The sequence below is a fragment of the Lotus japonicus genome, chromosome 2, assembly GCF_012489685.1.
Source record: "Lotus japonicus ecotype B-129 chromosome 2, LjGifu_v1.2".
Classification (NCBI taxonomy): domain Eukaryota; kingdom Viridiplantae; phylum Streptophyta; class Magnoliopsida; order Fabales; family Fabaceae; genus Lotus; species Lotus japonicus.
The window spans coordinates 32058535-32130363 of record NC_080042.1 but is presented as its reverse complement, the minus strand read 5'-3'; the positions used below and the strand labels follow the sequence as shown (position 1 = coordinate 32130363).

Below are 71829 nucleotides of genomic sequence, written 5' to 3'. Positions count from 1 at the left end.
AAAAAAAAATTGGATGGGGACGTCACCAACGACGTTTATGACGACTAATCCTACTAGCACTAAGCTAAGGCGATAGTTTTCAGCCCAAAGGACGGAACTTTGTCCCAAAATGGGTATTTGAAGCAGAATTGAAACTCGACGGTAGTTTTTCGAGAATCGGCGCAGTATTATTAGCTAAACATGCTCTTGGGCACGTAGGGAAGATGTTTAGATAGAAAAATGGAATTATCTAGATAGTTTTGCAAAAACCTCAAAACTAGGAGCACAGAAAGACATAGAGAAAAGCTACGGAAAAGACGATCAGAGGTAAGGATTAGTGACTATACCTCGATACCTTCAAGTAGCAACTGTTGAATCAACGATCAAGCAAGAAATGAAGAAAAACTCTTCTTCCTCCTCCTCTTGTGAAGCTCGGGGCCTTGAGAGAGAAAATGGTGAAGTTTTGCCATTTTTTCTCATTTCTTGGCTATATATAGAGGATGGAAAAACGCGGGAAAATGAAAGTTTCGCGATTCCGATTTTTCCGGCTTCATTCTCCGTGAATTCTAAGATAGATTTTGGCGACATAATTCCAAAACTCAAAAGAGGTTTCCTTGTATTTTAGGTGACTAATGCAAAGTCGGTGTAAAACTATTTTACCCGATAAGTTACTTTTTGCATCGGATGTCGGAAGAGAAAACTTCCTTCTGAAGAAAGATTGAAATCATCAAGAGAAATGGGTGTATGCGTGTGGAATCTTCATTTGAAGCTCCAAATAGAAAAAGTCTTCATCGTCGGTTGATTTTAGGGTTTTTGAACTATCAGGGTTTTAGTTTCGGCAAACTTCCGATGATTGGAATCGAACGTTCGTAGATTCTAGGGTTTCGCCTTGAAACGCTTGTTATATATGGATTAAGAGAAGTTCTAACATTTCTCTGAAGATTTTTGGAATTAGCTTCCATCGTGCCTTTAAGTGAAAACTAGCTATTTACTAGGGTTTCTGCCCTAGGTTTAAGCGTATATCGATCGTGCTATACCTTTTATCGATTTTGATACAATCCTTAGACTTTTCCTGAACTTTCTCCTTCATAAATTTATTTCATTTAGTAAACTCTTGTTCAGGTTTCCCTTCACGATACATCAACCCTAATCGCGAATAAGAATTTTATTCACTTGGCATAAGCTTAAAAACTTGGGTCTTACATTACTACCCTCCAAAAAGAAAGTTTCGACCTCGAAACTTAAGGGTCAGTGAAAAGTTCTGGATACTGTTCTTGGATCTTCTCCTTCAGCTCCCATGTCGCATCACCGGTGTCTTTATTCCAAATGACTTTCACTAACTCGATCTCTTTTCCTCTCAACTGCTTTATCCTGGTGTCTCCAATGCTAATTGGCGGTGTCTCGAAAGACAGATCATCCTTCAACTCAATGTCATCCAGCTCGATAACATGTGTTGGATCCGCAATATATTTCCTCTGTTGTGACACGTGGAATACGTCATGAATGTTCGATAGAAATGGAGGTAGTGCAATCTGATAAGCGACTGGTCCAACTCGACGAGTGATCTGATAAGGTCCAATGAACTTGGGCGTAAGCTTCTTTGACTTGATTGCTCGACCAACTCCCGTAGTCTGAGTAACTCTCAGAAATACATGGTCTCCTTCTTCGAATTCCAGAGTCCTGCGCCTTTGATCTGCGTAACTCTTCTGTCTACTCTGAGAAGTCTTCATCTTTTCTCTGATCTGCTTGATCTTCTCGATTGTCTGTTGCAGAAGTTCTGGTCCTACTAACAGATTCTCTCTATTTTGATACCAACACAAAGGTGTTCTACACTTGCGGCCATACAAAGCCTCATACGGCGCCATACCTATGCTCGTATGAAAACTGTTATTGTACGTGAACTCAATCAATGGCAATAGGTTATCCCAACTGCCCTTGTTATCTAACACGCAAGCTCGTAGCAAATCCTCCAATGATTGGATAGTTCTCTCAGTCTGTCCATCAGTCTGTGGATGATAGGCAGAACTTAGTCTCAGCCTCGTTCCCAAAGCCTCCTGAAGAGCTCCCCAAAAATGTGAAGTAAACTTTGGATCTCGATCGGAAACAATACTGGTCGGTACCCCATGAAGGCGTACAATCTCAGCTATGTATATCTCTGATAGTTTCTCCACGTTGTAGGTAGTCCTCACGGGTATGAAATGAGCGGACTTAGTCAATCGATCCACTATTACCCAAATAGAATCATATCCCTTTTGAGTTCTTGGCAGAGCCACTACAAAATCCATCGATATGCTATCCCATTTCCATTCTGGAACATCCAAGCTTTGTAGCATACCTGAAGATTTCTGATGTTCCACCTTCGCCTTCTGACATGTCAAACATGCAGCTACATACTCAGCCACTTGTCTTTTCATTCCTGGCCACCAAAAATTCACCTTCAAGTCCTAATACATCTTTTTCATTCCAGGATGAATGCTTAACTTGCTCTTGTGACCTTCGTCCATAATCAACCTCCTCAAGTCAGGGTTGTTAGGTACGCAAACCCTATCCTTACACCGTAGGATATTGTCACTTCCTACCTTGAATTCCGGGTCCTTACCCTGAATTACCAAGTTCCTTTTCCCGAGCAGAAACTCATCTTGTAACTGTTGGTCTCAGATTTCTTCCATCAATCCATTGGCGATTCTGATCATCCCAAACTTCAGTTCTCCCTCGGATAATCTCACATCCAAGCTCAAATCTCGAAATTGTTCCAGCAATTGCAGCTCTTTCACCATCATCGACGAGATATGCATCTTCCTGCTCAAGGCATCAGCAACAACGTTAGCCTTTCCAGGATGACATTGTAGAGTAAACTCGTAATCCTTAAGAAATTCCATCCAGCGTCTTTGTCTCATGTTCAGCTCCTTCTGCTCGAACAGGTACTTCAAGCTCTTATGATCACTAAATATGGTGAAATTGCATCCATATAAGTGATGTCTCCAGATCTTCAGTGCAAATACGATGGCAGCTAGCTCTAAGTCATGAGTTGGATAATTCTTCTCATGAACCTTCAGTTGTCTTGAAGCATAAACAACTACCTTCCGATGTTGCATCAGCACACATCCCAAACCTTGATGTGAAGCGTCACAATACACTTCATACGGTTCCTCTGGTTGCGGTAGGACAAGTACAGGTGACGTCGTCAACCGTTCCTTCATCGTCTGGAAACTAGTTTCGCACGCTTCGGTCCATGCAAAAGGTTGATCCTTCCTCGTAAGTTGAGTCAAAGGTCCAACAATCTTGGCGAAATTCTCGATGAAACGACGATAATATCCCGCCAAACCAACGAAACTCCTGATCTCAGTCACTGTCTTTGGCCGTTCCCATGACAATACAGTCTCTACCTTTGCTGGGTCTACAGCTATACCCTCCTTAGAGATCACATGGCCTAAGAATTTTACTTCTTCGAGCCAAAATTCGCACTTAGAAGGGTTGGCGTACAACTCCTTCTCCCTCATCACTTGTAAGACTTGTCGCAAGTGCCCCTCATGGTCCTCAGAATTCTTTGAGTAGATCAGAATATCGTCGATAAACACCACGACGAACCGATCTAAGAATGTATGGAAAGTCCTGTTCATGTAATCCATGAAAATGGCAGGTGCGTTTGTCACCCCAAATGGCATCACTAAATACTCGTAGTGTCCATAACGAGTTCTGAATGCCGTCTTCTGAATATCCTCAGTCTTTACTCTGATTTGATGATAACCCGACTTCAGATCGATCTTCGAGAATATCGCAGCTCCTCGCAGTTGATCCATCAAAACATCAATTCTAGGTAACGGATACCTATTCTTGACGGTTACCTTGTTCAGTTGTCGGTAGTCGACACACAATCTCGATTTCCCGTCCTTCTTTTTCACCAATAAGACTGGCGCTCCCCAAGGTGAAACGCTTGGTCGTATAAATCCCTTCGACAGAAGATCCTCTAGTTGGGACTTCAATTCCACTAATTCCGCAGGTGCCATACGATATGGTGCAATCGAAATCGGCCATGTTCCCGGTACGATGTCAATAGCAAACTCAATGTCGCGTACAGGCGGCAATCCAGGTACATCGCCAGGAAAAACATCCGTGAAATCTCTCACCACTGAAATATTATCAACTTCCGGATTCTCTTTACTCTCCAAGCTTAGCAAAACGGAATACTCTTGAGATCCCTCGTTCAAAGAGACGCTAATGTGATTGGCAGATAAATACTTGGAAAGATCCGAATCAGGAAATACCACTCTCTTTCGGTTGCAGTCCAAAAGACAATGATAGTGGGACAACCAATCCATTCCTAGGATAACATCTAGGTTCTTAAGAGTTAGGCATACTAGGTTAGCATGGTAGACTCTATTGTTATATGTTACCGGACAATACATACATGCCGTATTAGCAAGTAGAGTTTTGGCAGGAGTGGTAACTATAAGATCGAAGCTCAAAGCAGTAATAGGAAGTCTTAATCTGGTCGCACATTCTCTAGAGATAAATGAATGCGTTGCACCTGAATCAAAAAGTACAGTTAGGAGATTACCGTCAATCTCGCAGTCTCCTCTAATCAGCCCATCGACCCCTTCAGCATCTTCACCATCCATGGTGTAGACTCTCACCTTTGCAGCAGGACGCCTTCCTCGAGCAGTGTTGACGGTTGGTTCCGCCTTGGGTACCCTGCACTGAGCAGCAGTATGCCCCAATTTGTTACAGTTGAAGCATTGAGGTCTCGTGTCGGGACAAGCACGAGCATAGTGTCTCGGCTTCCCACACTTAAAGCAGGTCATCTCTCTGTTCTGAGTCTGATCTCCAGAACCACCAGCAGCGCCCGTCATGGGTCTGTAAGATCCTGAAGCAAACCCTCTCCCAGCAGGACGTTGATACGGCCTCCTGTTCTGAAATTTCCCTCTGCTCTGAAAATTTTGAGAGCCCGACCTCAACGGCCCTCCAGTTCCAGCACGGTTCACTCTCCGGTTCTTCATCAGTTCCACTTCTGTGGCTTTCTCAACCAAAGATTGGAAACACATGATTCCCAGCGGCCTCACTGAGTCCTCAATGTCAGGCCTCAGTCCATTAACAAAGCGCTTGCACATGTAGCGCTCATCCACGTGATCATTGAAGAATTGAAAATGCTTCGCCAAAGATTCCAGTTTGGAAGCAAATTATGGTACAGACATACCTCATTGACGGAGTGTCAGAAACTGTGCCTCCCGCTCATCCCGAGCACTTGTTGGAAAATACTTCTCCAAGAATGCAGTTCGAAAGGAGTTCCAGTTGATCTCCTCCTGATTAGCTTCCATAATCCCCCTGGTGCCCTTCCACCAGTACTCAGCATCACCGAGCAGTAGATAAGTTGCCATGCCCACCTTGGCACCCTCAACAGTCTGCAAAACACCGAAAATCTTCTCGATTTCCTGGATCCAGAGATCCGCCTTATCCGGGTCAGTACCACCCGAAAACTTTGGTGGATTTTGTCTCCTGAAGTCATTCAGGCCCTTGTTCTGGTCCAGAGTTACTTCGCTCTGGCGTTGATGCTGATCACGTGCCTCCTCAGCAGCACGCCTCATAGCATTATTGTTCGCCTGTGCCGTCACAGCTTGGCCATAGTGGCCATCATCTCAGCTAATTGATTAGTGTTCACCATGTTCTGTTAAGCGAAACAAACAGTTAGTACTCATCATAAGATAGCATCTATCATAACTATACAACATGATTAAGCAATAACTTCAATCAATTCTAAGCGAAAAAATCGCTTGCAGACAATCAACTTTCACTCTTTGCAGAGTCACACAACCTAGCACAGAAGACCTATTCCCCAAAGACTCCCGAAAGACTCGACAAGCTCTGATACCACAATGTAACACCTCGATTTCGGTGGCGTCACTTTAGTAACCAAAAAGAAAACTTAAGCGGAAAACGTGAATATTTTTTTTTGATAAAAGAATCATAAACTGCAAGAAATGAAACTCAACAACAAAAGATAACAGAACTAATATACAATAATAATTACAGCCCCCGCTGTAGTACCAAACCTCGTCACGAGTAACCTCCAGTGACGGAAAGTAGAAATGTGTAACGCCAGTAGGCAAAATGTACAAACCAACAGGAAAGGTTGAGTGTCCGCAACACAAACCTTCGAAAATGAGAATAATTTGGCCCAAACGGCCTAAAAACAAGACCTCCTAAGTCCAACCAACTCTCTGTGATCCCCGTAAAGAAACCACACAAAAAGCTATAGGCGGGAAACTACCCTGTCCCCAAAGAAACAAATGACAGTCAGAGCTAAGACTCTACTCCTACACTAATCCTATCTCGAGGAGCTCACACCAGCACGCAAAACTATGTGCTAGCATGATCGTCGTCTGAATCAGAATCCAGAACGACCAAGTATACAAACACTATTCGTCCTCTCCTCGCAACCGCGATGCGCTCCGGTGCTGGCCTCTCGGGCTTAGGGCCCGAACCATGATCATCAATGATAGCAACCGTGGGTGAGCTGGACTCTGAAGAAGTCACTCCCACAGGCTCCTCCTCTGAGGGGTCCTCATCATCAGAAGATGACGGTGGTGGTGGTGCTCCTAATCCTGATCCGCAGTGCACTCCGGGCGGCAAGTTGAAACTGACAGTGCACCTCCTCAGCACTCCCTCCATCAAGTGTCCTACTCTGTCTACGGGATCCTCCATGATCCTCCCCGAGTACGTCGCGCGATGGCTAGCGGGGTCGACCACCCACGCGCCGGGGTCATCCTGATCTATCATCTCATATCTAGTCCCCCCCGAAGGGTGGACCATCATGAACTAATCCGCTAAAGACATCTGAAAATGGGCGTAGTCCGCCAAAACACACACAGAAGACGCGAGGGTCAACTCCAAAGAATTATGTAAGTAATATCACTAATAGATACAGATAAGAGATTAGCCACTTAGGCTTATAGCTAGAGATAGCATCCTAGGGTTGTATATTCTACAATGAATATAAACGACAGTAATAACAATTAACATGCTTCAAATAGGATTAACAATTATCAATCACACTCAACAACTAAGTCAGTATGCATGTTGCATGAAATGCAGATGACGGTTAACCCAGTTAACCAAATGCATTCCGGAAAGGATGGACATCAACGGATCAGCCCTAGCACCAGCCACGGTGGGACCATTTCGGCCCGCGTGCCTCTTATACCAACAACAACAGTAGTCAGATCAGCATAAAACCCGAAGGCCTGCCATTTCGGTCTGCTACTAAGAGTCGCCTAATAGCGCTCTTACGCGGAAATCCGGGTCTTATGACCATTTTGGAATCCACCGAGGTCCGAAGTCCGTCTCGTGTTAATACCTCATTAAAAAAGCTTACCCTAAGGTAAAGTCGATTCTGCGACAAAAGACACTTCTTTACAACAACACATTCTCTCATGATGATCTCCAAATCATCCGACTCATCTCCATCCGATGGTCAAAACTGCTCAACGAGCAAAGAGTATCAACATACTCGGAAACTACCTGTTTCCCGGCTTATCTCTCAGATAGCCCAACAACACAACTGCTCCCAGAGCACAAGAGTACCAACATACTCAAAACTTATAATTTTTCTCAACACTTGGATCCGACGACACTTCTCGTTTTCCAAAACTAAGATTTGAACCCTAAGCTTTCCTTCGAGATTATTATCATTACTTAAAGATTTAGAGGTTGTTTATTGTCTTATAAGTTTTCCTTACAAAATAGATTCCATTTAGTCTTATTGCAAATCTTATGAGTTTTCAAGATCTCCTAATCCCAAATAACTCCCGGAGAATGTCTCGATCCCTTAAAACAATAACAAGGCCCGAATCCTCGTTCGTCCTGTCAACTTCCTCAAAAACTCTCATAAAAATCGGCATGACTTGCCCGCTATTCTCACTCCTCAGTACCACAGTATATATGAAAAGGCATAGTTAAATCAGCACAGTCAACCAACATGTCATATATCTCAACACATCCTAACATAACCACTTAGCACTTAGCATATAAGTAAGTATCACACATCCTAGATTAACCATTTAGCACGTACCATGTAATTCACTCTCAAAAACAGTCAGTAGATGAATCATCTACATTGTCAGCCGAAGCCTCAGAAAACATTTTTTCCAGTCAAACACAAACAAGTGCATAAACAGTAAATCAAGTCGAAAGCGTCGACAACTAAGCATTAACTAAGGATTCAGTGAGTAGCCCTCACCTGTAGATTCTCCAGGATTCTCTTCGAATGCTCCTACACAATCAGCTCCTTGCTCTTCAGGAAATTCTTCAAAAGAACCTTTAGAGTAAAACCACAGAATTCCATCAGAATCTATCAGAAAATCAGCAATCAATACTCACTAAGGTTACACGAAGTAGTATATACTCCGAGGTACGATAAACTAGCGCGAAATGACAAGTTTTTGAAAAAAGAATTTTCTTCCTCCTCCTAGGGTGTTCTCGGCCACAATTGGTAATTGTGCGGGTCAATTTTTCTTCGATCAAACTTGGTTCCTAGGTTATCATTAGTCGTAACTAAGGGTATTCTAAACTCAGAAAAATTATTGGATCGAAAACTGTCGCAGGGGTATTTTGGTCAATATTTTTTAGCTCAGAATTTCAAAATTGGAATTTCGAAAAAAAAATTGGATGGGGACGTCACCAACGACGTTTATGACGACTAATCCTACTAGCACTAAGCTAAGGCGATAGTTTTCAGCCCAAAGGACGGAACTTTGTCCCAAAATGGGTATTTGAAGCAGAATTGAAACTCGACGGTAGTTTTTCGAGAATCGGCGCAGTATTATTAGCTAAACATGCTCTTGGGCACGTAGGGAAGATGTTTAGATAGAAAAATGGAATTATCTGGATAGTTTTGCAAAAACCTCAAAACTAGGAGCACAGAAAGACATAGAGAAAAGCTACGGAAAAGACGATCAGAGGTAAGGATTCGCGACTATACCTCGATACCTTCAAGTAGCAACTGTTGAATCAACGATCAAGCAAGAAATGAAGAAAAACTCTTCTTCCTCCTCCTCTTGTGAAGCTCGCGGCCTTGAGAGAGAAAATGGTGAAGTTTTGCCATTTTTTCTCATTTCTTGGCTATATATAGAGGATGGAAAAACGCGGGAAAATGAAAGTTTCGCGATTCCGATTTTTCCGGCTTCATTCTCCGTGAATTCTAAGATAGGTTTTGGCGACATAATTCCAAAACTCAAAAGAGGTTTCCTTGTATTTAAGGTGACTAATGCAAAGTCGGTGTAAAACTATTTTACCCGATAAGTTACTTTTTGCATCGGATGTCGGAAGAGAAAACTTCCTTCTGAAGAAAGATTGAAATCATCAAGAGAAATGGGTGTATGCGTGTGGAATCTTCATTTGAAGCTCCGAATAGAAAAAGTCTTCATCGTCGGTTGATTTTAGGGTTTTTGAACTATCAGGGTTTTAGTTTCGGCAAACTTCCGATGATTGGAATCGGACGTTCGTAGATTCTAGGGTTTCGCCTTGAAACGCTTGTTATATATGAATTAAGAGAAGTTCTAACATTTCTCTGAAGATTTTTGGAATTAGCTTCCATCGTGCCTTTAAGTGAAAACTAGCTATTTACTAGGGTTTCTGCCCTAGGTTTAAGCGTATATCGATCGTGCTATACCTTTTATCGATTTTTATACAATCCTTAGACTTTTCCTGAACTTTCTCCTTCATAAATTTATTTCATTTAGTAAACTCTTGTTCAGGTTTCCCTTCACGATACATCAACCCTAATCGCGAATAAGAATTTTATTCACTTGGCATAAGCTTAAAATCTTGGGTCTTACACTAACCACACTGTGTCGCCACACCCAACCCTAGCCCATACCGTGCGTCCACCTCCAACCACCAACAAAAGAGGGGATTTGGCTAGGTTTGAAGAGAAAGAGGGTGATTTGACTTCGGATGTGAACATGCTATGGAGTTCGGTCTTAGATCTGAACAATGGCGGAGAGAGACTACCTTATTCTTCTTCAGGGGTTTTGGGTACTTTGCTTCTCTGATCTGATGGAGGTTTAGGGGCGGTGGCTCTGTATGGTTATGATTGTGCAACAGTTAGGGTTAATGGGTTGGAATTTTGGAGTTTCTGGGCTTGATGTGTTTTAATCTGCATTTTCTGTGTTCATATATGTGTTTTGGGCTTTGTGGGTGGTGTTTTTGGGTTCAATGTTGAAGATATTGCAGTGGTTAGGGGTGTTCATCGGATCGAAGATCGGATCGATCCGATGAAACCGACGAACCGAACCGAACCAAAGCATTGTATTGTTTTTTTTGTTGGTATTCGATTAAAAATCGATCGAAATCGATAAAAACCAATGAAGATTGGTTCGGTTCACGGTTCGAAAAATTAAAAACCAATGAATCGATGAACCGAACCGATGATATATATTTATTTATAAAATATTTAAATATATATATTTATTTATTAAATAAATTTTTTGAAGAAATATTGTTAATATTAGACTTTTTATGTTTGTTAGACATATTATATTTATGTTTTCTATTATTAATTTGTAATGGTACTAATATTAAATAGTACTCAAAGCATTTCTACATTGTTAAGTACTTCAGTTGTTGATTATGAAATTTCTCATTGTAACCAAAAAAAAGTTGTTGATTATGAATTATGGATTATGGATTTGTGATTAAGCTACGATTGAGTTATTGATTCGCCTTTTTTATGCATTGTTAAGTTGTGAATCATATGTGTTGGCTATATATTTAAATTTATGGAATTGATATTTACCAAAAAAAAAATTGTGAAACCAATGAGCCGAACTGATCCAAACCGTTCATCATCAGATCAGTTTTGAAATTTTTTTTTGCTAACAATCGGTCGAAACCGAACTAATGAATTTTGATTGGATCAGTTTTTGGTTTCACCTAAAACCAGTACAAACCGAACCGCGAACACCCCTAGCAGTGGTTGTTCGGTTTTGGAGCCCGGGAATGGATTAGGTGAGTAGGGATGCAGTTCCGCGTGGACCGCTCGTCGGGCCTGATAGGTGGGTCTTACACCCTTCTCAAAGGAATCGTACGTGAGTTCTCGGTTTCGGGGTTGAAGTTTGTGGTGGATTCTGGACGTTGAAGATGTTGAAGATAATGATGAAGAAGATAAGTTTGTGGTGTGATTTAATTATTTCCTGGCGCCGTGCTTCTTCCCTAGTGCTGGTGAAGGCTGCTAGCAATTTGAGCTGGGCAATTTGTGGTTGCCTTCGTGGTGCTATTCTGCAATTTTTTTATCTTTGTTAATTTTTTTTATATGTTTCTGCTCTTCTCTTTTTCTTTTGTTCTATTGTTGTTTTCGTCGTAATCTTGTATTATGAACCTTGGGCCTTGCCCTTATTAATATATATTTGATTTTTCTAAAAAAAAAAAGTTTATTGACATAAGAGATAATAATATTCTTTTTCTGTCCTCTGTTGCATTAGAACAAATAATAAGTTCGCTTAAGTTGCAAAATCCATATATGAGCATGTGACATCTTTGCCCACTCTATCAACTTCTCCATCAAACAATTTATTAGTGCCAATGGCACCAACCGACTTCTCGTGGAGATTTTCAGAATTTAAAGACATCAAGCTAAAATTGTTTCAAATTAGGCTTGTCCAATTTAGCCACACTCTGATAACCTAGCATCATTCTCAATACAAATCCAATCCCTTTCATAGTTGATATTCCCAAAACATTCAAAAAATCCTAAAAAACAGATGAAAAAAAGAAGAGCTCTAACAAACAATGTACACCATAAACTACCCTAGTAGAAAATGAAAAAGGCTCAACTTACAATCCTATTAGGTGGATATCAATTCAATATCTATTTGGATGCTCCTTGATTTAGTGTATAACTATAAGAATAAAAATAAGAAAATGCTTTAGGACCAAACTTCAACTTGTAATGATTGGGAGAACATCATCCACAACTGCAAGATCCTCCTGGAACGGGAGCAAAGAAAAGAGGTAACCAATGGACCACGCATCATAGGAGGGCACCCATATGAAGGAAATAAAAGAAAAGAAAACTTCAATGCTGAATGGTTGATAGCTAATGCTAATTGTCATTAGCAATGAATGTTAAGTTTAGAATTATGATTCATGTGCACGGAACATGTGCAGCTAAAAGCCTAAAACATTGATAATAAGTTGGTTTTTGTCCTGAGTTCAAAAGTTTAAAATAATGGCTCAGGTATATGTGCAGTTGAAACTCTAGCCAATATCAATCTTGTATAAATTTGAATCCAACTCTTGAATCTATGCACATATGTTGAACATAAAGGCACAAGTGAAGGCATTCATACAACAGAAATTCCAATATATTTGAAAGGCTATCCCATTTAGTTGCTATGATAATTAATCAGAAAACATATCTATTATGTTTCCTAAAGAGTGTACATACATTAGCAGTTACACCCGAGGGTAGAAACTGATACTCCATAAACATCCAGAGTGCATGTAAAACATGTACAATAGGAAGATGGATCCATACATCAACACTTCTCAATTCGTTTAAGTCCTTCAAGAACACCTTATCAGAATTGGTTAGGTGAGCTTGAAACTTAGCCTAATCACTTTTGCATCTGGTTAGGACCTGAAATGGTCACCCAAAAACCATAATGACATTATTTTTATATGCTATTAGACTGGGAGGAAAAAAAATGCTAGACATAGAATAATGGTATTATTAAGGCTTAATAGCATTTTTGGTTCCCACTTATCACGATTTGACAATTCTAGTCCCTCATGGAATCTATTAGCCTACATCGTCCCTCACATTTAGTAACTATTGCAGTTTTGGTTTTCCGTCAACTTTCATCAAATATTTAACGGTTCTTAATTAAAAAGAAAAAGAAAAATTAAAACTCAAAATATTATGAATATTCATCTTCTTCATCTCCCTCTTCTATCATCTTCATCATCTTCTTCATCATAAACCCGGATGAACCAAGAAAAAACAAACCTTGAAATCAAAATCAAAATCATTTTCATCTTCTTCAAAGCACAAGGCATAAATCTGATGTTAAATAGGAAATCAGAATCAAATTTGTTGCTTCAATTCCTCGATATCCTTACCCAGATCCTTAACCATGTTCATCTCCTCAACACCATCTGGAAAATCCGAGGACGACATCCTCATTAGATATGTCATCATCATAATTTCTATAGGATGACATCTCTTTTTTTTTTCGAAAAAGCATAATGTCACATCATAGAAAAAAGAATCAGTACAAACACAAGCTAGATAAAATCCTGTCAAAGAAAAACAAAAGCTACAGCTTTAGAAGCTAAAGAAACAAGGCAAACATTGCCAAAGGGAAGAGGATGAATGACAACAGACAAAGATAAGCAACTACAAAGCTAGAGAAATGACAATATTAAAGAGTCTAACAACAGAAGCAGTATGAGGGGAGAAATTTGTAAGACTCAGGATTTTAGAATTAAAATAAATTAATTAATTTCCACCTCACGCATAGGATTCTGTGTAAGCGTGAGAGAAACTTGGCTTATGTTTGATGTTTGGATTAGTATTATGAGAAAGAAAGTTCAGGGAATGACTAAGAATAGTTCTATAGTCGCTATAGGTTATAACACGAGTCTTATTCACTTCTGCCTTAGGGCAAAAACGTTAGTAAATGGCTAATCTGCTCTTAAAGCACTGTAGAAACGATATTCAAAAATATTCAGAGGAATATAAGAATTTCTCTTATTCCTTTCCACGACAAGTGTTTCGACACGAAACCCTGGAATGTACGAATGATCGTTTTCGATTCTCGGAAGTTTGCCGAAACTGAATCCCTGATAGCTCAAGAACCTTAAAGTAAACCGTTGATGAAGAATTTTTCTATTCGGAGCTTCAAATGAAGATTCCACACTCGTACACACATTTCTTTCGATGTTTCTAATCTTTCTTTAGAAGGAAGTTTTGTCATCCGACATCAACTGCAAAAAGTAACTTTTCGGGTTAAATCGATTAACACCGTTAGTGAATCATTTGCTTAAATTCTAAGAAACCTGTTTCGAGTGTTGAAATTCTGTCGCCGGATTCGATCTTATAATTCACAGAGGAATGTGCAGGAAAAATCGGAATCGCGAAATATTCATTTTCCCGCGTTTTTCATTTTCTATAAATAGCTTGAAAAATAAAAAAAAAATATCATCACCACCAACACACACACACAGCCGAGAGCTTGAGGAGGAAGGAGGGGAGAATTAATTTTCGCCGATTCTTGTATGATCGTCGCTCTGTTCGTTGCTACGCGTAGGCCTCGAGGTACTGATGTTTTTCCTTACCTCTGATCGTAAATTATGTCGCTTTTCTCTATGTCTTTCTATGCTCAAAGTTTTGAGCTTTTTGTAAAACTGTCCAAATAACTTGATTTATCTGTCTAAACTTATTCCCTGCATGCCCAAGAGCATGTTTAGCGGATTACATTTCGCCGAATCGCCGCAGAACTTCAATTCTGCTCAAAATACCCATTTTATGCTGAGGTTCTGCTTTTTGAATCAAAAACTCTCGACTGAGCTTAGCGTCAGTAGGATTAGTCGTCATAAACGTCGTTGGTATCGACCTCATCCAATTTATTTTTCGAAATTCTGATTTTGAGTTTCCGAGCTAAAAATCTTGACCAAAATACCCCTGTTCTAGTTTTCGATCCGATAATTTTTCCAAGAGTTTCCCTGGCCTAGATATCGCCTAAGAATACCTAGGAATTGATTTAGATAGAAGAAAAAGTTCGGAAACCCTATTTTCTAAAGTGGCCGAAACCTGTTTGTTAGGGTACCGTGTCCAAAAATAATTTTTGGGTCTCTATGACCTGAGCCATTGCGTAGCTCTTTCAATTGTCGAAATTTTGGCATTGGTTTCGTGTCATTCCGAGTTATGTAGCTCGAGTTATGCTCGTTTTAGCGAACGAAGTCTCTGTTGTCCATTCGTGCCTAAATGTGAACTCTGAAGCTTTAAAAGCTTTCTTTCCGGTTTCAATTAGTGTTATTAGATAGTGTTGTTTCTAGTAGGGCTTGTGTTGACGATTGTGTTTCCTTGTTCTAGGTTCGCAATTTCCATGCACAACTTCTACTCACGAAGGTAAGGGTAACTCAGTTTTAGAGCGTCATTTGAGTCTTGCATGATTTATTCGCACTGCATGCGCTTGAGATGAAGATGTTTAATTTGATTGGCAATTGATGGAAAAGTTGGTATGCTTGCAATGTTGTATGCTTGCTTATGTTGACTGTTTCTGAGGCTTGTGCCAAATGTTTTCTGGAGGCTTCGGCCGAGTGAACTTATTGAGACGTGTGTCTCCGTTTTCTGAGAGGTTTCGGCAGTTTACTGGTTTCTGTCATTGAACTGAGTTGGTATGTAATTGAATTGATTTATGTTGGTTGATAATATGAATAACATGTGGTTATCCTGTTTTGATTATTGAATTTGAGATTGTTGTTTGAGTGACTACTGAGTTGAATGAGATGTTTTGATTTGCTTGAAGTGGCAGTGGAGTGGATATTTTCACATGACTGTCCCGTCTTTCGGGGCGTTATCAAGTGGCATTGGAGTGGACATTTTCACATGACTATCCCGTCCTTCGAGGCGTTACTTAGTGACAGTGGAGTGGATATTTTCACAGGACTGTCCCGTCTTGCGAGACGTTATCAAGTGGTAGTGGAGTGGATATTTTCACATGGCTATCCCGTCCTTCGAGGCGTTACTTAGTGACAGTGGAGTGGATATTTTCACAGGACTGTCCCGTCTTGCGAGACGTTATTGTTTGATTGATATTGTTGAGGATTGTCGATACCTGATTTGATGTTATATTGTTGAGGATTATTGATATCTGATTTGATGTTATATTGTTGAGGATTATTGAGATCTGATTTGTTGTTATATTTTTGAGGATTATTGATATCTAATTTGTTGTTATATTGTTGAGGATTATTGTTATCTGATTTGTCGTTATATTGTTGAGGATTGTTGATATCTGATTTGATGTTATATTGTTGAAGTTATTGTTTTCTGAATTAACCTATGCTGTTAAGTCATTGATTCCTGAGTTAGTTTATGTTGTTAAGTTTTGTTGGTATCTGTTTTAAAACCATATCGTTGATTTTGCTGATATGTTTAATTCTGTTAAATATATTATTCGATTTCATGATCGATAGGATGAGTTGTCATCTATCCGGAATTAAATTGGTAGCTTACTTACCATGGCATGTATTAGATTTGAATAACATGCTTTTCTCTTCATTATGTGGTAATTGCATGGAGTTAACCCTTTCTATTTGCTTCTTGTTGTTTGGGCGCTTAACGCTATTAGGCGATGGAGAGCCTTCCGCTGAAGCTTAGCTGTTCGAGTTGGAGACCGTGATTGTGGGCGGTCGAGTAAAGGTGGATGAAGCAGTTGCTTCTCCCTTTTTGGTGGACTATGTCTGAGTTTCTTTCTCCATCTGAAAACTCTGTTGTTTAAACCTTATCTTCGACACTTGTCTAAGTGAGCGTACTTATTTTGGAACCCCGTTTATGGTGTTGTGAACTACTCTATGTTATGTACATTATTATGTCGGGAAACAGGTTATTTAAATAAAGTTATGTAATGTTTCCAACCCTATGGTATTTAGTCATTTTCAAAAAATATACCCTTGGTTTTTAGGGATTGCAGAATAGTCCTTAGACTTTGTTAGGTTACTTAATGTGATTCCTCAGTTGAGAAATTGGGGCGTTACAAAATTAACGGTGAAGCAGTTCCTATTATAAAAAATCACTAATATTCAAATTAATTGTCATAAAATTAGTAATTTAACTTATAATGAAGAAATTAACGGAATTCCATTTTTAGCATCCAAGCAGTTCCAACATTATGGAAGAAGAGATGGGCAGAATAAAATCCCATTTCAAGTTTTGTTTTAATATTGAAAATAATTATAATTTCATTAATTTGAAGCTGTAACAGGAATAGTATTTATCTAATGGAGAAATTTGAATGGAAAAAGAAATTGAGTGACGAGGAGTTGCTAACTGAATATGGAGAGGAAGTTTATAATTAAATAGTTATTTATTCATTTATGTACACAATTTAGATCAATGAAAGAAACACGTGTGGAAAATAGTAAGGAAGAGTCAATCAGTAACATACATGTGTCATTCAAAACATAATATGACCAACTTTGGTGGATGAGCTTTATAATTTATATATTATTAAGGTTGAGAAAAAATATTGAAGATGATGATAACATTGTTACCCTAATTCCAGTTTGGGCCCCTGATGTTTCAAGAATGGGCGATCCGCACCCCCCGTGTATAAAAGTTGCGGTCAAGCTCCCCTTTGTTACAAAACTGTGCTAACGAAGCCCTTCCGTTAGCTTCCGTCTGTTGACCAAACGGAAGTGGCTTCATTAATTGACGTGGCGGCCACGTGTTATTATATTTTCTTTAAGCAATTATTTTTTCATGAAAATCACCCCCCCCCCCAATTCATAAGACCCGATCCCCCAAATTGAACCCTAATTTCACCATTGTTGAAGAGAAAAGAAAGGGAGAAGAAGATAGCAGTAGTTTGAAGAACCGGTGCGAGGGAGAAGACGATAGCAGTAGCTTGAAGAACCGATTCCCCCCAGGAAGTCGCTGCTGCGATAGATGGAAAGAGGAAGCCAAATGTCAAGTGGAAGCTCCATGACCCATGGGTCTGTTCGAGGAACGACAAGGGTTTGCGATTGTGGGGCTGAGTCGAAACTAGTTACATGTTGGGTGGGTGAAAATGCTGGCCGGCGATTCTATGGATGTGGAAAATATCAAGTAAGTTTTGACAATCGAAACTGGGTTTCCTTTTCATCTTAGTTTGGAAAATATCATTGACAATGTTTGTAATATTTCTGGGTTTCCTTTTCAGGTTTATGGGAGGAGGTTGTGCTCATATTTTCATTGGTATGATGGGGAAGGCAATGTACGTGATAGGAAGGTTATTTCTGGGCTAATCCGCAAGCTTGAAGTGCATAAGAAGAAGGAGATCTATTTGACTAGGTGTTGTGTCATTGGGTGGGGACTTAGTGCAGTTTTTCTGCTTGTGATTGTAATGTTGTTGCTGAAAATTTACCTTAGGAAATAGGGCTCATGTCATGTACTGGTTAGGAATTAAGCCTACTTGGTTATGGTGGAATGTAATTGGTAGCCTAATTGCTACTTGATATTCTAATGCAATGAGAATTCTCACAGTTTAGTCTAAAGTCTATGTTTCTATGTTGCTATATTACCTTAATTTTGCTATGGCTTGCTATCTATCCTGATGCATGTTACAAAACAAGGAAACCACATCATCCTTAATTAACACAGAAACCAAATTATGTTCACAGAAACCAAATCATGTCCACAGAAACCAAATCATACTTAATTAACACAACCTTTGAAGCTCCAAAGGTATCATGCTTAATTAAAACACCACAAAATACATAATTTAGGTTCATAACCTTCAAAGGTAAGTTAGGAACATAACAAATTACATAATTAAGGTTCCCACAACATCATAACTAAGGTTCACAAAACATCATAATTAAAGGGGCCAAAACATCAAAATATGCCTAACTAGTTCCCACTTAATCAAAACACATAATGTTGCAGCCTTCTTCAAGTGAGACTGTCTTAAGTTTCCACAACACTCAATGATGCTCTTGACCTCTTTTTGGTCCTTGATGTAGTTCCCACTTCATTTCTTGAGCTTCCTCCCTGTGATGGAACTTCTTGAGTCAAGACACCAACATTGAATTGTGCTCCTTGAGGTGGTTGCTGAGATGCTCCCTGGGGTTGTTGCTGAGATGCTCCATTAGTTGGGTTTAGGGGTGGTTGCTGAGTTGTTGCTCCCTCAGTTGTTCCACTGCCACTTGCCTCTTTAGTCTTCTTCTTCTGTTTCTGTTAGTTCCAAACATGAAATAACCAGAGCTGAAATAAAAAAAAGTTGGAAAGGAAAATAAATTTAAAACAAATTAATAAGTTAGTTGTTGCAAATCATTACCTTATTCCCTCCTGGTGGAATAACAATATCAGCAGCTGTTTTTGCCTTGCATGATCTGATGTTGTGGCCTGCCCTTCTACAGTTGCCACAAAAGACAGTTGATTGAAACCTTTGCAGCTTATGTGGATCTCTGGGCTCATCAGCAGCCCTCACCCTTTTTTTCTTTGGTCTTCCAGGAGCCCTCCTCATTGCTGGTGGGATGATTGGCAATACATTATTCCCAGGATTAGGCCACAAGTCAGGACCATTTGATGGTAGTATGATATTTTCATATGTCCTCAAAAACGTACTTTTCCTAAACACATAAATGAGATGATATCAGTAATACAAGATATGCAACATACAATTTCAGTAATACAAGATACAACATTAACACAATTACCAGTAATAAGGGTCTACAAAATCCTCAGGCCTGGTGTTGTTGTACCATATGCAAGCTACAACATGGCAGCAAGGGATACCAGTTAGGTCCCACCTTCTGCATGCACAAGATTTACCATCCAAGTTCACTGCATACTTCCAAGTCCCATTAGTTACTTCAAAAAGTGAATTCCTAGGGTCTCCAGCAGATAAAGGAAGCCATGCAGCAGCGTCTCTCTTAGACACCTCTAATTTCTTCTGAATGGTTGGACATAGATCACCCTGGTACCTAATAACCATATCCCTTTGCTTCACAATCCTGTTGGTAAGATAGAACTTCAATCCTTCAAGCATGTTGATTATAGGTTTATCCCTATACTCTAGGATTGCTCTGTTGAAGGCCTCACACATGTTATTAACTTGCAAGTCACATTTTGGGTATGTGCTATAGCCAGCTCTGCTCCATTGTTTGATAGGTATCTGCTTCATGTCATTCCAAGCCTCCTCATTCAATTCTTTCAACTTATCCATTGTCTTCTCCCAATGTGACATAGTATTTGCTCTTGCAGCAGACCAAAGTGCTCCTTTCATTTCCTGTCCAGGGTATTTCTTCCTCCAATTTCCATAGAGATGTTTAACACAGAATCTGTGATCAACATTCTCATCAGCCCCAATGTGCTCATCCAATAACCTCACCACATCACTATCATTTGAAAAGTGTCTGCACCCATGTTGAAGGGAAAACCCAGGTTGAAGGTACCACACTTTGAAGGACCTGTAACCTAGACCTCTGGCTAATTTTACCAACTCAATTGAGTTTATGGTATCAACATCACACTTCTCAACACTTTCACAGACCCCATCAATATAGTCATACGTAGGGTGAGTCACAAACTTTCCCCCATGCCAAATATGTACAGTTGCCAATCTAGATTCCAACAACCACAGTAAATTGCAATAAATTAAACACCCTGAACCATAAAATATACAGGAAACGACAGAGAGGAAGGGAAAAGGTACCTCGAATGGCCAGCAGTGTGGACCACATGCGGAGCTTCACTGTTCGACAGCGAAGGGGTTTGCCTCGGATTCCTTGCTCCAGCCGATCCACGCCGTCCACGACCTCTCCCTCTCCTTGCCATGCACGAATCTTGGTCTGCAACCGTTCGATTCAGAGATAGAAACCCAGGAACTTGAGGGATTGAAGGCGCACACTTTCTCTTTGTTCTAATGGTGAATTTAGGGTTCAATTTGGGAAAAATTTGGGGGGAATCGGGTTTGGTCAATTTAGAGGGAATGTTTTTGAAAAAAAATAAAGGTTTAAAGAAATTAAAAATACACGTAAGCCACTTCCGTTTGGTCAACAGACGGAAGCTAACAGAAGGGCCTCGTTAGCACAGTTTTGTAACAAAGGGGAGCTTGACCGCAACTTTTATACACGGGGGGTGCGGATCGCCCATTCTTGAAACATCAGGGGCCCAAACTGGAATTAAGCCAAAACAGAATTATATTGATATAATGATGAGGAAGTTAACAAGATTCACAACCCTCCTCAAAGGGATCAAAAAGACACAGAAAAAACCCTAAAGCCTAAGAGAAACAACCCAAAGAACACTGCCAACCCCGAAAGCCCACGCGGCAGAACTAGAATACAACAACCAGCACCGGCGGATCAACCCAAAAAAAAAACCCATCAAAGAGCAAGCCTAGACCGCAAGAGAGACAAAACCAAGAGGGGCAAACAAGAAAAATGGCAGCACAGCAACACCTATGAAAACCAAAACCAGACCCAGAAACGATCAGACCAAACCAAACGCTCCGCTAAGGATCTCCATAAAGTCTCGAATGGGAAGCGATGAGATGGTCAGCAAAGCTCTGAATGGCTTCCTCATCATAACGGGTGGGGACGAATCCAAGTTGTTTGGCAAGTAAGAAGTCCTTACGAGCTCTCGTCAAAGCACGAGCGGAACCGCGAGCCTCCGGGAGAATCAGAGAAGAAACCAAACTCGTAGAAACCTCTACCACTGGTACCTCAGCGACCTCAGTAATCTGAATCCCTACCTCCTTATGCTTTCCATCCTCCAAGACTTTCCTTGGCCGACCCCTCCTCCGCCGCTCCGTCACCGCAACCACCCCATCATCCACTGAAACCTCGCCATCACCACCACACCAACACCTCCGGGATAACGTGGTTTTTTTAATTGACGATGAAGATTTTTTTTAAATAGATGATGTTGTGTTTTTTTTAGAAATAAATGATGAAGATGTTGAACATGATGATGTTGTTGACGATGTTAGTTGATAATTAGTTTGAGTTAATTAAGAAGATTTGCGGGGTTAATTACAATTTAATTATTTTTGGTTTTTTTTATAACAATTACACGTAATTTCATTAAATGATGTGACATGTTCACATAAGATCCAAAATGACACATGGGCACGACGGTCGGAGGTTGATCGGCGGCACGGATGATTTCCAACCATTTAAGGTAGTTTGAGGGCCTATTTAGGAAGATTTTCCGGTGAAAGATGAAATTCAGATTTCGCTCAAAGTTCAGGGACTTTTTCACGTTTAACCCTATTTTTTAATTTAATGTTAGTATTTTACTTGGCATTCTAAAAAACACAATAAACCCATCTTCCTTTCCAACAGCCACGCCTGAGAAAGAAGCAAAGCGGTGGGATGGCAACTACGATGTCAGCAGAGAAGATGAGAACATTGGAAACAACCCTGTTTTCAGGCACTTACATTCAACCAACTTGTTTCACCACTTCCGTTTCCTACAAATCTCGAAGAACCCCAATTGCACTGACCTTAACCACCAACACACAGCCACGACCAAAGGGAAAGCCACTGGGTTGGTCATTGGAACAAACACTTGGTGCGCAATCTCTGCCTGAGAAGAAAACTGGGAAGAAAAGGGTCTTCTTTTTAGATGTTAATCCTCTCTGTTATGAAGGAAGTAAGCCCAGCATGCACTCTTTTGGTAGATGGCTCTCTCTTTTTCTCTCTCAAGTAACTAACAACGACCCTGTCATTGCGGTACTCTCTTTTCTCTCTGTTATCCTTTTATTCCCCAACATGCTTCTTTATCAATTATCATTATGTTTGTAGCTTCAAATTTGAGTAAAGAAACACTAATCCTCAACATATTTTTTTTTATCTAATTTTACTGGTGAAATGTTAGGATGCAATTGGAAGGTATAGTATAGGACTGAAGTCCCACATTGAAAATGTAGGGTTTATAAGGTCTTGGAATCTAATTGCAAGGTATCAGGTACAGGTCTGGACTCTGGAGTCCCACACTAGAAGAATAAATTTATAGTGCATGTTTGGAAACTCGTTGGAAAACCACTGTGAAATGGACAAAAACCTAAGCTAAGGGATATTGTTTCTGTCCACCATCATTTTGGTTTAACTTGGTTTTCCAACGAGTTTCCAAACATGCAGTATCTCGACTCCCAAACTGAAAGGGCTAGCTTTTGTCGCTGGGACTAGTCAAAGACCTTGAGTACCTCATTACTGTAGGACTAATATGAAAGTAATTGTCAATAAGGGGGTTGAAAATATGGTTTCTGCATTCAACTTATATAAATGTATGAAGGGAAGTGGCACTGAGTTTAGTGATTTCTTTTATTTTAAAATTATTAAGTTTTAAATTAAAGTAAAGTATATTCATCAGTCTTCCCTTAATTTTTGATGAGGTTGGATGTTTTGATGTTAAGAAATTGGTACCGGAGCCAAGTGGGATGCACCAGTTAGAGTGCTTGCTAGTTATACCACATTTGAGTGTGATTGCCTGTACAGAAATCATATGTAGTAGGTTGCATTTTCTAGATTTTTAGATGAGCACTGAGTGTACTATGTTGGGATGGCAACACAGGACACTCAGTGCTCATTGGAAAACCACATTGAAAGAATAAGTTTATGATGCATGTTTGGAAACTCATTGGAAAACCACGTTGAAATGGACAAAAACCTAATCTAAGGGAAATTGTTTCTGCCCACCATGATTTTGGTTTCAACTTGGTTTCTCAACGAGTTTCCAAACATGCACCGTGTCGACTCCCAAACCGAAATGTTAGGATGCAATTTGAAGGTTGATAGGAACTCAAAGGTGTAGGATTGAAGTCCCCATATTGAAAGTTTAGGGTTTATAAGGTCTTGGAATCTAATTGGAAGGTTTCAGATAGAATTTGGGTCCTTTAAAGTGTGGGACTCACTTTTAGAAGGTAAAGTTAGTCATATTGAAAAATCAACGGTTGTGAGTGTGATCACATAGTTGCACATGCATAGCACATTATGATGTTCTTTAAATCACAATTATTGATTTCTCAATCTACGGTTGTGTTAGTTTACATTAACTTCTAAACTGAGTCCCTCGCTTCAGAGGAGCCAAATCTGTATAGGCATAGGCCTGGAGTCCCACATTGGAAGAATCAAGAATGTATTTATGTCTTTAACTCCCAAAGTTAAAGGGCTAGCTTTTCTCGTTGGGACTAGTCAAAGGCCTTGAGTACCTCATTAGTGTAGGACTAAGATGAAAAAAATTGCCCTAATTGGGGATCAAAATTGGGTTTCTGCATTCAACTTATATAAAAGTATGAAGGGAATTAGCACTATGTTTCATGATTTCTTTTATTTGAAAAAATTATTTAGTTTTAAATTAAAGTTTATCTCCTGTGCAAATATACCTTTAAAGGAATGGAGCTGAAAATTTATTTGATGAAAAAAAATATTCAACAGTCATCCTTTAATTTTTCCATGAGGTTGGATGGTACTGGAGGCAATTTGGATGAACCAGTTAGAGTGCTTGCCTGTTGTACCACAATTGGGTGTGATTTCCTGTACAGAAATCATGTGCTCCAGTTGGTTGCCTTTTTGAGATTTTTATATGAGCAGTGGGTGTGCTTCTCTGCCAGTGAGCAGTTTGCTGTGTTCGTTTACGAAGGAGCCTAAAATTTCTTGGCAGGGTGGAACCTATGATAATTTTTAATGTTTGTAGTTGGAGCAGAAGACAAACATTCTTTAAGGGAATAATATCCTTGCTCTTAAAATGGCTTTGAGATTGGGATATGTTCTCAGTAACTTAGCTTCTATCTAGTGCTTGTGCCTGATTGTTGCAATCTCTGATTTGCAAATGGATTAGCTTGTTTTGCTGCATTCCTAGTTTGCCTGCTTCTGTTGTTTTCTTTTGTCTCTCGTCATATTTTTTCAGTTGGTGAGGGTAATCTCACCCTGATATGCTTCTTCTCTTGTCTTTTTTTCTCATTAATAATACATCTCTTCCTGTCTTTCATCAAAATAAATAACAAGACAAAATGTGATTGGTCATTAGTTTCCTTCTCCACCTCTTTTTTATGTTTTATTTTTATTTCCCTCTTTTTTTCTCCATCTTAGGCATTGTTATGATTGGGCAGGTTATTGATGGAGAAAGGGGCAGTGAGCATCGCAGAAAGCTGCTACCCTCTTATAAGGCACATAGGAAAAAGTTCACGAGACACCTATCTTCTATGCAAAGATTTTCAAGTGGTCATGTGGGGAGGTTCAATCAAGTCATAAATGATGTCCTTGGAAGGTGCAACATACCAGTGAGTTATCCTGAATCATTACTATAATTCTATTTCTCTTGTACATTTAAGGCATGTTTCTATATAATTTTTGTTTCTGATGAGTAGTACATCATTTGTTGTGAGATATTATTTAATTTATTTTTGAAAATGAAATTTATATATATATAAGAACGTTGAGAAACAACCCTCTCAACAGCGGGTACAGTAACCAAGCCAACTAGCAAAGCAAATCAGCCCTACACAAAAAGAACCTCCCAAAAAACTCTAAACCTCCCAAAAACCTCTAAACATCCCCACACATCCAAAAACCCTTAGCGTCGACTCTGCAAGATAGATCCCCATTTGAGAAACAAGGACCCAACCTAGTCAAGCAAACTAAAAACCCCACAGAAAAACTGATAGGAACCCAATTGTTAGGGATAGGCCCAATACTACTAGAGTCCATGGAAATAAGAAGAAGAGGTGCAATGCACCAAATCAATTCCCACGAGAGGAGTAACCACCTGCTGAGGTGGCATGAGCTGTGCAGGTAGTGGGAAAGAGAGAGGGATTGGGGATTATATAAGCATGTATTGTGTGAGAGAGGGTAGGCTTGAATTGAGATTAGGCTTGGACTTGGGAGAGAATGGAGGCACTCTTTAATTTGCCTCTGCTATCTTTTCGTTTATTATTTTTTTCCATCTGTAACCAAGGTTGTTAGACTCGCGAGTTAACTCGCTGACTCGCGAGTCTACATAGGAAAAACGAGTCGACTCGCTGTCAGACTCGTTTTCTGGCCTGACTCGGTCTGACTCGGCCTGACTCGGTCTGACTCGGTGACCGAGTCACCGAGTCAAGTTTTTTTTTTTTTTTTTTTAAGTTAAAAAATCCCAAATTTATTAAAAATCCCTAAAACTAAACCTATTTTCAACCTCTATCGCGTTCCTCTTCCTTCTTTGCTTCAAAAAATCTTGGATGCTCTTATAATTAGATTATATGTTTGTATTTATTCTTCATGTGACAAGGTTATACTTAGTAAATTTTCATTTCTGGTAGACTCGAGTCTCGTCGAGTCTACGAGTCGAGTCTACGAGTCGAGTCTACCTACCCAAAACGAGTCTGCTTAGACTCACGAGTCTGACAACCTTGTCTGTAACTACTGCTACATTGATTCTTGGTGATTTCACCAGAATCTCAGTAAATAATACAAGTTAATTTCAGTCTATTCCTTCCATTTTTCTGGGTTTCTAACAAAAACCCACAAGTGCATAGAGCTGAGACCCGTACCTACAGAAAAACAACAAACAGAGATAAACAAAGATAAAAAAGAAAAACTAGATACGAAAGAAGGCCAGACGAGAAAACAACAACCAGCAGCATGCAAGCTCCAACACAGCCACCAGACCACCTCCTCAAACGCGACAGTCAAGGGAGAGAAACATTAAGGCAGGAAGGAAACTGTAGCCTCGACGCTCCTGGCTTAACCCACACAGCAAAGAGATGGTCAAACCCAAACTCCACTCTAGAAGCACCACCGTCGATGACCTGCAAAGAAACCAACAACCAAAACCCATCCTTCATTCTCAAAATTGCTTAAAAACTAAATGCATACTTTTCTTGTTTAAATTAGTTATTCCCCGAACCCCAAAGCAATGGTAGAGAAGTACAGCTCTTCCTATGTTGTTGAAATAGATAATAGTCATTGCATTTTCACTGGGAGAAAGGGAAGAACCTTTCAAAATACGTGTCAATTTTTAAATTACAGTCTTGCCACAAACAATTAGGGGAGAACCCCCCCCCCTCCCCCCTCGTGCCTAGGACTGGGCATCTAAAGCGTGGAGATCACAAACTTCATATTCATCGGAGTTCAGAATGCCCTTATCCCATCATGGGATATCTACAGGGTGAGTCAGGTTAATTCTTTAATTTTAAATTCAAATGGCGGCCCAAGAATTGGCTATTACACTATATTAGGATGAGTTAGGTGTAACTCCAAAAGCTAGCTTAGGGTGAGGATTCCCTATCATTTATAAGAACTTCATTAGCCATATCTCAAGTCAATGTGCTACCTCAGTAGAACCTACTACTAGTACTACGTGGATTTAGTTTAAATATTAAGGGCATAATAGTTTTAGCCTGTAATTGAGAGTTTTTTAGGGAGGGAAATGGAAGACTTTGAGGGGAAGAGAAGGGAAGGGAGGGTAAGCCCTCCCCTTGTCTGGAAAAGAAAAAGAAAACGACTGATAGCCTAATGGAGTTCAGGCACAAATAGAAGAAAAGAAAATCATATTTCTAATATCTATTCAACTATGCCTGTTATCCTTAGAAATGATCCTGTTTGATATGATCACACATGTAGAGTTTTGAAAGCTGTTGGTTCTTAATTCTTATAAATAACATTACCTTTCTTCTCCATTTTACCTTGGCTTTGGCAGGCTTCTGATTGGAAATATTCAGCAATATTTTCTAATCCTAAAGTTTGTTGAGTTAGCGCATGGTGAAGTTGACTGTCATTTACAACCTATGGATAGTGGGCTATAAAGTGATGGATTATATTAACAATTTTAAGATCTTGGGTCCTCCTTAACAGGCTACGGCCTCTTTCTTTGCCAACTTATGCCATTTTTTGGTACTTAGTACTTAGTCATGACTTTTACAACAACAAAATCTCTTAAAATCTGATACCCTTTTCTAAGCTCCATACACTCATTCCTCCAACTAGATAGGTTTGGGGTCTTATCATTTATCTTGGGTTTTATTTTAGTGTAAGATTATAATTATAATTACTGATAAGTACCAATGTGGAAACTGATAGGGTCCCTATTTCCACATCATCATTGCCACATGAGGAGCTGATTCATAGTAGGACAAATAGGCCTGGAATCTTTCAGGTGTATTCTAGAAGGGGTAAGAAGGGAAATAGTGGCTAAGTTAGTTAGAAAGGGGGACAGGTGGTGAAATGAGAGCTGGCAAGTTAGTACTGAATATAAGGAATAGCTGAGGGAATGTGGATGATTACCTTTGGATATTGTAGACATTAGAATGATTAGGAAGTGCTAACTTCCTAGCGGAGCTCTGCTCTGAGTAAAGGAATAGAAGGAGGAGTTCTCCATTTCCTCTGTAATCCATTTTAATCAATTCAATAAAGCTCTCAGTATTTTTAGTGAATCTTTTCTGTACTGTTTTCCTTGATTCTGGAATTTGGTTCCTATCAATTGGTCCGACCTACCGGATTATCGAGGAAGAGCCAGTGAATGCCACCAACGAAGAAGAAACAAATGGATGCGAAGGTAAATGCTCTGGAGAATGAGATCTCTGAGGTTCGCACCACACTCGTTGATGTGCAAACCACTGTGAAGGAGAATCACGCGAGTTTGCTAGCGATGCTTGAACGTGTTCTGGGGAAGACGATGGCCGATGAAGGCAGCTCAGGAGGAGCATCGAAGGGCACGCCGACGAGAGATCCACCGATCGAGAAGGATGGCGCTAAGAACCCGACTCCCAAATCGCTGAGTGAAGAAACGCTATCTGAGTACCGTCATGCGGTGAAGAAGGTGGAGCTACCATCTTTCTCCGGCGATGACCCGGCGGGATGGATCTCGCGTGCCGAGATCTATTTCCAGGTACATGAGACGGCACCTGAGATTAAGGTAAGGCTGGCTCAGCTGAGCATGGAGGGACCTACGATCCACTTCTTCAACTCACTAATTGGGGAAGAAGAGGGATTAACATGGGATGGTCTGAAGGAAGCCTTGCTCGGAAGATATGGAGGTCACGGCGATGGCGACATCTACGAGCAACTGACAGAATTGAAGCAGGGGGGAACAGTGGATGAGTACATCACTGAATTTGAGTATCCAGTCCGGTGATCTTGGTTAAAAAGAAGGACAATTCTTGGAGGATGTGTGTGGACTACAGGGCGCTAAATAAGGCCACCATTCCAGATAAGTTTCCGATTCCGGTGATTGAAGAACTTTTGGATGAGTTGCACGGAGCAGATTTTTACAGCAAGCTTGATCTGAAATCGGGGTATCACCAAGTACGCGTGAGGCAATCAGACATTGAGAAAACCGCTTTCCGGACGCACGAGGGGCATTATGAGTACTTGGTAATGCCCTTTGGGCTCATGAATGCTCCTGCAACCTTCCAAAGTCTCATGAATGATGTTTTCCGCCATTTATTGAGGAAGTGTGTGCCAGTATTCTTTGACGATATCCTGATATATAGTAAAGGATGGAAGGCTCACATGGAACAACTGGAGGAAGTATTAAAACTGCTGGATCAACACCAACTTGTGGCTAATAGAAAGAAATGCTCTTTTGGCCAACGAACCATAGAGTACTTAGGGCACTTGATACATGAGAAAGGTGTGGCTGTGGATCCAAGCAAGGTACAAAGTGTGCTTAAGTGGCCAATTCCACGAAATGTGAAGGGAGTACGGGGTTTTTTGGGACTCACCGGGTATTACAGGAAGTTCATAAGAGACTATGGGAAAATAGCTAAGCCGCTGACAGAGTTGACAAAGAAGGATAATTTCAAGTGGAGCCCTTCTGCACAACAAGCTTTTGAGGAATTAAAAGAGAAGTTGACCACTGCTCCTGTGCTGTCTCTTCCAGACTTTTCAAAAGGATTTGTGATTGAATGTGATGCCTCGGGTGTGGGTATAGGGGCTATTCTAATGCAGGACAAGCGACCCATAGCTTATTATAGCAAGGCTTTGGGAGTGAGAAACTTGTCTAAGTCAGCTTATGAAAAGGAGTTGATGGCAGTGGTTCTTGCCAATACAACATTGGAGACCTTACCTGTTAGGAAGGAGATTCACCGTATCTACTGATCAGAAAAGCTTGAAACAACTGATGCAGCAGAGGATAGTCACAGCAGAACAACAGAATTGGGCGGCAAAACTTCTGGGGTATGATTTTGAAATTGCCTATAAGCAAGGAAAGATGAATAAAGGGGCTGACGCACTTTCCAGGATCCATGAAGGGGCAGAGTTGAGCCACATCACATCGTTTCCTCTGTGGGAGCAGAATCAGCAAGTACAGTTTGAAGTAAGCCAAGATGACAAGTTACAAGAAATCATCAAACAGTTGCTTCTTGACCCTACTGCCAAGCCAGGGTATGAATACAAACAAGGGGTCTTATTGTATGAAGGCAGGTTGGTCATCCCTTCCACATCTCACCTCATCCCCACACTCTTAAATGAGTTTCATGCTACTCCTCTAGGAGGTCATTCTGGGTTCAACAAAACGTACCGCAGAATCGCTGCCAATGTATATTGGGTGGGAATGAAGGGCACCATACAAGACTATTGATAGCAATTCCGCAAGTGCACGGATTGATCGAAGTAATAAAAAGATATCGAACCACAGAGATAGTTGTTTATCAAATTGTTCAAGGATTTTAAAGTTCAGAATTGTAAAGGGGAAAAGCAATATATGTTTGAAGTTTAATTGTGTGAAAAACACTTGTGAGTAAAAGGTGAGAATTATAATTCAGAAAAGAAGTACCCTGGACAAAGCTCCACTTAGTCCAATTATGGTTCTCAAATCAAATTCTTATATGAAGTTCAGAATCCTTATCCATGATGTTATAGCCTCTACCTCTACTTGTTAATTCCTTAATCAAGTAAATCATTCAATTTCATTTGCCAAACCTAATGCCTTAGTGCCTAGTCAATTCAATTGAAGAATGAAGTTTATAAGTTCAGGCCAACACAATAAGTTCCTACCCTTATTCCTAAGTGATAGCAAACAAATCAATCTAATCCCAAGTCCCTTAATCCTCACCAACTTCCGTTGTGCAAGAAGAAAGCAAAACACTTGTGTGCACTCAAGAGAATATTGATTCAGAGAAAAGATACATGGAAAAGAAACTTTATTCATATAAGAAAATGAGAAGTCTAAACCATAATCAGAACTAAGGTTCAATTCACCAAAAATACAAAGAGAAACTAGCCAAGCATGACTAGAGAATTCATAATGCAAACTAAAGGAATAAAAACCTGAAAGAAGAGGGCCAAGAAGCTTTTCACAAGCTCCAAGAACCTAAACCTCTAAGTTTTGTTCAAAAAGTTACAAGATACCTAAAAGAAATAACAAAATCCCTATTTATAGAGTTTCCAGCGGTAATCCACGCATGTGCGTGGCCTCCTCCACGCACATGCGTGGGCAAAACGCTCAAAATCGCACAATTCGCAGCATCAGATTTTGCCACCACGCATGTGCGTGGATCAGACGGCGCACATGCGTGGGCATCAGGTTTTCCAACAGGAGCTCCACGCATGTGCGTGGGATACATGGCGCACATGCGTGGCTCATCTGGTTTTTCTTCAATTTTGTAACTCCCACTTCTCCTATCATCATGACTCTTAACTTAGCTTTCAACCATCATCATTAGCCATCAAAAACCTATCAAACCTGAAAAGAATCTCAAGAAACCATCAAAACAACAATGTAACTCATTGGAACATGTCATTAATCATGATAATTCATCATCCTATCATTCAATTCAGCAAATAAAACCCTCAATGTGCAATCAACACTCATGAATTCAAAGGACTTCAGCTCAAAACTGACCATAGGAATTACTCTCTAACTAAACTAATAAAAAGACTAAATAAATTGATTAAAAACACCTAAACTAATGCAGATGCAATTATGAATAAAAAGGGACTCAACTTGACTAAAAACTCAATAAAGGACTCAAAAAGGAAAAGAAAGAAACAAGAAGGACTCGATAAACATAGAATAAACCTCGGGTCATCACACCACTATACTCAACGGCAGCTTGTCCTCAAGCGTAAACTCAAGGTAGCTTGTCCTCAAGCACAGAATAAATCACCTCTTCTTCAGCTGCTTAAGCTTTTCAAAACAAGATACTTCACACAACAAGAGAAAGGTCAAATGCACACAACTAAAGATGAAAAGTCAGCAAGAGTAAGCAAGACTTCCAAGCAAGAGCTCATCAACTTCCTCACATATCAAACACTTTCCTCACATTTTGGTGCTCTAACATACAAGCACAAAACTTTAGCCCTGGTAATCAATCAAATCAAAGTTAGTTGCAAAGTAGCAAGAATCAGAGAGACTGAAAATGATTGTAACTTTGGCTAGGGTAAAGGTAGGGAAACCAAGAAAAAGGGTAGCACAAGGGGCTCTCAAAACATGTTGGGGTGAGTGACTTCTTTATTCAACACAACCTGAGCAGAATGTTTAGACTTTGGGATTCCTTCCTTCTTTTTATTTTATTTTCTTTTTCTTATGTTTTTCAATTGTCAAGGCACTTGCCCTTCTTTTGACAATTCAGCTAGCTTTTTTTTTTTCTTTTCTTTGTTAGGAAGGAATTCCTTTTATAATTTTACCTGCTCAAACAAAACCATAAGACACTCACCAACAACACAATTCACCATAGTTTGGGGGCCAAGAAAAATTATTCAATTATAAGGCTCAACTTGGGCAACTAGGGAAAAAAAATGCAATTTCAGCAAAGTTCTGAGGCCAGAAATAATTTCCTACCAAGTCTCTTCAAAGATTCAAGCGCTAAGCAACAACCAACATGCATTTCAAAACAGAGCTAAGTATGTGCAAGCATGTTAGGAATAAACTTTGAGACACTCAGCACTCAACAAAAACAATAGGGTGTTGAAGTGAAACATCCTTTCTTATGAACTCAAGCAAGTAAGATCAAGCTACCTCACCTTCCAATCACAATAGCATGTTCAAAGACCACAAGATAAAAACATGGAAGTATCAACAACTTTCAATAAGAAGCAGCTAATTCAAGGGTGAAACCACTTAAGCAAGTTCAGCATAGCAGCAAGAAACCCAAGGATATCCATACTGACTCAAAGGTAGAAAGCAAAACATGCAAAAGACTCGATGCACTAACTACCTAAAAAGAAAAAGAAAACGATTTTTTTTTATAGAAGAACACAAAATTAAAGCAAACTCAAATTAAAGAAAAACAAACCTGGACTTGGGTTGCCTCCCAAGAAGCTCAATTTTTAAGTCTTTGATAGACTACCCCGGACTCAAAGTTCTAGCCGGGGTTTATAGCAAATTGCATTAGATCCTTTAGATCATGCAAATTTTGACACAACTGCATCATCATATTATCTGCATTTCCAGATATCATGGCAACATAAATCAAATTATGAATAGAGAGTTTAAGAAAATTCTCACTAATTTGTTTCCATTTTGTGTTGAGAAAATTCCACCCTCTTGCTTGTTCCTTGCCATGCTTTCCATTGATCCACAAGTCCTTGATATTGATGCTAAGACTTGGAGTTTCCTCCTCATCTTTCTGAATTTTGTGTCCAAAAACAAAATCCTCTATGGATACATCATGAGCATCACCCCATTCAATCACATCTTCCATTTGCTCACCCATTGTATTTTCACTTTTTGTCTCAAGAACATTGGTGAAGTATTCTTTTGGGGATTCTTCTTCACTCTGTGGCTCCTCACTTTTCTCCACAATGTCACTTTCATGGATAGTAAGTGATTGCTCTCCCTCCTCCAAAGCTTGAGGGCTGAAATATTCTAGGACCCCTTCAGCTATGGTTTTGGCTATATGTTCCAACTGAGTCTCCAAATTCTTGATGGAAGCTTCTTGATTCCTTAAGCTGGCCCTGGTTTCATTCATGAAACTTTGCATGGTGAGTGCCAACTCTTCTATTTTCTCTTCTAAGCTCTCTTGATATTGATGGGGTTGTTCCTGGTCAAATGGTTGATATTCAAACTCTCCATAGTATTGATGACTTGGTAGATCCCATGGATTGGAATTGCCATCACCTTCCCAAAAGATATCGGGTTGTCTTTCCCATCCTTGGTCATAGTATTGGCATTGGTCATATCCATGGAATCCACTGAAATCAAAAGCATCCATTGAACCTTGTAAAAATCACTTTCACACAAACAGGTTAGTAGCACCAATTCAATGAAGCAATAAAAATTCCAAGCAATAAAACTCAAGAATCAATCAACAAAACAAAACTATCCCCGACAACGGCGCCAAAAACTTGATAGCAATTCCGCAAGTGCACGGATTGATCGAAGTAATAAAAAGATATCGAACCACAGAGATAGTTGTTTATCAAATTGTTCAAGGATTTTAAAGTTCAGAATTGTAAAGGGGAAAAGCAATATATGTTTGAAGTTTAATTGTGTGAAAAACACTTGTGAGTAAAAGGTGAGAATTATAATTCAGAAAAGAAGTACCCTGGACAAAGCTCCACTTAGTCCAATTATGGTTCTCAAATCAAATTCTTATATGAAGTTCAGAATCCTTATCCATGATGTTATAGCCTCTACCTCTACTTGTTAATTCCTTAATCAAGTAAATCATTCAATTTCATTTGCCAAACCTAATGCCTTAGTGCCTAGTCAATTCAATTGAAGAATGAAGTTTATAAGTTCAGGCCAACACAATAAGTTCCTACCCTTATTCCTAAGTGATAGCAAACAAATCAATCTAATCCCAAGTCCCTTAATCCTCACCAACTTCCGTTGTGCAAGAAGAAAGCAAAACACTTGTGTGCACTCAAGAGAATATTGATTCAGAGAAAAGATACATGGAAAAGAAACTTTATTCATATAAGAAAATGAGAAGTCTAAACCATAATCAGAACTAAGGTTCACTTCACCCAAAATACAAAGAGAAACTAGCCAAGCATGACTAGGGAATTCATAATGCAAACTAAAGGAATAAAAACCTGAAAGAAGAGGGCCAAGAAGCCTTTCACAAGCTCCAAGAACCTAAACCTCTAAGTTTTGTTCAAAAAGTTACAAGATACCTAAAAGAAATAACAAAATCCCTATTTATAGAGTTTCCAGCGGTAATCCACGCATGTGCGTGGCCTCCTCCACGCACATGCGTGGGCAAAACGCTCAAAATCGCACAATTCGCAGCATCAGATTTTGCCACCACGCATGTGCGTGGATCAGACGGCGCACATGCGTGGGCATCAGGTTTTCCAACAGGAGCTCCACGCATGTGCGTGGGATACATGGCGCACATGCGTGGCTCATCTGGTTTTTCTTCAATTTTGTAACTCCCACTTCTCCTATCATCATGGCTCTTAACTTAGCTTTCAACCATCATCATTAGCCATCAAAAACCTATCAAACCTGAAAAGAATCTCAAGAAACCATCAAAACAACAATGTAACTCATTGGAACATGTCATTAATCATGATAATTCATCATCCTATCATTCAATTCAGCAAATAAAACCCTCAATGTGCAATCAACACTCATGAATTCAAAGGACTTCAGCTCAAAACTGACCATAGGAATTACTCTCTAACTAAACTAATAAAAAGACTAAATAAATTGATTAAAAACACCTAAACTAATGCAGATGCAATTATGAATAAAAAGGGACTCAACTTGACTAAAAACTCAATAAAGGACTCAAAAAGGAAAAGAAAGAAACAAGAAGGACTCGATAAACATAGAATAAACCTCGGGTCATCAACTATGTGCGCAACTATGATATATGCCAACGTCAAAAGTACTTAGCAACATCCCCGGGGGGATTATTACAACCGTTGCCTATTCCGGAACAGATATGGGATGAAATCTCTATGGATTTCATTACGGGATTACCAAAGTCTAGGGGATTTGAGGCTATATTGGTCGTGGTTGATCGATTGTCCAAATACTCTCACTTTATCCCTCTCAAGCATCCTTATACAGCAAGGAGTATCGCGGAGGTGTTTTGCAAGGAAATAGTGAGGCTCCTTGGGGTTCAGACATCCATAGTCAGTGATCGAGACCCTATTTTCATGAGCAGCTTTTGGAAGGAAATATTCAGAATGCAGGGCACACAACTGAGGATGAGTTCAGCATATCATCCGGAGTCCGATGGGCAGACAGAGGTAGTCAATAGGTGCCTTGAAACCTATTTACGCTGTTTTATTTCTGATCAACCCAAGACTTGGGTGCTTTGGGTGCATTGGGCTGAGTATTGGTTCAACACCAATTATCACGTGTCTACTGGCAAATCCCCTTTTGAAGTGGTCTATGGCAGAGTTCCACCAACCCTCACACGTTGGTTGCAAGGTGAGACAAAGGTAGAAGCAGTACAGAGGGACTTGGTGGATCGAGATGAGGCTTTAAGGCAATTGCGGAGTCAATTGCTTCGAGCGCAGGAGAAAATGAAGTCTTATGCCAACAAGAAAAGGAGGGATCAGAGTTTTAGTGTTGGAGAGTGGGTTTTTGTCAAACTAAGAGCCCATAGACAGCAATCAGTGGTAACAAGGATCAATGCCAAGCTAGCAGCCAGGTATTATGGTCCTTATCCGATTCTTGAACGCATTGGAGCTGTAGCTTACAAGTTGAAACTTCCTCCTGACTCAAGAGTACATCCAGTGTTCCATGTATCTCTTCTGAAGAAGGCAGTAGGGAGTTACCAAGAGGATGAAGAACTTCCTGAACTTTTAGGAGAGGATCAGATGGGGGAATATGAACCTGTGGTTGTACTTGCTACTCGAACAGTCAAACAGCAAAATGAAGACACCAAGCAAGTCTTGGTCCAATGGAAGGGAAAGTCTGCAGAAGAAGCTACATGGGAAGAGACCATTATGATGCAAAGTCAATTTCCTTCATTCAACCTTGAGGACAAGGTTGCAGTTGAAGAAGGAGGTGTTGATAGGGTCCCTATTTCCACATCATCATTGCCACATGAGGAGCTGATTCATAGTAGGACAAATAGGCCTGGAATCTTTCAGGTGTATTCTAGAAGGGGTAAGAAGGGAAATAGTGGCTAAGTTAGTTAGAAAGGGGGACAGGTGGTGAAATGAGAGCTGGCAAGTTAGTACTGAATATAAGGAATAGCTGAGGGAATGTGGAGGATTACCTTTGGATATTGTAGACATTAGAATGATTAGGAAGTGCTAACTTCCTAGCGGAGCTCTGCTCTGAGTAAAGGAATAGAAGGAGGAGTTCTCCATTTCCTCTGTAATCCATTTTAATCAATTCAATAAAGCTCTCAGTATTTTTAGTGAATCTTTTCTGTACTGTTTTCCTTGATTCTGGAATTTGGTTCCTATCAGAAACTAGTGACTTAACTAATGCCATTCATTTTCTTCTTAAGCATTCTTTAAGTTAATTTTTGTATTCATCAATCATTATGGAAGAATGTTAACTTTGCTCTCAGGAACGTGAGCAAAAGAGCAATGTTTACCTTTATTCAATCAAAGTATTCATTAGTGATTTGATGAAAGCATGTAGGTTATAAAAATTGATGGCCATGAAGCTGATGATGTTGTAGCTACACTTGCTGGACAAGTTCTCAATAAAGGGTTTCGAGTGGTGATTGCCTCCCCGGATAAGGATTTTAAACAACTTATTTCTGAAGATGTGCAAATGGTTATGCCTTTGCCAGATTTACAGAGATGGTCCTTCTACACCCTGAGGCACTACAGAGACCAGTACAATTGTGATCCCCAGTCTGATCTCAGCCTTAGTGAGTACATACACTACAGCTATATTCATGTTTCCATCCTTTACATTTTATGTTAACACAAATATCCATTGACAATATATTAAAAACTTTTAACTGGACAACAACCAATTTTTTGTTTTCTATTAGAAAACATTTGATATCATGAACTGGATTTTTGAAGTTGTATTGATTAGATACCACTAGACGGGCTTTTCACAAAGTAAAACGTTTATAAGTGCTTATCTGGTAGAACCCTGTTGCTTGAAGAACTAGAATGTAGTCAAAGAAATACAAATATGGATTTTGATATAAATGGATCATAATAGACAGATTGAAATGAAACTTTATTACTGAATATGCTGACGTACTGTTGCAACTTGCAACAGTCTAGTACATGGTAGGAAGAAGATGAACCGTACAGAGAATCACACCCTCATAAGATCTAGATACAATTGGTCCTGTTCCACTTTCTTCTATTTAACATTCTCTCCTCGGTAACTATCTAATTAACTAACAGTTGTTAGTAGTTTGTTACACAGTTAGGATCTATTCAAGCGGTGTGATCCCCTGCTTCACCTCTATTCTTTCTCACATATACCTTCTCAAAGTAAGAAAACCTCATGATTCAGAGTTTAAATGGGTAAAAATGAATTAACATTGAATGAACAAGTGTTTACATACCTGTCATTTATACTCTTTGTGTCTGTAGTATACTAACTATCCTGTGCTAACACGCACTTATGTGTCTATACTAACTATCCTGTGCTGACACGCACTGAACACGTGCCTCCAATCAGTTACAACTAATCAGGAAACAAAAACAACTCTAATCAGTAAAGGTAATTATTAACACTAAACAGCAAAGCTAATTATACTCTAATACCTTCCTAATGAGGTCTATGTCTGCCAGATTTCCTTCTGACACTTCTTAATCTTAACAGGTGATTGTGTTATTGTCTACTAACTACTTAAATAAATATAATGCAACATGACTAACATTTCTATCAATATATGCTGTCATTTTGTAGGATGTATAGTAGGTGATGAAGTTGATGGCGTTCCTGGCATCCAACATGTGGTCCCTAGTTTCGGCCGGAAGACTGCTCTAAAACTTATTAAAAAGCACGGTTCACTGGAAACTTTATTGAGTGCTGCTGAAGTAAGGACTGTGGGCAGACCATATGCACAGGATGCCCTTACAAAGTATGCTGATTACCTACGGAGAAACTATGAAGTTCTTGCCTTGAAGATGTATTAACGATACTTCCTAAATCTTCCTTCACATCTTTGTTTTTGTGGTTTTATTTTTTTTCATTTATGTTCATTTATTCCTGGATTTTTTTATTCGTACATAGAAAAAAAGATAAATCCATGCCGACATACTTCATTTCTTCCAATTCCAACCTTTAATCATCCTCTGTATTTTCACCATGGATCAAAATTTCTGGCAGGGATGTAAATGTCCAACTTTATGAAGAGTGGTTGGTGGAGAGAGACACTCAAAACGATGCAATTGCACTATCTACCTTCTTTAAATATTTGGAAGAAAGTAAGGAGCTCACCTACAATAACAGACCTAACCTTTATAATGGTTGAATTCATACAGGTAACTGCTGTGAAATATCTTAGATTCATGTCAATCCAAAATCGTACCAAATTTTCGGGAACCATGCTAACACTTGAAACATCAGCCCATGATGCTGTCACTCCAGGAGTTATGGTTGCCCTAATATAATTCATTTATGAACATGTTAGCTACTTTTGGTTTCATATATGCATCACCTAATCAGTATTCTTTTTGCTAATGAAATAGTATTAACTGTACTGTTTTCCCTCTTTAAAATGCTGAATATGAAAATTTGTGTTCTTGCATGCTAGGGATCTTGCTGGTATTATGTTTGCTGACTATAAAAACGAAGCTTGCTATAACTGCTTCATCAGCATCCGTACAGTGGACTTGCTTTCCACTAAGTCAGCATCTGTGTTTTCCACTGACGAACAAGCATGCCTAACATTTATGTTTGGAGCGATGGAGAGCACCGATCTACGCAAATGAGGCCATATATACTTCTACCAGTGGGTTGTTATGAAATTGAAATTGCAACCAGAATAGAAGCATGCTTCGATCAGTTTAATCAATTCTGGCACCCAGAAGCTACACACAAAAACTTCTCCTCAGCATTAATTCTGGTTTCAAATCAATTATAGAATAATTTCGAAACATGCTCTAGATATGAGACAATATCTTCAGATATCTCATATCTGCATTGAGGTACATATAAACTAGTCTGCCTCCACATTTCGTGAACATGTTCCGATAATTTATTACATACACTTTACATCTTTGTTGGGATTTTGATTTGTTGTCCAGTTGTGAGGAGATAAATTTCATTGTATGGAAATGTTTTATAATGGTTATTCTGGTGGTCACCATTCTATTTGAAAATAATGGTATTGGCTTTATTGTCAACTGCAAATATTTTGAAGATTTGGGGACATTGATTTTGTGATTCTTAGTCTTTTATAGCCGTAAAAACGTCCATTATGGAGTTTCCTTCCTGTCGGGAACAAATTGAAAGTTCACAGCAAACCAAACTCTAAACCTTAACCATACAGCTTTTAGCTTTAAATATCATGATTCTTTGAAGTGGAAACTATGTCAGGAATTCAGAAACACCTTCCAGAAACTGTAGCAACACTATCCAGCATACTAGTAACCTCCTGATCTTGATTTTCTCAAGTGGAAACTATGTCATGTTCCCTCATGTTATGTCTTTTTCACTCTTCATATGTAATAAATAGGTGGGAACCTGTTATGAAGAGATTGAGATCGATACATACAATGTTATACTTGACATTGTCATGTGACGTGAGAGGATCTTAATATGTTACATCCACATACACCTGTCTTTTTTTTAAAGAGTATTAGCTCTATCCACCATGCTAATTTCTTCCATACGCACATATCTACTCAAACTGTGATTACTATTTGAGATCCCTTCCTGCAATGTCACAAACAAAGCACAATGTTAGAAGAAAGAGAAGAATCAATTAGGAAGGGTGAATAAGAACATAATCAAGGAGTGAGTCTCCAACTTGAGTTTGAAGATCAAGCTAACTAACTTTGAAGTACCTAAAAGAACACTCTTATTGGTCATAAAAAATAAATCACTTAATCGCAATGCAGCAAGGGGCATCATCCTAAAGGCCTGAGGTAGCTCTGAACATGTACAAATCACATATGTAAGGCTAAATATCTTTTTGACATTTAAGGATAAGAAAATGGTTTCTAAAATCCTTTAAAAAGGCCTCTGGTTCATTATGGCACCTTCTCAACCTAGATATTTGGACACCACAAATTTCAATTTGAGGTAGTTTTTTTATTAGAGTAACTAATTACGAAATAAATTAATGTAATGAAAAATACATTTAAGGAAAAAGATAAACAATTAACTAAAGAATGAAAATAAAGAGAAGGTTTGATAGTTTTCCATTTCAACTCTTAAATACACTCAACTTTCAGTATCTATTTTAAGTTATTTAAAATACTAGTTCAACTGCAAAAAGAAATTAGTATGTGCAAAATTCTTCCCGAATCTGTGCTATTTAATATTTTCAGACTATGCACTTTTTTTTCAAAGTCTCAGGGCACTACAAATCTAAACAGATCGGTCAATAGACCAAATAAGAAGATTCTAAAATGCAGACCTTAAATGAATAGAAGAAATCCATTTGCAACTTACATTCTTAGTCGCTATATTGAATTGGTTATTTTTTTAAGAGGAGGACTTAATTTACACTGGTGTAAATCTAAAACTCTTACACTCACTATTGTCCATTGATCTCATTTAAATCTGATGGCTCTTAATAATTAAGATTAGTAGGTCACGTGCTTCTATTTTCCTTCCCAATTCTCATAGCTTTTCTCCTTTCAAATTTCCCTAGCCGTTGATTTTCCATTGAGCCCACATGCTGGTGCATTTGAGGACGCCATAAACAACCATGGTAAACATACCGGTAACAGAGGCGAGGGTGTATAAGTTGACATGCTCTTCCCAATTCGAGCCCCAATTTTACGAACTCGGTCACCCTATTTTCTGTAATCCCTGGATTGAAAGAAAAGTAAAAGATCTAATCCTGCAAAGCAACAAGATCCCAAATCAAGGAATCCCCTTTATGTGGTGATGGGTTGTCCACGAAGACAATCCCAAATTATGATGCAGGGTCCTTAATTAGATATGGTTCTGTCAGGGAGTAATTCCCTTGCTTTGATCTCTATTTATCCGTGTTTATCACCCAGTTTGTGCAAACCTCAAAGTGACATAAACCAAACACAAAATGACAGTGACAATGGTGAGGACTGAGGATTGGCTGGGGAAAATTTGTGGGGAGAAAAAAAGATGAGAACTGGGAAGGAAAATGGAAGCACGTGACCCACTAATCCTAATTATTGGGAGCCGTAGATTTAAATAAAATCAATGGATAATAATGAGTGTAAAAGTTTTAGATTTACACATGTGTAAATGGAGCCCTCCTCTTTTTTTAATAAGCAAATGTTAATTGTTAGTAATGTTACTAAATTAGTCTCTCTTCAGTGTTCAAACCCTTCACTTTTCATCTCACTGAACTCTTATGTCCCCTAACTCTTACCACTTGAGCTAACCCTCGGGTATTCTAGTTCTCCAAACTTAAGTCACAAAGGCCACCAACAAAGCTTCAAACACAACTCAAAGGCTTCTTCGCCACTTTGTAAATCAAAGTCGTGGGGTGTTGTGGACCATCATCATAGTCCAGCAATCATAGTTGGCTGAATTCATGGTTGCAATAAACCAAACGCCTGATGAATGGGCTGGCCATAAACACCATATATGTTATGTTGTTATTACATAATTCCCTCCTATCATCATTATTGTAATTAGATGACCTCAAGTATATAATGGGCACCTTAACCTCGTAATAGACAAGTACACTTAGGGCCCGTTTGGTGACCAGGACAGGATAGGATAGAACAGGATAATAATCATATTCTGTTGTTATCTGTTGTTTGTTGCGCCAGCAGGATAGGATAACACTATCTTGTCTCATATTCTATCTTGTCAATCATGTGTAAAAGTTATCCTGAGGGGGAGCTAGGATAGAACAGGATAAGATATCAGTTATATATTTTCTTTCAATATCATAACTTCAAATTAATTTATTTTAATATTATATAATTTATAATAATATTAATTAATAAATATAAAAATATTAATTTAACTATAAAAAAATTATTATTCATAAATAGTAAAATAGACTACTCACTTACAAATATTGATTTATTAATAATAATATACTAATTTAATATTTTCATCTCCTATTATTTAAAAATTATTTATCTACTTATATAATAGTTTAAATATAAAGTATTTTTGAAATAATAATATTTTAATTTGGTTAATTTTTATTGTTTATCACGTGTCACAACTAAGTGAAAACCATTGATTACAAATATTAATTTTTTAATAGTAATAGATTAATTTTCTATTTTCATCTCCTATTATTTAAAATTACTTATAAATTATTCTTAATTTCAAAAATTTATAATTTAAATATAAAGTACTTTTGAAATAATAATATTCTTAATTTAGTTAACTTTTAGGCTTAATACATCAGAAGACCCCTGTAATTGTAAAGGGAATCAGTTTCAGGGTCTGAAAATTTTTTGCATCAAATTGGGTCCTTAAAATATTTTTTTTAATCCAATTAATGACAAAGTGTGGCAGCAGGTGATGTGGCTTGATTTTTAGCTGATTCAGCTTTTCCAAGTGGCATTTTAATTTTTTTTTTAAATAATTAATTCCAAAACTTAATTTTTTATTCCCAGTCATAACTTAAAAAATAAAAACTTGATATAATCTTAAAAAAAACCTAGACTAATCAAGATTAACCCCAAATTTAATCTGTTGAGCCCCAACTTAATATAATACTAATCCTATCACCTTCTTTTCAAAGAAAATCCTATCACCTTCATCTCGAAACATTTTTATTTTTCATTATCTTCAACACTTTAAATTTTTTATCAACAACAAACTATTAGAATTCAGAAAGATTGAAACTTCAATCACTGTGGCAATTTTCCAGATCGAAAATTGCAAACTTGGACACCATAGAGTATGTATAATCAATTTCACTCCTTCATGAGGTTCTCGAGGAGGTGCTTAGCTCCTTCAGGTTCAGCAAAACCCAGGGTCTCCTTCATTTCTTCTCTACTCTCACCCCTTCTTCTCTCATTGCACATATACAACCCCAGATCCAGCGAAACCCACCCCACCACTTCCTCTCACAACTCCTCCTTCTCCTCCTCATCCTTTCAAATCTTCAGATCTATGTGAATCCTCCTCTCTCTCTCTCTTCTTCCTCCAGATCTACCTCCTTCCCTCAAAGTTCGCACCTTTACTCCAAATCCATGGCAGGGAAATAGGTTTCGATGGCGTGACTTGGTGGATATGGTCTACATCTAAGAGAAGGAGAGAGACGATGAAAAAGATGATGAACGGAACATAGTTCGGTGGGGTTCTTGCGGTGCTGCCTATGCGGTTTGTTTCGCGGTGAAAACGAAACCCTTTTATGCTTCTTTGTCTCATTTTGAATCCTTAAAATCCCAAGCCCTCATCTTCTTCATGTATTCTTCACATAACCCAAATCTAGATAAAACTCAAATTGAAGAGAGTGAGAGGGGGAGAGTGAGATCGTTTTTTTTCCCCGATGAAACCCATTCACTTCTTGCTCTGCGTTATCTTCTCATGACTCTCCTTTTTGCACCATTTTTTTTTTCAATGAGTGTTAAATTGCGTAACTTTAATCTAAACTGAATTTTGAATATTGATGTTCAATTACTAGTTTGGTTTGGTTATGGTGATTATTTTTTGAATTTTATTTTTGAAGTATTTGTGTGTTGATGATTTGTTTCTGGATTTGAGATGAAGAACATGGTGAAAATGAACATGAACATCAACATGATTGAGGTTGAAGATGATGGGGCTGAACAGATTAGATTAGGGATTAGTATTGATTAGGTTAGATTTTTTTAAAGATTATATTAAGTTTTTATTTTTAAGTTATGACTTGGAATAAAAAAATTAAGTTTTGGAATTAATTATTTAAAAAAAAATTAAAATGCCACGTGGAAAAACTGAGTCAGCTATAAATCAAGCCACATCACCTGCTGGCACACTTTGGCCTTAATTGAATTAAAAAAAAAATCTTAGGGACCCAATTTGATGCAAAATTTTTTCAGACCCTGGAACTGATTCCCTTTACAATTACAGGGGCCTTCTGATGTATTAAGCCTAACTTTTATTGTTAATTATCACGTGTCACGACTAAATGAAAACCAATTGGTTAACTGCATAATTTTATTTAAAATATATGCTATATTCAAAACAATAAAATAGGCTAATTAATAAAATTTAAATTAATTCTATTTATTTTAAAATATAGACTATTCATGAAAATGTAAAGAAATTAGATTTAATAGAATGATCAATTTTTAAATGTATTTTTTATTCAAATATAAATCTGATACTTTTTTCCTTATCATATCATGTTCTTATCATTTGCACCTCAAACACAGGATATGATAAGAGTCTATCCTGCTCTTATCATATCATGTTGTTATCCTGTTCACATATCATATCCTATCATATCATATCCTGACCATCAAACGGGTCCTTAGGGTTTTGAAAGCAAAGTAAGGTGTTCGACCGATCAACTTATGCTCTAGTACTAGCTTTTATTAACACATTCCAACAAAAGTTAGGGGCAAGAGATGAAGGTGGCACGTAGCCCCCCTCTAATTCCGTCTGACATTAAATCCTCATTAGTAACACGACTTCTCTCAATACTCCCACCGTTCCTGATCTTTTGTATTAATTTTTGGTCTAAATTTCAAAATTTTTGTTCTTTTACAAACCCAATGCATTTTTTCTCAATTTATTCCAAGTATACCCTCATTTAATATTATATCTCTCACCTACCACCTCTTATTTTCACCAATCAAAATCATAACAAGTTTCTTAACCAACAACTATAACTCTCTCTTCACTTTATCTCAACATTAAATAAGAGTGTTTATGTCAACAAATATATCAATCATTGCACTGTTAAACAATGTGCATAACCTTAAACAACAAAAGATCAAGAACAGAGGGAGTATCATCTTAACACGAATGTCGACGCTAATAGTACTAATAGGTCGTTAGTACACACAAATTGAGGATCGGTATTCATGAACAAAAATGATTGGTGAAATACGGTACACTAAAAACCACACACCGCAACACCTCATTACTGACGGTTTATGATAGCTACAAAATATATTTTATCAAGTTTTTCACTTTGTAGCAGACTAAAACCACCATAAAAAGGTGTCTGAATCAGCACTATTGATGAATGCTCTATCTTGCAATCTTTTGACTTAAATTACATGATACATCATTCATGAATGACAATTACACCGGGTAAAAACAACCCCTTTACTCAAATGTTTTTTCATAAATACTTTTCATTCTTAATTAGAATTTAATGTGTGTGTACCATCAATGTACACTTTTTTACACATTCACCCAATTGAATTCCGCCACATCAGCAAATATGTCCTTGTTTAAATTAAAATTTAAGTTATTATTTCACCTGCGTGACATTATGTGATTGGCTATCATTATAGTGCATATCCATTAAACTCTTTTAATTTTAAGTTGGGAAAAAAATCCATAATGTGATTGTCTAATGGCACATTCTAGGTGATGTTGGAATTGAGTTTATCATTAGCCGATGTTAATCAAAAGGCTCATCAACCAAACTCCTCATGTTCCTGAAGAAAGTAAAAGCTGAGTAAGATATGAATTGAGAAAGTGCATAAATTAATTCCTGAAAAATGAAATTTATGTTTGCGATTTATCAAACTAAACTCGTTATCATATTTTCATTTAAAAATGTATAAAATCCTATCTTTTGTCTCATGCGGAAGAAACGCATGAGAATCAATCGTCCATATGTTGTGGGGGTGGGACCCTCCCACTCATCTGGAATAGAAAAGAACAGGGCCTTTGTCGTGCATTACCCACCCAACTCATGTCAACTACTAAATCAAAAGCTACCAACGGTTGTGATTGATGGATGCATAACCTGATCAGAAAAAACACCGTTCGATTAGTGGGGTCCCTTTCTGCAGTAAACGGAACCATACCTATTCAACACTGTTTGATTATATAAACACTCACCTGGGTAAGCCTGTGTTCTTTCTCACACCTCTTTAATTTTTTTTTTTTCTTTGTTTTTCCCCCCTTTCTTATGGAGCACTTAGCTTTGAGCATCTTTCAGCTTTGAATCTGTGTAAGTACTTTCATCTTTTAATCTGATTTTTTTTTATTCTGTGAATTTCTGTTGCTGCTTGCATGTTCTAGGGATTTTTCAGATAGCATGCCTTTTTATTAAAAAAATGAAAAATGGCATCTCATTTGATTTATTTGGGTAGCATGTATTGGTTTTCTGTGAATTGGGTTTTTGTTTCTTAGGTCAAAATTTGATTTTGTGCTAACTTGAAGCTGGTTTTACTGATTAGGATTAGGAATTTAATTTGAGGTACATGATTGGGAAGAACAATTGGTGAGTGGTGATGTCAATGTTTATCTAAAGGGGAAATTTATGAATTTGGATCCTTAAGATACACTGAATTGAATATTAGCATGGTCTTAAGATTACTGTTAGTTAGGGATTGACTTGATTAAAGCAAGCCTTTACTTGTTAAATTGGCCTCTTAAGAAGTTTATTGATTTGCTAAAGTAGACTATTTTGTACACTGTTTGATGCACTATATGACCAGTTCCTTGCTCATTTACCTTTGATATACTGATTCAGATACCTGAGATAAAGAATTTGAAATGGATTCAAAAGGGAGTTTACGTGCTACCACCTGGGCAAAGTCTTCTTCCTTAACAACCTCTGCTGAAAATGGATTACAGACAAACATATCCTCGGCGGATTCTTTCTCTTTACCGGGCTTCGGTTCGCTACATAATCAGCACAAATGGCCTGATCCCTCTATTTCAGATTATGGGGTCAGGGAAGAAGCCCCCCTACAAGGGTTCAGCCAACCTTCTCAAGCCCAGACTCTGCTTCCTTGCGACACCAACAACAAGATTAAGATCCCTGATCAAGAAAACTGTCCACTGAGTGAATCATCACAAACAAATAGACTCCAAAATTGGGATCCCAGTGTGATGTTGTATAACCTTTCCTTCTTGGAAAATAAGATTCATGAGCTTCAGGATCTAGTCCACCTGATTGTTAGTCAAAAAGACCAACCTAATGAAATTGTGACACAGGAGCAGCAGCTTATCACTACTGATCTTACATCAATTATTGTTCAATTGATCTCTACTGCAGGCAGTCTTCTCCCTTCGGTTCGGCAGACCCTTATAAATGGTAATCCTTTGGTGGGACAGCTTGGCCAACTTTGTGGAATTGCTGTTCCTTCCGGATCAGGTCCAAGTAGCAGCTGTATTCAACCACAAAATAATAACGGAAATAAACTGTCTGATCAATCCATGCAGAATGATCTACCTAGTAATCGCGAAATGGAACAAAACTACATGGAAGAACATGAATATAAAGATGAAGATGCAGATGATGGTGACAACCTTCCACCTGGTTCATACGAGATTTTACAATTAGAGAAGGAAGAAATCCTCGCACCTCATGCGCATTTCTGTACAATTTGCGGGAAGGGATTCAAGAGGGATGCGAATCTTCGAATGCACATGAGAGGCCACGGTGACGAGTACAAAACCCCAGCAGCCCTTGCGAAACCGCATAAAGAATCCGGGTCTCAACCGAAGCTTATTAAGAGGTATTCCTGCCCTTATCATGGGTGCAAGCGTAACAAGGATCACAAGAAGTTTCTACCTCTGAAGACCATTTTATGCGTCAAAAACCATTACAAAAGAACACACTGTGACAAAAGTTACACTTGCAGCAGATGCAACACCAAGAAGTTTTCAGTCTTGGCTGATCTAAAAACTCATGAAAAGCACTGTGGTAAGGATAAATGGCTTTGTTCATGTGGCACAACATTTTCGAGGAAAGACAAGCTTTTTGGACACATTGCTCTTTTTCAAGGTCACACACCAGCAATTCCCTTGGATGAAAGCAAAGAAAACAATAAGGTAGGGGGTATGAACTCCTGTTTGGTGTCAAATCCTTCAACTGAAAATGGAGTTCAAAATATCATGGATGCAAGAGCTAATATTGATGATCCTATCAGTTATCTGTCATCATTGAACTTTGAAGCTAACTTTGGTGCGTTCAACGAATTCACTCGACCTCCACCTGAAGAATCAGAAAGTTCTTTCTCTTTTTTCATGCCCGGATCTTTTAAACCCGGAGGAGAATCAAGTCGTGACAATATTTTGTGACAAATTGTAATGCTGTTAGTTTAGTACTTCCGTTAATATATATGCATTTATGTCTTTTCCCATGTGAAGCAACGTGTAACGAGGCTTTTCTAGTTTATGTTAAATTTGTAAAGAAAGTTAATTAAATGTCCATGCAATTTCTGTAGAAACAATAGATTTTCATGCAATTTCATAGTACTCTTTAAGTTTAGTTGGATAAGAATTTGGATTGTCAAAATCATCCATGATCTATCGGGTAAAATACTTTAGGATAGGTGGCGAAACACGCATAATCACATTCATGATTAATTGATATATCAAATACAATAGACATATTTCCCGTGCAACGCACGGGAAAAAAACACTAGTAAAAAATTAATGTTAATAATTTATTAAAATTATTAATATTTCAAAACGATGTGGGGGGTTTCACGTGGCAAAACCTTCTAGAAAAAACCTTCATTTAATATATTATATAGATATAGATTTCTTAATACCTAATTTTGTTTTGGAAATTGTAACAAAAAAATATGCTTTGCTCTCTTGTATTCTTGCCAATATTTCTTTTTGGTATAAACATCCGGTACCGATCACCCTTTGGATCCCGCCATATTCGTGATCTTACGTGTCAAATTGTTTTCCTAATATTTAACATATTTTTTTTGAAAGTGAGGTTATAGAGTTAAAATATAAGTGATTTGTTTTTTCTTTTCTTGTAGTTTTTTGTTTGTTTTGTTCTCTTGGGCATTTCTAACCTGCATTCTTCAACGAAAAAAAGTAGATTTTTGAAAGTGAAGTTATAGAGTAAAATATAAGTAATATGTTTTTTTTTGTCAATAAGTGGTTTGTCTTAAATATGAACAACAAGCGTATACATATATGATGGTTGTGTGGCTTGGGTCTTCTTCAATTGGAACGCTGAAATTCAAGTTTTCATCCTCATCTAACTAAGAGCCTCGTGCCAAAATTGATGACATCTGAGGTTCATGCACTTAGGTTTGAATGTGCATTGAACGAATTAAGCTTTGTGCATCTTTATTTATGGGATAGACTAACCGGTCTTTACAATTGAAACTAATGTCTTATTTATGTGAATATAGGTTTTCTTATGGTAGTTAAATTATGAACTTGTAGCCGATACAAATCTTTTAGTTTGGGATCAAATCCTTAAACTAGAAATGGAGTAGAATGAGATTACACAGCAAACAAAAGGTATTTTATTTTTCTGATTGGGTCCAGCAACGTTATTTAACCTTGCTGCATGGATGATAGCAAATGTTTGCAAGAGAGAATTTTAAAAATATGGCTAACAGCTAAACAAAACTGTTCATTCAGCAAGCTGGCCTGAACTGTCAGTGGCCATATTGAGAATTGTGGAGCAGAATGAGCTTCAAGCCGCTTGCAGCTCCCTTTGATGACTTCCTCAGAGGCAAACGACAATATCTCTCCCTCAAAACTACATCGTCCTCGCAACACCATGTTTGTCCTCGAGCAGAGCTGTTTTTCCACAAGAACCTCTCAGAGAATGGATTCACTAGACTCTCACGAAATTCCTGCACTGGCTCACATAGCAACCCCTGCACCAGTCACAGAGAATATGTCAGTCACCACCACAAGTGTTTGGAGAATGAGAGAAAAATGTTGGTGAAATTATGACTGGAAATGGATTCCCTGTATTCAGGGAATCTCTACACATTATGCAGTTACGCAATCTAAGTCATTCAATCAAGATCCGTCGGCTAATATTTTAAATTTATGAACCCATGATCTTGATCGGACGCCTCTTATTGTGTAACTGCTGCGTAAATGCAAGGTATCCCTGACTGCACTCAATCATAATCCAATAATGACTAGAGTTGTTTTTAAAGGATGAAACAAGTACCAACCTCTGCCATGCAATTGATTTTCAAAGTGACATCCTCACTAAGAAGGACAAGTTGTCCATCAATTTGCTTCCTTTTATGTAGAAGAGTAAAGTCAAGGATGTGATCTTCTATTGTTGGTGATGGAATCTCCATGAAGCTCCCAATCCCACCATGAAAACTCCAACTCTCTTCACAAATTTGAGTCTGCGGAGAAGCAGGTGGGGTTGGAGCAATCCGTCTTCCTTCATCCACTGAGCTCTGGATATGAATCCACCAGTTTGTGTTCACCATACATTCTTCAACCCATTCCAATGCCAAAGAAGCCTCTGAAATTCTTCTAAATCTTCTAAAAAATGAGTTCTGTTGCTTCATACTTTGCAGTTCCCTTATGACTGACATTAGAGTAATAACAGTATCAGTGAGAAACAAGATCACTTCATATCAAACAGTTAACATAAGGTAAATAATGTTTTAAAGCTCATTACCCAATCTTGGCACGATTAATCGAGTCCCCTTGAGACCTTGTAAAAGCTGCAGAGCTTTCCTTGATTCTTTGTTCATAAGAGTAGTGGTGTCCACAATCATGTCCCAGCTCCTCTTTTGCACCAAACTAGTATCCTGCTAATGAAACAGACATTAGCATATATCAACTCTTGTTTTATATAGAATAATCATGAAGGCATGTTATTTCTTATGTAAACTTACAGAAGGGTTATTATGCTTGTCTGAAATTTCTTCACAGTCACGTACATCAATGCTTTTTTCAGCAGAAACAGGACTAGAAGTGCCTGAGATCTTTAGTGATTGGAAGGGTACCCTTTCCACTCTGTTCTTCAATGCATTTACATCATGCTCTTGAGTCAGTTTGATGTGAGTGCCAAAAGGCTTTTTCTGCAACTTTTGATCTTGGACTCTTTTTGGAGTCTGATTCTCTTTGTTTGAGGTGGGGCTTCTGCTTTCATCTGAATATATGTTGGGACCAAATTTACCCTTTGGATTTGGTGACCATCGAGACTTGGAATGTTTAATTTCTTCTAGCTTTCCCTTCTTTTTCATGCGCCGCAGGTGCAGGGTATTTGGGCTGAAGTTTTCCTTATCTGGAGTGTAGACTTCTTCTTCGTTTTCCCCATCCAAAACAGAGAAAAGATCCTTTGAGATTGTTCTATCCTTTGAACTGCATGACCTTTGTGATTTGGAATGTTTAGTTTCTTCTAGCTTACCAAACCTTTTCATTCGGCGCAGGTGTAGGGTATTTGGGCTGAAGTTTTCCTTATCTGGAGTGTAGATTTCTTCTTCTTCTTTTTCTCCATCCAAAACAGAGAAAAGATCCTTTGAGATTGTTTTATCCTTTGAACTTTGTGACTTGGAATGTTTAGTTTCTTCTAGCTTACCAGACTTTTTAAGAAACCGCAACTGAAGCATATTCGGCCTGAAGTTTTCTTTATCTGGAGTAAAGATCTCTTCTTCCGTATCCAGAACAGAGAGAAGATCCTTCGAGATGGCTTTATTAATGATATTGTTCCAATCGCTCATTGCAGCTTCATTGTCAGCATTAGAACCTTTAAGTACACTCTTTCTTGTTTGAATCAGAGGAGCATTAGTAGCTTTGCCTCTCCTTGACCAAATATTTTGATTTTTCGAACTTTTCTCCATTGTTTCTTTGCAGCTTTCAAGGGTTTCCATATCAGGTTTTGGGGTCTGGGTCTCATTTGTAATATTCAAGAGATCCTCCTGGGTCATTGGCAAATTCACTGATTCTCTCTGAAGTGGTATGTGCCATTGGTCACATCTATCTTGGTTTTTTCCGTCAGATTGTGAATCCATAGCAACTTCTTCAATAAATTTGGATTGTTGAAATATGGTACCAGGGATAACTTCTTCCACTGGCAAAAACATGTTCTGAGAATTGAAAATTCCCGCACCAACAGTCAAAGTGTCTATTGCCCTTCCATTATCTCTGGCTGTACATTCAGATTCTTTCGCTAATACAGCCTCAGCTGCTATTTTAACATCAAAAGATGCAGAATCTAAATTTATGCTGGAGCAATGCTTTTCAAATGAGTCCTCTACACAAGGGGGTAATGGTAAAGTTAATGTATCTTGTGGAGACTGGATTTGCTGCATTTCATCCCATGGAACAGCTTCCAGAACAGGAAAACTCTCATCCTCAAGTAGATATTCTGCCAATGTGTTATCACCTTCAACAAATGATTCCACAAAAGTTGGTGTTTGAACCCGGAAGCTGGAACAATGCTTTTCAACTGAGTTCTCTAAAGGAGGTGTTAATTGTGTAGCAAATGTATCGCGTGGAGACTTGATTTGCAGCATATCGGTCCCAGAAACAGCTTCCGGCACAGTCAAACAATCATCCTGATCCAATTTTTCAGAAAATGTGTTCTCTGTATGAGGCAGTAATGATGAAGTAAATGTATCCTGTGGAGACTGGATTGGCAGCATTTTGGTCCCAGAAACAGCTTCCAGAACCGGCAGACATTCATCCTCATACAGATTTTCTGCAATTGTGTTATCACATCTAACAACTGATTCAGGTAAATAAGCCGGGGATAGAACCTGGAAGCTGGACTGATGCTTTGCAAATGAATTCTCTACACGATGCGGTAATGGTGAAGTAAACGTATCCTGTGGAGACTGGATTTGCAGCATTTTGGCCCCAGAAACAGATTCTACAACTGACAAACATTCACCCTCAGACAAATTTGTTGCCATTGTGTTAACACATACAACAACCTGCTTGTCTTCAACATCAGAGGTTGGCCAATAGGCTGCTTTACTACCATAAGGCTCACTTGAGACTCCAAATTCTTCATCCTTTGATTGCCTCTTCACTTGTCCTTCATGACTCAAAGAAATACTGTCTTCCAGCATTTGAGGTGCTGCTAGAATCTCCTCTTTGACAGTTACTTCCACATTCTCGTCAAGGAATAAAGTATTGAGACATCCAAGAATTGAATCTACTGACTGAATTTCTTCCTTGTCATCTGGACAACAGGAAGAAGCATTGTCTTTCAGCATCTGAGGTGATGCCGAAACCTCGTCCTTGAGACACTCAAGAATTGAATCCACTGATTGAATTTCTTCCTTGTCATCTGGACAACAGGAAGACACATTGTCTTCAAGCATCTGAGGTGATGCCGAAATCTCCTCCTCTTTTACAGTTAGTTCCACATTCTCATCAAGAAATAAAGAATTGATAGACTCAAGAATTGAATCCACTGAATACCTGCCTTTCATTTCAACTGGACAACTATTCAACTCCTGCAGAATGATATTATTATTAGTTACAAAAAAAGGCAAGCCTTATTCCACTATGCTACACAGGAAACACACTGAAATAAAATAGAACTCTTCATGGTTATTGACTCACAAAAAAAAAAATTATCAACCCATTTAATTACTCAAACTCCAAAATAAGGTGATAGACTGACTGACTGATAGTTGATAAAAATGACCTTCTATATGTTACCAGACATTTACCATAAGCAATCGACATGTATGCTGCAAAATCCCCCACTCCATCCAGAGCACACGTCAGAGATTGAGATTTACACCATACATGTAACCTGTAAAGAATTCTTCCCAAACATGCAATTTACCAAAAGTACTCGGTCCGTTGACTCTATTCTTTTCTATCTTGATTTCATGGAAACTGTTATATAAGTTTCTATTACACTCCTTGTCTCTATACTGTTAATTAATGACTCCCTCAATTGAAATTTATTACTTGTTAATGGTACAGTTGGTGAAAAAAATTTCAGTCAAATTTTGTAATTGTAAAATGACAAACAATTTATATATAAAAGAATTGGCTAAAATGATAAACAAAAGGGAATAGAGGGAATAAAATTGTTGTCCAGGAAGACTCTTGAATCCCTGACCAATACCGAAAAGCCAAAATACACGTTGGAGAACTATATAATGTAAGATTTGACTCTCTAAAGTATGTACATCAGTGAAAAAAATGTGGAGTGATAATAGTTGATCCAAAAAAATCTAATACTTCAACGACCTACAGCCTCATAGTTCATAATGTTAACATACTTATATTACAATTTCAGCCTACTAATTTTCCAATCAAATGTTATTATAGCAAGTAATTTGCCTTCAGAATTCCACGAGAAGCTTTCAGTCCAATTATTTAATTTGTGTTTACTTCATTATTGATGGAAATTGATTAAAACACAAGGCAATTGGATTAACTAGCTGAGTTGTGATACCTAACACACTAGAACTATCTCTGAAACTAACATAACTGAGTGCTGAGTGCTGAGTGCTGAATGCTGAATTGCTGATACATGATTTATCCACCCCTACATTTCACCCTCTTATCTCATCATAATCAAATCAAAATTAAAACACTATCAACAAACCACAAGGTTATATGATTTGATGTTCATATCTACAACAATCACTTTCAATAAAAATAAATCAGTGTTGCATTTTCATCAGATAAAATATTAATTGAAAAAAAAAATACCTGCTCTATCTCTTCTTCGACTTGTTCTTCATCATCATCATCATCATCATCTTCTTCTTCTTCTCCTTGTTGCACAAGGGCATGCATCTCAGGCACAAAGGGGTTTTCCAAATCGTAAGCGCGGCTAATCGGAATCCAATGCAATCGATAAACCCTACTGGAAACCCCAATTCTCAGCGTGTCACCTTCCTTCATCTCCACCCTCACCCCTGCCTCAATCTTCCTCCCGGAAACCCACGTTCCGTGCACTGTCACCACCGGAACCGATCCAATCAAAAATTCAACATTATCATCTATGATTCAAGAAAATGAAAAAGAAAATCGGAGGTAAGGGAATTGAAGAACAGTACCAGAAGAGAGATCGATGACGGAGAACGAGAGCGAAGAGGGGACAGAGCGAATGTGGAGGTGGTAGCGGCTGATGCTAGGGTGTGTGAGCATGAGGTCGCAATCGGGGTGTCGACCGACGAGGAGGATGTCTTCATGGTCACGATGGCGGCGGCGAGGAGAATGATCTTCCGGCGGCTTGTTGACGATGAAAATGTTCTTGAGAATTGATTCGTTCTTTAGCACTGTGAGCACTGGGATTTTCCCTTCTTCCTCTTCTGGATTCTTCTCTGATGCCATGGAATTGGAAATTGGAATGGTTTTGTTTGAGTGTTGAATGGAATAGAATCAAAGAAAAGAGGTTTAACTTTTTAAGAGAGAGTGTGAGAGAGAGGGAAATGGAGAGATTTTGAATTTGTTATTGAAAAAGGTGACCGTTGTACAACGGGTAACGTGTATCAAGCTAAGCTTGGTTAAAATTCTTTAACGGTTGGTGCTGTAAGAATGAGAGTGTGATTTGATTTTAGTAAAAGGATTTGAATTTGAATTTGCTTTGTCGTGCTGAAGTAATAAGTGAAAGTAAAGTTAGATTTCAATTAATGTTTATTTATTTAATTTTAAATTTAAATGTACGATTTTATAGGATTTGCAATTTTACAAAACAAAAAAAGTAGTGCTGCACATTTTTTTTTTATATCGAGATACTTAAGCCCGAAACAAAGGAAAACTAAAGCACATTAGAAGTCCCCAAATTACGACTAAAGGCAAAAAGCCACCGCTCATTAGAATCCCGACAAACTCCTCCGCACGCCGCAAACTGAGAAGTACCCCTTACCGAACCATCTGTGTTGCACATGATCCAGATGGGTTGAGGAAGAGCCCATCACACTTGAATTAGATGGTAAGTACGACGACCAGGTAAGGAGGGGAGTGCAGAACATCCCTACAATGAGCGTAGTCGAGCAGCAACCTCAGTGCATAGGTAAAAAATATGCCAAAACTTGGGGCCACACCACTCCCGAAGGGGGATAGCGTACCCCTTTTGATGTTCTCTAGCAGCCATGGCCGAAACTCCGACGCAAAGAACTTGGGTTGTCGATGCGCTGCAACCAATTAGGTGCAAATGAGACGAACACATCTGCAATCTCAGAATAAGTGTTGCACAGTTTCCTCTTCTTCACGGTAGAGAGGACACAAGGGATCCTCCGTCATACTTGCTTGCTACACATTAAGAAGAGTACATGCCATCCTTAGCATAAAACTTGGGAATTGGTGATCATACATGATAGTATTGGTATGAAGATCAAGCAGTGAGAATTGAATTCGTGCTTTTTCTTCTACAGAAGTTTCGCACAAAATATTATTTTCATCTTTAAAATATATATTTTTCCTACATAAAATGAATTAAAAATTGGTTTGAAATTTAATCACTTCTAGTCTTTTAGCACGTGCAATGCACGAGAGAATAATTTGTTGGGGTTGATTGTCAAGTCCCACATTGCCCAAAGGACAAGTTATTGCTAGAAGATAAAGTTTGTTCTTATGGTATTTCCGCTATACCATGGAAAAGGACAAGTTATTGCTAGCGGATTCAGAAACAACACACGGGCATTGGTTGGCATTGATGCAAGGTGTGTGGTGAAAGATGTCGATGGCTGAAGAACTTCCTGGAAGCCAACATTAAGCTATATATAGGACCTATGTTCTTTGTTTTTAGATGTACCAGTCAGTAGCACTTTAAGCTTATATCTGACTTAGTTTAATATTTGCTTGGTGAGAGTGTGGTTGTACTGGGGCATTGGGGTGAGAGTGAGAGAAGTCTATGTGTTGTAACAATTTTCACATAGTGATATTTCTCTGGTTGTCGGTTTAGACAACGGTCGTGGTTTTTCCTCCGGTTTTGGAGTTTCCACGTAATTTTCTTGTGTTGTGATTGTGTTTTATTTTTCTTCAGCTCTGTTGTTTCCCAACATAATTTAAAATCATTAAAATATAATTTTTTTATTGATTATTTTAAAATTAATTGATATTATTAATTTTAAAACAAAATAGATAATTTTTTTGATATTCATATATTAAAGTATAAGTTTCTAAAAAGATTATTTTTAAAGAATTAATATATGAATATAAAATATTTTAAGTATAAATTTAATCTCAATTTAGAATCAATTAAAAATATTTAAGATATGAATTAAAATTTTAATGTTATCATGGATGTGTTAATAAGGATCATTGAAAATAAAGTAAGAATTAAAAAATAAGGATTTAAAGAAAATATAGTGATAATTATTTTTGGACACTAATAGTGATAACAAATTTGATTAAGAAAAGATTAATGTATATCGGATTTTAAAAAAAATTGATATGATTTACTATGACTATTTATTTTAAATAATAAAATTTGATATTAAGTATATTCTAAAAAAGTGATTAAAAATAAATTAAAATTTATATTAAAAATGATATTCATAATTAAAACAAAATAGTAAAAATTTGAATTTGAATTTCAAAACAAAAGTTAAATATTAATATGTAAGAATAGGTTCCGGAATGAATTTGAGGGAGTCACACTCTCATAGGTAGTGTGTTCCAGAATGAACACTCAGAATAGGTATAGGCCCCAAACCCTAGTAGATGAAGGGTAAGGTAATAGTCTAGCAATTTTTAGATAAATGCCAAAAAGTCATTTACATTGATGTGAGGATAGGGGTTTTCCAAGAAAACACTAAACCCTAATCTCTAAGCTATTTGGGCTAGTTGAGTCTTGGAATTCTCGGCCCTACTCCCTTACATAATGTCAACCGCCGCCTAAAATCACTATAACCTATTTATGTTCCTTTGCCCTTGGCGTGGGTGCCCACGCGTCTTTGACCATCCTTGGGCAAGCCCTTCTTGGGGGTGGAGGTCTCGCCTAGTCTAGTGTGAAACTCACTCTTCATTGAAAGAAAAGAAAGAAAATACTAAAGATAGTCTCATTAAGAGAGTAGAGCTATGTTTGACAGGCCTAATTGAAAGTTAAAAAGCTACGTGATTGACAAAAAGTGTTTGGTAAACTAGCTGTTGTGACATAAAAGGACATACTTGTATAATTCTTTTATATTTAACAATCCTTTTTTTTCACATCAATACCTATATGGTATTAATATTAAAATTATTTTCACTTCAAACATATTAATTTAACTCAAGTTATTTATCATCTTAAAAATATAATATTAATTTTTAATTATTTAAATTTTCATATTTTTATGAAATTAAATAGATGAATGGGAAAATCCGGCTATTGTCACTGATAAATTGCTGTGGAAAATCATACCAGCGTCCTTGGTTTGGTCCATATGGCTTGGTAGAAATGATAATCTGTTTAAGGACAAGCGTTTTTCCACTCAAGAGGTTTGGGATATGCATCTTTTGAGGGCAGCTTGGTGGGTGAAGAGCGCGTGGCCTGATTGTCCTTATGACATCTCTCAGCTACTGTCCAACTACTGCAATATCAAGATTAAGAAAAGGCTTCCTGGTCCTCGCGTGGCTCTTTGGGACCCTCATCTTCTGGGTACTCTCAAATTTAATGTGGACGGTTCATCTTTTGGTAACCCAGGACCGTGTGGTGTTGGAGGTCTTGTGCGCAATGCGAATCAAGAAATTTTGGGAATGTTTTATAAAAATATCGGGGAAGGGTGGGCTTATTCTGCGGAGGTTAAGGCCATATTGATGGCACTTCTTTTCTGCCAACAATTCTTGCTGAGTAATATTACAATAGAAAGCGACTCCGCCTTGGCTGTGGGGTGGGTTAATCTAAAAAATAATAGACCTTGGGCTTTGATTAATGATCTCAATCAGATAGATTACCTCATTCCCCAAGTTAATTGCCTCAGTATCCAGCACATTTTTCGCAAAGCCAATGATCAAGCTGATCAGCTTGCTAAGGAAGGTGTTGCTCGAGCTACTCCTCTGTGGATTTGTAATGTTTCCAATCCTAGTGTTCAGGAAAGTGGTGATAACTCCTGAGCTTTGTGGCCTGGCTTTGTCCCTGCTCCTAGTCCCCAGCCTTGGTGCTCTGCCGCGTTGTTGCTATCTCTGCTTGCGCCCTCCTTGCCAAGCTTTGTGGTGGTTGCAGTTTCCTTCTGTTCTTTGTGTGCTGGGGCTCCTGTCTGGTTTCTTCTGTTAACTGTTGCCTTGTTTTTTCCTGTTAGTTAGCTGTTGTTTTTGTTTTTAGTCTGTTGTAGTTCTTTCTTTTCCTTGTTCTAGATCTAGCTCTTCTTTTCTTTTGCTCTTTCTCTGTTCTGGTTCTCTTTGCGGTTGGGTTTTTCCAATCTTGCCTATCTATATATTCTCTTTTGGTTTTCCAAAAAAAAATAAAACAATTAATTAGTTATTTGTAATATAAATTTATTTATTTTATTCGAAAGTAGTAATAAAAAAATATATATCATTTTGCAACCCATATAAAATAGAAATGTTTTATTCTAAAGTAATAATCAAAATAAATATCATCTAGCAGCCCATAACAAATTAGCAATGCTATTACGAATCTCCTTCATTTAAGTGGATCTCTCTACTTAACTTGCATGACTTCTGTCACCATTAATGACATCTAGAAGCTCATCACAAGGTATATGATTTGGATGTTGCTCGAGTATAGTAAACATCGTGTCGTCTTTTGAGTAAACATAAGTGAAAAGACTGCCATTATGACATCAATTTCGGATTTTATGTGAATTTCGGCATTTTGCAAAGTATCTTCCATCTTTTCTTCAATCTTTGAATATGGTACCTAATATCCTTGTTTATCTAGATATCCTTTATCCATTACATAATATATCCCTTTAAACAAAGAGTATATTACTTATTTATATTAAAATATTACTGTAATAGTGAACACATATAAATGTAACGCCCGACTTTCAGGGATCACCATAGTAACCTGCTAAACTAAATATGCAACGTTTTCCCAAAAGGATTCATGAACACGAGTATTATTTTTTCTTTTCGAAGTATTTCCAAAACATGTCATGCCTACTCCCAATTGTAAATAAATTTACATCAAGTCTTGAACAAGACAAGTACCCCGAGGGTAAAGACGAAAGGACACAACCTACAGAGCCTAACAAGTAGAAACAGATTCAGCAAATAATCTATTATGCATTGAAACCATAAATCCGACATACTCCCTACGATCTCCACATCGGGGAACCGCAAGAAAGCAAAGCACCGAAACCTACCCGAAAACCTCAAATATAACTTCCTAAAAACATTATGCAAGCTTCAACCAATAAGAGTAAGCTCTCTATCCCAAGGCTCTAACCCTACACCCGACTCTATTCTTCGAGTCTTCCACAGTTCTTCAAGTCCTCATCTCCAACGCACACAAAAGGTTAAACTCCATCGAAGATTCTCCATCTCCTAATAATATCAAGCGCCCAAACAACAAGTAGCAAGCAGAAATGGTTAACTCCATACAATTACCACATATAAAAGATAAAAGCATGCTATTCAAATTTAAGTGCATAACATGGCACATAAGCTAGAAACTTAATTTAAGATAGATGACAACGTATATCCAACAACATGAAATCAAATCATATATCACCAAGATCAAAGATATGGATTTAACTCAGATATCAACAACTTAACAACATGGATTTAACTCAGATATCAACAACTTAACAACATTGATTTAACTCAGATATAAACAACTTAAAAACATTGATTTAACTCAGATATCAATAACTTAACAAAATAGATTAAACCCAGATCAGATGGCAATCGCCTCAACAATATCAAATCAAATCAGATAACAATAAAACCAACAATATGGGTCAATCAATAACGTCTCGTAAGACGGGACAATGATAGAACAACACCTCATCATCGTCACTTATTGCGCCACACAATGCGGGACAACCGGGTGGACAACACCACCACGTTGTCGCTTATATGTCACACAATACGGGACAATCGGGTGGACAACACCACCACATTGCCACTTAACGCCACACAAGGCGGGACAATCGGGTGGACACAACCACCACATTGCCACTTTGGTAATTCAAAACATTCAAATACATAAGCTAACAATATAATCCAAGATAGATATCAATAAAATCAACAACATAGAATTAAACCAAATATAAACATAATCAATAACATATAATTAAATCAGACATAAATAGAGTCAAGAACATATAATTAAATCAGGCATAAACAGAATAAGCTGTTAGTGCCCTATAATGAGACTATATGCTGCTATCGAAATGGATCGATCAATATCGTCTTGCAAGACGGGACAATGCCACTTATTGCGCCACACAAGGCGGGACAATTGTGTGGACACAACCACTACATTGCCGCTTATACGTCACACAAGACGGGACAATCGGGTGGACACAACCACCACATTGCCGCTTATACGCCACACAAGACGGGACAATCAGATGGACACAACTTCTTGACCGCCACTTATTGCGCCACACAAGGCGGGACAATCGGGTGGACACAACCACCTAATCGCCACTTGATAACACCCCTGTAAGACGGGACAGTCGTGTGGAATGATATCACTACATTGCCACTTGAGTTTCAGCCCTACATGCCAAATTAGTCAACAAATCAACAATTTCAAGTCCAATAATCAAGCCAGAGTAACCACATGTTGTTCATACTGCCAACAAGCATATATCAATTCAATTATGCAACTAACTCATCAAGTAAAATCATTAAGCAATGGATAATGGCCTAAGCCCCAGAAAACAAATGTGTAAGCAAGGTTTAACAATGTCTGAAGCCTCAGAAAACATTTGACAAAAGCCTCAGAAACAATCAACATAAGCAAGTATACAACATAGCAAAATATGCCAACATTTCAATTAATTGTCAATCAAATTAAACACTTTCATCTCAAACGCAAGCAGTGCGATTAAAGCATGCAAGACTCAAAGACGCTTCTAAACCGGGTTACCCTTACCTTATATTTCTCCATCCAAGCTCGACACCGCAATCCGATCTAAAATCAAGTTCCCGAACTCAGCAGTTCTCTGGAGCGTCCTCCTCCATTGTGAAACCTCACCACTCACTCCAAAACCTCTTTCCTCAGCTCAACTCGTTCCAACCCTCGCTAGCAATCCAATGCAACAGAAATCGGGACGATCGGGCAAGAATCGACAACGTTCTCCCCTTCTCTCCCTCTCTCTAATCCGCGACCTCACTTGTAGAAATGAGGAAGATATTTTGTTTTTCTCCTTTTCATCTGCTGATTTTAAGTAAGTATTTGGCGACAGAATGCCAAAACTCAGAACGTGATTCTTTTAATTGAAGAAAACGTCTCAAACACAGTATGGGTCGATTTACGCCGAAAAACTACTTTTTGCTTCTGACGTTGGATGAAGAAACTTCCTTCTGGAAAAATATCGCAAACGTCGAAAGAAAAGAGGTTACGTGGCTGGAAACTTTGTCAGAAGTCCCGAATAAAAAAACTCTTTATTCAGGGTTTTGATTAAAGTCCCCGAGAAGATAAAGTCTAGCTTCGACGAACTTCCGGGAAGCATAACCTATCATGCGTATAGTCAAGTGTTCCGCATCGGAACACCTGCCATGGGAAAAATACATTAAGGATCCTATTTTTCTAACGATTTGAAATATAACTTAAACAATGTTCTAGGAGCGGATATAGCCTTTTTCGAGCACCCTCGACCTTAGCCGGGTGCAAATATGACTCATGCTATCACTTAAACTGACTACAATACTATTCTTAGTCATATTCTGAACTTAATTATCATATAAATAGATTTCATGACTCGTAATAGGGTTCGAGTCAGAAAATAACATAAAAATAATAGAATATAAATACTCAATTAATCAATACAACGAAAATAAATAGATAATCTAGTTTCTAGTTACTTATTTCAGGGTCTTACAATAAACAACAATACCTTGTGGAGGGCCCAAAAAACTTAGTGTCGGCGTGTTCATTGCATGAAGAATAACACGTGTGTCATGTTCAGATCTCTCTCATCCAACTGATATAAACGTGAAACACATATTAAAGTCACAACTAGCCATGACATTAAAGGTTGGAATTCCTTTTCTCCCCCTATAGCGTAATTGATCTTCCTCCGGAATACATGCAACAATATAGGTGCCATCAATGCATCCAATACAATCCTTGAAATAGGGCATGTAGCGCTCATCATTAGCAATATAAGGTGGTACAAATTGAATTTTTTTGGCATATCCTTAAATCTGATTTCATGAAGGTTCTTCAAGACTTTCATAGAAATGGAGTGTGGCCAAGTGGAAGCAACTCTACTTTCATCACCCTCATTCCCAAGGTAGAATCTCTTATTGGGCTCAATGAATTTAGACCTATTTCTCTTATTAGATGTATGTATAAAGTTGTCTCCAAGCTTCTTTCGAAGAAAATGGGTCGTGTTTTGGGGGAGGTAATAGATGAAAGCCAATCTGCGTTTATTGGTGGTCGTCACATGTTGGATAGTGTCTTGGTGGCAAATGAAGTGGTGGATGAGGCACGGAGACAAGGGAAAGAATGCATGATCTTCAAAGTCGACTACAAAAAGGCCTATGACTCGGTCCGGTCGGATTTCCTCTATTACATGATGAGGAGATTGGGCTTTTGCGAGAAATGGATTGGATGGATAAAGGCTTGCATTCAATCGGCAACTGTTTCGGTGTTGGTAAATGGAAGTCCGACCGAAGAGTCTGTGATGCAAAGAGGTCTTCGCCAAGGCGATCCATTAGCACCCTTTCTCTTTTTGGTAGTAGCGGAATGGTTGAGTGGTTTGATGAGACAAGCAAGGAGATTGAACCTATTCAAGGGTTATAAAGTGGGTATGGATGGCATGGAGATCTCTTTGCTCCAATTTTTGGATGACACTCTTTTTATTGGGGAGGCTTCGACACAAAATGTCCTAGTCTTAAAAGGCATGTTAAGATACTTTGAGTTGCTTTCTGGGCTAAAGGTCAATTTTTCCAAAAACCGCTTCCCGGGTATTTCTTTGGGAGAAGGAACTACACAATGTTTTGCTCGAATGCTCAACTGTCGAGTGATGAAGGAACCATTTACTTACTTGGGGATCTTTGTGGGAGCCAATCCAAGGAGAAGGTCAATGTGGGAACCACTTGTGTGCAAGATGAAGAAGAGGCTTCAATCTTGGAAGCAAAAAATGCTCTCTTTTGGGGGCAAGGTATGCCTCATTAAAAGTGTTCTCTCTTCTATCCCTCTATTCTACTTATCCTTTTTTAAATTTCCCAGAGGGATCGCTAAGGAGTGTAAGAGAATCCAAATGGATTTCTTGTGGGGAAGGGAAGTGGGAGCGGGGAAAATTTGTTGGGCTAAATGGAGTACGGTGTGCAAAATCAAAGAAGAGGAGGGACTTGGGGTAAAGGACCTTGAGCGATTTAATAGGGCGTTGATGTCAAAATGGAGATGGAGGAACTTGGGAGAAGAGGACCGTTTATGGGGTGAAGTTCTATCTTCAAGATATGGTACTTTGGATAGAGAATCTTTAGTTGAAACTTATTGTGTTGGCCTGAATATACGAGCTTCATTCTTCAATTGAATTGACTAGGTACTAAGACATTAGGCTTTGCAACTGAAAAATTGAATGATTTACTTGATTAAGGTAATAACAAGTGAAGGTAAATGCTACATCACCATAGAAATGTTTCTAAGAGTTCATATATGAATTAGATTGTGCGTAACATAACTGAATTAGGTGAAACTTGACCCACGATACTGTTTTCTCATAAGTTTTACAAGATTCTTGTTTATGCTTTTGTTACAATTGCTTTCATCACAACAAACTTTAAACTATATTTCTTTTTCTTTTCCATTCTAAACATTAATCTCCAAGATCAAATCAACAAACAACTATCCCTGTGGTTCGACAATCTTTTGTATTACTTCGATCAATCCGTACACTTGCGGAATTGCTATCAAGTTTTTGGCGCCGTTGCCGGGGATAGTTTTGTTTTGTTGATTGATTCATCAGTTTTATTGTTTGGAAATTTTATTACGATTGCTTCATTGAATCAGTGCTACTAACTTGTGTGTGAAAGTAATTTTTATAGGTTCAATGGATGATTTTTATTTGAGTGGATTTCGTGGATATGACCAACGTAAATACTATGACCAAGGATGGGAAGGACAACCTAATTTCTTATGGGAAGGTGATGACAACTTCTATCCATGGGATTCACCATATCAGAAATATTATGGAGATCTTGAACATCAACCATTTAATCAAGAACAGCCTCATCAATATCATGGGAGTGGAAAGAAAAGCTTGGAAGAGATGGTGGCTTATTTGGTACTTACCAATCAGAGTTTCATGAATGAAACCAGGACCAGCTTAAGGAATCAAGAAGCTTCCATCAAGAATTTGGAGACTCAGTGGGAACATATAGCCAAAACCATAACTGAAGGGGTCCTAGAATATTTCCGCCCTCAAGCTTTCGAGGAGGGAGAGAAATCACTTACTATCCATGAAAGTGACATTGTGGAGAAAAGTGAAGAGCCACAAAGTGAAGAAGAATCCCCAGAAGGATACTTCACCAATGTTCTTGAGACAGAAAGTGATAATACAATGGGTGAACAAATGGAAAATGTGATTGAATGTGGTGATGTCCATGATGTATTCATAGAGGATTTTGTCTTTGGAGACAAAATACAGAAAGATGAGGAGGAAACTCCAAGTCTTAGCATCAGTCTCAAGAAATTTTGGATTATTGGAAAGCATGACAATGAACAAACAAGAGGATGAAATCTTCTCAACACACCAAGGAAGCAAATCAGTAATATGATGATGTTGTTGTGTCAAAATTTGCATGATCTAAAGGATCTAATGCAGTTTGCTATAAACCCCGGATAGAACTTTTAGTCCGGAGTAGTCTATCAAAGACTTATAATTAATTGAGCTTCTTGGGAGACAACCCAAGTCCAGGTTTGCTTTTCTTTAATTTGAGTTTGTTTTAATTTTGTGTTCTTCTATAAAATTTTTTTTTTTTTCCCTTTTTCTAGTATAGTTTTAAGTACTCCCCTTTGTCACATGCTTCATTTTCTTTCTAGGTAGTTTTTGCATTGAGTCTTTTGCATGTTTTTCTTTATTAGTTTGAGTCAGTGTACACGTCTTGCGTTTCTTGTTGCTATGCTGAACTTGCTTAAGTAGTTTCACCCTTGATTTAGCTGCTTCTTATTAAAAGTTGTTGATACCATCTCTGTTGCTATCTTGTGGTCTTTGTTGCTTGTCATTGAGATTGGAAGTGATGTTAGCTTGAATATGTTTACTTGAGTTCACTTAAGGGTTTCACTTCAATACCCTATTGTTTTGTTGAGTGCTGAGAGTTTCAATGTCCATTCCTGACATGCATGCACATGTTTGATTCTGTTTTGAAATGCATATCGGTTAACTCTTTGTGATACTTGTTCCTTGAAGAGACTTGTAGCGCCTCGAATTTCGGAGGTCACCATAGTAAAATAAATATGCAATGTTTTCCAAAAGGATTTATAATCATGAGTATATTTTTTCTTCAAAGTGTTTCTAAAACATGTCATGCATACTCCCAACTACAAATAGATTTACGTCAAGCCTTGAACAAGGCAAGTACTCGAAGGTAAACCCGACAGCACCCAACCTACAAAATCTAACCAATAGAAACAACTCAACAAGGAACCTATTATGTAATGACACCATATATCCGACATACTCCCTACGATCTCCACATCGGGGAAACGCGGGAAATCAAAGCATCAGAACCTACTCGGAAACTCAAATATAAATTCCTAAAAATCATTCGCTAAGCTTAAACCAATAACGGTAAGCTCTCTAACCCAAGGCTCTAGCCTTAAACCCTACTCTACTCTTCAAGTCTTTCACAAATCTTCAAGTCCTCATCTCTGACTCGTACAAAGGTCAAGTTTCATTGAGGGTTCTCCATCGCCTAATAGCGTTAAGCGCCCAAACAACAAGTAGCAAATAGAAAGGGTTAACTCCATGCAATTACCACGTATAAAAGAAAAAAAAACATGCTATTAAATTTTAAGTGCATAACATGACACATAAGCTAGAAACTTAATTCCAGATAGATGACGACATATATCCAACAACATAAAATTAAATTAGGTATCAACAACATAGATTTAATCAGATATCAACAACATAATAACAGATTTAAATCAGACAACAATAACCTCAACAATATAACATCAAATCAGATATCAACAACCTCAACAATATAACATCAAATCAGATATCAACAACCTCAACAATATAACATCAAATCAGATATCAACAACCTCAACAACATAACATCAATTCAGATATCAACACTCCTCAATAATATAAAATCAAATCAGATGACAATAGCCTCAATATAAGTGCCCTGGAGTCCAACTATGTGTTAGTACCAAGACAGGACCAATCAAAAGCGTCTCGCAAGACGGGACAGTCACCTGGAACGAAAACCATTGACCTGTCACTTAATATGCCACGAAGGCCCCACCATATGCCACACAGGCTCCACAACATGCCACACAGGCTCCACAATATGCCACACAGGCCCCACACAATATGCCACACATGCCCCACAATACAATCAAATAACGCATATGCACGAATATCAACACAACATATAGCTACTTAGCGCATACTTAGGATGTGATCCAATCCAACATCAACAATAGCAACAATCAAAACATCCACAATTCTCAATCCAATAATCAAGTCAGAGTATCAACAATAACCAATGGCCGAAGCCCAGAAAGCGGAGACGCATGTCTCAATCAGTTCACACGACCGAAGCCTCCAGCAAACATTTTCCTGGTTCAGTACAACAATCATAATCAAATGCCAATCAAATTTAAACATCTTCTTCTCAAACGCATGCAGTGCGATAAAACATGCAAGACTCGAAGACGCTCTAAAACTGAGTTACCCTTACCTTTTATTCTCCTTCCAAACTCGATATCACAAACCGATCCAAAATCAAGCTCCCGAACTCAGCAAGTTCCCTGAAGCATCCTCCTCCGTCGTGAAACCTCACAGCTTGTTCCAAACCTCTTTCCTCGGCTTAACTCACTCCAACCCTTAAGAAAAATATCATTTCTTAGTCACTAAGAAACAATACAATTCAATAACGCTAAACAAAACTGAAAGAAGCTTTCGAAGCTTCAGAGTTTGATATCTAGGCACGAATGGACAACAAGACCTATGTTCGCTAAAACGCGCATAACTCGAGCTACAGAACTCAGAATGACACGAAACCAAAGCCAAAATTTCAACAACAGAGAGGGCTACGCTATGGCTCAGGCCATACAAACCCAAAAATATTTTCGGACACGGTACAGCTCCAAATAAGTTTCGGCCACTACAAAAAAAACGTTTCCCGAACTTTTTCTTTGATCTAATTTAATTCCTAGGTAATCTTTGGGCTTAACTAGGGTAAAACAATGCTCGGAATTTTTTTAGAAATTTCTATGCTACTAGGTGCTTTTGGGTCCAAACTTTAAGCTCAAAACTGAAAGTTAAAATTTTTGAAAACAAATTTGACAAGGTCGTAGATCGGGGCGTTTATAGCAACTAATTCTATAGGCACTAAGCAAGATCAAGACTTTTTGAATCAAAAAGTAAATTCACAGAGAAAATGAGTTTTGGGATTTAAAACTCATATCTACGGCGACTCGGTGAAAATTCGAACAAACCGACAACGATTATAGCATGTTGGGTTAGTGGGGAAGATAATTGAAAAGAAAAATCGAAGCTATCAGACATTTTGACATTTTGCTCCAAACTTTGAGCACAGAAAGACATGGTTTAAAGCTACAGAAAGTGAAAACAAAGTTATGGAATAGCAAGAATACCTCGCTGTCGATCCACAGAAACTGAAATCGGGACGATCGGACAAGAACTCGCGAAGAAAACCTCTCCCTCTCTCTCTCTACTCGTGGCTCTCTCTCTCTCTAAGGGCCTTCGTCTAACGATAAGAAGTGAATATCTGGCGACAGAATGCCAGAACTCAAAATGAAGTTCTCTGAATTGAAGAAAACGATATAAACGCAGTATTGACCGAAATACGCCGGAAAACTACTTTTTGCAGCTAACGTCGAATGAAGAAATTTCCTTCTGGAAAAAGATCACAAACGTCGAAAGGAATGAGGCAGCGCGGATGGAAACTTCGTTCGAAGCTCCGAATAGAAAAAATCTTCATCCAAGGTCTTAATTAAAGTCCCCGAGAAGTTAAAGTCTAGCTTCGGCGGATTTCCGGGAAGCAAAACCTAACGTGCGTACAGTCCTGGGTTTCGTATCGGAATACTGGTCATGGGAAAATTACTCGGAGGTTCTTATTCTCCCTTCAATTCTAAGACTCTCTTAAACGGCGCTCTAGGAGCGGATATAGCATTTTTCGAACACTCTCGACCTTAGTCGGGTGCGAATATGGCTCGTGCTATCACTCGAAATGACTATAGTGTCATCCTTAAACATACTCCGAACTTAATTATCATATAAATAATATTCATGACTCGCAATAGGGTTCGAGTCAGGAGAATAACACAGAATATATACACAATCATTTAATATAACGAAAATAGAATTTTTTTTATGGACACAACTTAAATAGATAAATAATCTAGTTATTTATTTCGGGGTCTTACAAGACTAGTAGGAATCTTTGTTGGCTTACAGAGTTTGGATTATCAATGTTCCCTTAGATGCCCAAGTTGAGCCTAAATGAATATTTTCTTGGTCCTAAGTTTTGATAAATCTGAATTTGATGAGTGATCTATGTTTGGATTGAGCAGAAAATAAAAGGAAAAAGAATGGGACTTTCTTCTTAGTGTGTGCTGGAAATTGTCAAACAAAAAGACATGTGTCTATGACAAAAGAAAGAAGAAAAAAAGTGTTGAAAACAAGAAAAAAAAATTACAAAAAAGCAAAGAAGAAGTCCCTGTGGGTTGTAAAGTTTGCTTAGGTCTTAAAGTTTGATAAAGATCACTCACTAGTCTGTTATAAGCCCTTTGTGTTTTCCCCTTTGTTCCATATCCTACCTTGCGTTGCACCTTAGCCAACGTTACAACGTGGTGAAGTCTCTATCATGTGCTTTTCATTGCTTAAGTTAACCTTGATTTGATTGATTACTAGAGTTTATGGATTGTGTTTGTATTTTAGGGCTCCAAAATGGTGAGATGAGTGCTTACATGGTGAGGAATTGTGGTCGACTCTTGTATTCTAATTCTTGCTGATTTTTTACTCTCCTTTGATCTTTAGCATGTTTACAACTGACATTTCTCCATTTTGATATGTGTTTGTGTTGAAAATCTTAAGCAGCTAAAGAAGGGGTGATTTATTCTCAGCTTGAGGACAAGCTACCTTGAGTTTACGCTTGAGGACAAGCTGTCGTTGAGTATTGTGGTGTGATGACGCGAGGTTTATTCTATCTTTGTCGAGTCCTTCTTGTTTCTTTTTCCTTTTTGAGTCATTTATTGACTTTTAAGCCAAGTTGAGTCCCTTTTTAATTCATAATTTCATCTGCATTAGTTTGGGTGTTTTTAATTAATTTATTTGGTCTTTTTTATTAGTTTAGTTAGAGAGTAATTCCTATGGTCAGTTTTGAGCTGAAGTCTTTTCAATTCATGAGTGTTGATTGCATTTTGGGAGTTTTGTTTGCTGAATTGAATGAAGGGATGAGGAATTATCATGATTAATGAGATGCTCTCATGAGTTACATTGTGATTTTGATGGATTCTTTAGATTCTTGTCAGTTTTGATAGGTTTTTGATGGCTAATGATGATGGTTGAAACCTAAGTTAAGAGCCATGATGATAGGAGAAGTGAGAGTTACAAAATTGAAGAAAAACTATATGAACCACGCATGTGCGCTATGTATCCCACGCACATGCGTGGAGGTTTTGTTGGAAAAACCTGATGACGACGCATGTGCGCCGCCTGATCCACGCACATGCGTCGTGGCCTGACCTGATGCTGCGTTTTGAGCATTTTGAGCGTTTTGCCCACGCATGTTCGTGGAGAAGGCCACGCACATGCGTGGATGACCGCTGGAAACTCTATAAATAGGACTTTTGTTATTTCTTTAAGGTATCTTGTAATTTTGGGAACAACACTTAGAGTTTTAGTTCTTGGAGCTTGTCGAAGGCTTCTTGACACTCTTATTTCAGGTTTTTGTTCTTTTAATTTGCATTATGAATTCTCTAGCCATGCCTAGCTAGTTTACCTTTGTACCTTTGAGATTATGGATCCTAGTTTAAGTTATGTTATGAAGTTCTGAGTTTCTTATATGAATAAAGTTTCCTTTTATGTATCTTGTCT

The 71829-nt window shown here is 38.2% G+C and overlaps 5 protein-coding genes across 7 annotated transcripts; 3 read left to right on the top strand and 2 right to left on the bottom strand.

The window, feature by feature from the left end:
• The first annotated feature begins 17510 nt into the window (after positions 1-17510).
• Positions 17511-18171, top strand: LOC130735345 (uncharacterized). The gene is made up of 2 exons (XM_057587385.1): positions 17511-17803; positions 17898-18171. Exons 1-2 carry the CDS (start codon positions 17645-17647, stop codon positions 18111-18113), a joined length of 375 nt encoding a protein of 124 aa, XP_057443368.1. The 5' UTR covers positions 17511-17644; the 3' UTR covers positions 18114-18171.
• A 402-nt stretch (positions 18172-18573) lies between these two features.
• Positions 18574-20006, bottom strand: LOC130735344 (uncharacterized). 2 transcript variants are annotated; one of them, XM_057587383.1, is made up of 2 exons: positions 19014-20006; positions 18574-18910 (listed from the first exon to the last, which is right to left on the bottom strand). In XM_057587383.1, exons 1-2 carry the CDS (start codon positions 19200-19202, stop codon positions 18644-18646), a joined length of 456 nt encoding a protein of 151 aa, XP_057443366.1. In that variant the 5' UTR covers positions 19203-20006; the 3' UTR covers positions 18574-18643. Both variants share the same exon structure in this region; 1 of them encodes a protein (XP_057443366.1).
• A 1983-nt stretch (positions 20007-21989) lies between these two features.
• LOC130737895 (uncharacterized) lies at positions 21990-39892 on the top strand. Its single transcript, XM_057589753.1, has 6 exons — positions 21990-22416; positions 24795-24965; positions 37163-37397; positions 38405-38627; positions 38828-38982; positions 39255-39892. Exons 1-5 carry the CDS (start codon positions 22057-22059, stop codon positions 38970-38972), a joined length of 1134 nt encoding a protein of 377 aa, XP_057445736.1. The 5' UTR covers positions 21990-22056; the 3' UTR covers positions 38973-38982; positions 39255-39892.
• Positions 39893-46596: 6704 nt separating this feature from the next.
• Positions 46597-49031, top strand: LOC130737894 (protein SENSITIVE TO PROTON RHIZOTOXICITY 1-like). Its single transcript, XM_057589752.1, has 2 exons — positions 46597-46748; positions 47274-49031. Exon 2 carries the CDS (start codon positions 47297-47299, stop codon positions 48827-48829), a length of 1533 nt encoding a protein of 510 aa, XP_057445735.1. The 5' UTR covers positions 46597-46748; positions 47274-47296; the 3' UTR covers positions 48830-49031.
• A 971-nt stretch (positions 49032-50002) lies between these two features.
• LOC130737893 (FHA domain-containing protein PS1) lies at positions 50003-55894 on the bottom strand. 2 transcript variants are annotated; one of them, XM_057589750.1, is made up of 6 exons: positions 55519-55894; positions 55169-55416; positions 51379-53949; positions 51159-51294; positions 50695-51065; positions 50003-50385 (listed from the first exon to the last, which is right to left on the bottom strand). In XM_057589750.1, exons 1-6 carry the CDS (start codon positions 55793-55795, stop codon positions 50161-50163), a joined length of 3828 nt encoding a protein of 1275 aa, XP_057445733.1. In that variant the 5' UTR covers positions 55796-55894; the 3' UTR covers positions 50003-50160. The 2 variants fall into 2 exon arrangements, with proteins under 2 accessions (XP_057445733.1, XP_057445734.1); XM_057589751.1 differs by having other exon boundaries at positions 51159-51291; positions 55519-55893.
• Between the last annotated feature and the right edge of the window lie 15935 nt (positions 55895-71829).

What these genes read in the sequence shown, in the direction of transcription:
- LOC130735345 (XM_057587385.1), top strand. Translation starts at nt 17,645, where the DNA reads ATGGAAAGAGGAAGCCAAATGTCAAGTGGAAGCTCCATGACCCATGGG. An exon ending in ATGGATGTGGAAAATATCAA is followed by an intron (nt 17,804 to 17,897) that starts GTAAGTTTTGAC and finishes TTTCCTTTTCAG; the next exon opens with GTTTATGGGAGGAGGTTGTG.
- LOC130735344 (XM_057587383.1), bottom strand. Translation starts at nt 19,202, where the DNA reads ATGAGGAGGGCTCCTGGAAGACCAAAGAAAAAAAGGGTGAGGGCTGCT. An exon ending in TTCCACCAGGAGGGAATAAG is followed by an intron (nt 18,911 to 19,013) that starts GTAATGATTTGC and finishes TGGAACTAACAG; the next exon opens with AAACAGAAGAAGAAGACTAA.
- LOC130737895 (XM_057589753.1), top strand. Translation starts at nt 22,057, where the DNA reads ATGGCAACTACGATGTCAGCAGAGAAGATGAGAACATTGGAAACAACC. An exon ending in ACAACGACCCTGTCATTGCG is followed by an intron (nt 22,417 to 24,794) that starts GTACTCTCTTTT and finishes ATGATTGGGCAG; the next exon opens with GTTATTGATGGAGAAAGGGG. An exon ending in CCAGTCTGATCTCAGCCTTA is followed by an intron (nt 37,398 to 38,404) that starts GTGAGTACATAC and finishes GTCATTTTGTAG; the next exon opens with GATGTATAGTAGGTGATGAA.
- LOC130737894 (XM_057589752.1), top strand. Translation starts at nt 47,297, where the DNA reads ATGGATTCAAAAGGGAGTTTACGTGCTACCACCTGGGCAAAGTCTTCT.
- LOC130737893 (XM_057589750.1), bottom strand. Translation starts at nt 55,795, where the DNA reads ATGGCATCAGAGAAGAATCCAGAAGAGGAAGAAGGGAAAATCCCAGTG. An exon ending in CGTCATCGATCTCTCTTCTG is followed by an intron (nt 55,417 to 55,518) that starts GTACTGTTCTTC and finishes CGGTGGTGACAG; the next exon opens with TGCACGGAACGTGGGTTTCC. An exon ending in ATTAATCGTGCCAAGATTGG is followed by an intron (nt 51,066 to 51,158) that starts GTAATGAGCTTT and finishes CTCTAATGTCAG; the next exon opens with TCATAAGGGAACTGCAAAGT.